At 34.5% G+C, this 72,089-nt stretch overlaps 1 protein-coding gene across 1 annotated transcript; it reads right to left on the reverse strand.

Moving 5' to 3' along the window:
* Window positions 1-39,655: 39,655 nt before the first annotated feature.
* LOC141695701 (uncharacterized) lies at window positions 39,656-44,959 on the reverse strand. Its single transcript, XM_074499930.1, has 5 exons — window positions 44,911-44,959; window positions 43,160-43,244; window positions 42,149-42,416; window positions 40,545-42,037; window positions 39,656-40,301 (listed from the first exon to the last, which is right to left on the reverse strand). Exons 1-5 carry the CDS (start codon window positions 44,957-44,959, stop codon window positions 39,656-39,658), a joined length of 2,541 nt encoding a protein of 846 aa, XP_074356031.1.
* Window positions 44,960-72,089: the final 27,130 nt, after the last annotated feature.

The following is a 72,089-nucleotide window of genomic DNA, read 5'->3' on the forward strand; positions in this document are numbered from 1 at the left end:
GGGGCAGCTGGGGTGATCCTAAGATAGGGTGGAAGTTTATACAAGGAATTCATGGACTCAATTCTACCCTCTAACTCATGAAAAGTGTTACCAAGGTTATACGAATCTAATTCAGATAGAGAGGGATATTCATCACCTCTAGAGTTTATCATATCGATTAAGGAAGTATACGGAGATTGAATTTGAATGTTTGTACCTCTCTTGGAAACGTCATCTTCCCCAAATGAGCCAAGTCACGATCCGCCATTGATATGCTTCGGATGAATGCTTGAAACCTAGAAAAAACTTGAAGGAGGTGGAGCTGCGGTGGCTGAAGTCGCCGAAAATCGCCTTCTTAAGAGAGAAATCTAAGAGAATTTTGAGAAATAAGGAGTGAAGTGAGGATTCTCACTTCTCACTTCTCTTATATAAGCGAAAAGCTCGGAAAACGAGGCATTTTTAGGCCCATATAGACAGACCCAACTTAAAAAGCCCATTATCAAGAAGTGTCAGGATTAATCTAGAAGCACCGATGGAAACTGAAAGGTCAAAAATCGACCTGAATTTTAAAAGAAATGATTCGATCAGAGTCCTAATCGACAAAAGGCAGGAATCCTGATCGATATTTCATTCGATTAAAAGGGTAAAAAGCCACTTAGTTCGATCAGAGTCCTGATCAACAGAGAAAAGAATCTTGATCGATATTTCATTCGATCAAAAGGGTAAAAGCCACTTAGTTCGATCAGAGTCCTGATCGACAGAGAAAAGAATCCTGATCGATATTTCATTCGATCAAAAGGGTAGAAGTTCACTTAGTTCGATCAGAGTCCTGATCGACAAAAAGAAGAATCCTGATCGATATTTCATTCAATCAAAAGGGTAGAAATTCACTTAGTTCGATCAGAGTCTCGATCGACAAAAAGAAGAATTCTGGTCAAAGATACCATCGATTAGAGTGGTGTATTGTGAGCTAGTTCAATCAGAATCCTGATCGAAATCGATCAGGAATCCTGATCGATTCTGCATAAATCCTGGTTGAAGATTCCATCGACTAGAGTGTTACTTTAAGAGCTAGTTCGATCAGAATCCTGATCGAAATCGATCAGGAATCCTGATCGATTCTGAATAAATCCTGATCGAAGATTCAGTCGACCAGAATGGCAATATCACAGTAAGATCGATCAGGATCCTGATCGATTTCGACCAGGATCTCTGATCGATTTGGTATGAATCCTGATCGATTTGGTATGAATCCTGATCGATTTGGTATGAATCCTGATCGATTTGGTATGAATCCTGATCGATTTTAAGCCAGGAAATTAAGGAAAAATCCCAGAATAAAGAGAAAAAATCCAGAAAATTAAGGAAAAATCCCAGAATAAAGGAAAAATCCCATAATTAAGGAAATATTCCTGGAAATTAAGATAATATCTTAATAAAAAGGGATAAAAGTAAATCGTTGTAAATGTGTAGGTCGCTCCGCACTTTACGCAAAAATGATACCCTGTAAGGGAACAAATGAACTTAACTTCTGCGAAACCTAGTCTCTGTTTCCCAAAAGTTGGGGGGAAAATGATAGGGATAAATAAATCCTGATTGTGTAATTAAATATTACATTGATTATACAAGATGTGGGCTGCTAGGCCCAATAAGAAGATGTATGATATTCAGACCATAAAGGTTAGCACGTAGATCAGGCCTGATGGAACAAAGAAGGCCCAAAACCCTGATTATTAATTAATTTCGTAATTAATTAATAAGGGGAAAATCAGCTATGGAAAAGAGTCCCAATAAGGACATGAATCCCTGTAGATTGGCCTCCAAAGAACCTCATAGGATAAGAAATCAGCTTCCTACTTCCTAGGACTCCAAAGTCCATTCTAATTCAGAGACTTGACCACCAAGTCTCCTATACCAAGTCCAATTCAAGGACCACCAACATCTATATAAGGGGCCTCACCCCACAAATCAGAACTACGTTTTTTGACTTGATCCTTGGCAATCAGCAAGGTACGTATGCATCTTGTTAAGGCAGATCGAGCTAAGAAATGCAAGAGCAGTCAAATCGAGCCTTGAAGCTCGCATTCCTTAGTAATAAATACACCAATTATATATTTTAGTTTTTAACCCATAACACAGAATCTCGAAATCCTTACCCAAAATAAATTCTGGTCACTACAAAGAGAATATCTGATGTCCGGAAAATATCTCCAGAAAAATCCGAAATTAATATCCATAGATATATATACGCTGACATGCCATGTGGAGTAATCAAAATCGTCAAACTCCTTTTGTACGTCCCGAGAATAAATTAAAACGGAAATATAACGGAAATATGCCTTGTAAATTATCTCCTCAAAATCTTACAAAATATATAACTATGCGTAGGTATCGAAGCGCTGATCGCTTATATATATAATAATTGAAATTTGGACGAACAGTTGGTAAGATATGAATTTTTTAAAACTAAAAGTAAAAAAAATTAAATAGAAGGAGAGAGATAGAGAAGTGATAAGAGGGAAATGGAAAGTGAAGGAAACTGAAGGGGGAGGGAGAGGTGCAGGGGGGTTCGCGTGGTTTCCTTTGTTTTTTTTTCAATTTACACGTACACGTGGCAGGAAAAAGGACCAGAAGCTGCCACGCATATTCAATTCACCGAGAGCCTAACACGTGTCCTAGCTTCGATTGCAAGCCCGCAGTTAACGAGTAAATAAACAAACACGCGTGTAAAATTAACTCGAAAATTCTCAAAATACTTCTAAAATTCTTGGAATATTTAAAAACTAGTAAAATAAAATTTTCATAATTTTTAAAGCATTTTTGACTTGCGCGCTATACCCGCATTTTACAATTAACGAACCGAGCTGCACTTGAAACAAATTCAGAAAATCATGAAAAATAGTCTTAAAATGTTAAAAATATCCCAAAGTTTATAAAAACATAAATTTCGTAATTTTAAAATAATTTTTGAAACGCAATTTATATCCGCTTCTAATAATTAAATGATTCAACGCGCGGGTAAAATTAATCCCAAAAATTCCCAAAATAATTTTAAAATTCTTAGAATATTCCAAATTTCAATAAATATGAGTCTCGTAATTTTTGAAGAATTTTGGAATTAAATACGGATTTTACAAATAAATGAAATCAGAAAATCATACCGGGCTAAATAATTGATGAAATATTCACTTCTAGATTTTATAAAATCCCAAAAATAATTATTGTAATTATAAAGTCATAAAAATAATTTTAAAGATAATTTAAATATTTATGAAATTAAATTTTCAATAAAATTACTTTTAAAGACAAAAACAAAATGATACGACTCAGTAATTAATAATAAAAATAATCCTCAATCACAACTGAGTCCCACATAATTAATATTACATACAACACATAGCAGACAGAATATCCATCCAATCCCTAATATTACTAAACGAACTCAATTTACCGATATTAATAAAATGATCGGTTTTCAAATAAACTTTTGAAAATAATACATTTAAGTAAATATTTTTAGTAATTAACAAGGATCGATATAACACTTAACAATTAGCACCTTACCATTTAATAACACCAACTCGTCAAACAAGAACAAAATATCCACCATTTTATTAAATCCTAATCATAAAAGCACATATATAAATTCAAATAATAATTATAATAATTCTAAAAATACGGGATATTACAATCTACCCCCCTTATAAGGATTCCGTCCTCGGAATCAGCAGAAGAAAGCACTAAGGGTCTTCTTACCAACTTTCCTATCTTGTATATGTAACTTTTCTCAAAATTTTCAATAACACTGCAATTCCTTATACCACATAATTATCACGGGAGTTTCACTCTGCAACATTGTTCTTTTCACATACCATTTGACCAAATTCTCAATAAAATCACTTTTACTAATTACGAGAAAGAAGAATAGAGAGAAAGATAAAGAGATAAATATATAGAGAATAAAGAAACAGACTGACTTCGTTACACGCCAATGATATCTTAATCGCATCGCAGTCCACTGTTACTATTGGTAATCCCATCACATAACCCTGCTTTGACTTGACCAGGATAACTCAGCTTAACTTGATTGGCATACCTTCGAATATTTGAGATGATAAAATCATGGACTTACAAAGAGAAAAGAATTTCATATCATAACAGGACAAAATCTGATTTTGAGAAAAAGTATTGTTGAAATGAAAGAATAACTGAGAGATCAATATGATCAAATGAACTTGGTGTTGCGTGCCAAAATCAAGACACTACTAAAGGTTATAATCCTTCATGTATTCACAACACACACAAGTGATGGCGTCCCATCCAACTCCTATCACACAGACAGGTATACCTTGTGTCCCCTATAGTTAGGGTTGTTCATCTCAGTCAGAATAAAAGAATATCAAAAGAATACAAAATTAAATGAATAAAAATGAAAAGATTTCAAAGCTGATATTTTGAAGGGATGGAATCCAGAGAACAAAAATTCTGACACCAAATGAGCAAACGGTGTCACATCACCAATAAACTATCCGCCATAAAAGAAAAGTGGAAGTTAAATTATCATAACTTAGAAGAGCTATCAAAACCTGAAAAATAGGCTTCATGATAGCCTCTAGCACATTTAAAACACAGTTATGATTGAAAATGAGTGTTAGGGAATATATCCTCTAACAATTACTTTTTTTAGAGATGTAAAAAGGAATTATAGAAAGAGAAGGTATTGTCAAGGTCTTAATACTTATCTTCTATTTGAACTCTTCTGTTGACTCATCATCCGATTTAAGATACTTCTTCACGTTCCAAGGATATCGATAATCTTCATCGTCGTCGAATCGTAGTCTCGGAAGATTCCACAATAGAAGTTTGTAGCTTCCCGAAAATCTATCCAGCTCAGCACAATCATCACAAACGAATGCACCTATCTTAAATTACTCGTTGGTACTATATCCAATAGTCCAACAGGAACTCGATATGAGCTCAATCGTCCTCACATAGCTATACACACTCCTACACACTCTCATTTCTAATTTACTATAACCTCAGCTCTGATACCAACCTGTAACGCCCCCAAATCCGGGGTTAAAGGATTTGGTCGTCACTATGAAATCTCAATCTAAAATAACCTGTTAAATTAATAAATAAATGCCAACGGAAGATATTTAGCATCTATGACCCCAAACTAATCCAAGATCTTTTAAGGTTACAGTTCTAGAAACAAGAATTCCAAATTCCACTAATAAATTTTTCACTTTCTTTTAAAACTCTTTTAAATAATTCTCAATCTCAAAAGTTAACCCGCTAGAATAACTTTGAAAAGAAGTATACTTGGCCCGACTATAAAATACACAACTATAATATAAAATAATATAACCACCTTCCAAGAGCTTCTTCTTTGCTTCCTCGAATTACGCGGCTAAACAGCGCAAGTTAATCCTCACTGGAGGTTAAATTAAAAAAACATGCAAGTATGAGCGGAAGAAATGCTCAGCAAGTTCATTATGACATATATAGGGTTGATGAGATATAAAACCGACCTCTGCATTAGAGAAGAACATTTTAAAATCATATTTGTTGAAACATAAATTCTATTAAATAATTGGATTATTGTTTCTCACTGCATTCAAAACTCTTTCTGATATTTTCGAGCGAAATGCTTCAACAATACTTTTAATCTGGATGAGTATAAAACTCGTAAAACCGTGTTTACGGAAATATCATAAACAACAATAACAAGAAGCAACGATTATGGATTGAATCGCAAAATTTATTCAAAACCGATCTCTTAAAATTAATACCTATTTTGCTGTAATATCAAATTAGATATCAATACGAACTTTGATGCTCACAACATTCCATACTGAAGTCAACATCAATCATCTATACTAATACCACCTTTGATATTTAACAACAAAGTAAGTATCAGCATAAATCAGAAACTGAATCAAAATCGCATTTCAACTTTTATCCAGAATAGAAACAGTTGATAAATCATTTATTCTATGACTATAAAAAATGATATGATAATTTAGATTGGGATCATTCTCCGACGGATGTACTATTACATGCTGATCAGCCCGTGTGATAGCACTGAGTCATGATTCGTAGAAACATGACCCCAAAACACGAGTACTCAAACAAAAGGCAATATACCTGCTTGTGGAAAAAATTGTGTCATAATATTCCGTATGACACTTAAAAATAGCCCTCCGCTGGACCGTCCGTCCCGGTCACTTACACAATTATGTTCCAATCTTAAAAAGTTTTATTGAGAGGGGTCATAATAATCGACACCCAAATTAATTTTATTCCCCCATTTACTTGGGTAGGAATACTCGCAACCAAATCATCTTTCTCAAAATCGAAAACATTTATAAATCCAGTAATTTGATAAGTAAAATCACTTAGCTATTCTGAACATAGAATAGCAGAAGAGTACTTGCATAAACAGAATCATTTAATTCAGCGATATGTAAAACATTTATCTATTCTGAACTGAGAATAGGGAAAGCAATACTTGCATGATAAGATTCAAAATAAATATCACTTGAACAATAAGTGATGATAGGGATACTTGCCTTTGAGATTTAGCAGTTAGTCACACTCGTAATGACACATCTATTCTGACATTCTGTCTCAAAAAATCACTGTCTTTCTTTTCAACACTTTACTGATATGCTGCTCCTGCGATTGCTAGAAGCCAGATATCCAATACCATTCCATTCCATTCTTTATCCAATGTCTTGTCCTGATCAACTCGAATGATCCGCATCTATAATTAAAAGATATAACTTTAATCGTCTAAACGATAATTACTCGGCGAACTGCGCGTCAAAACCCTACCGTCTACCCATACGATAGCCCACACATAAAGAAAACATCCAAATACAAGACTTATGACCCACGTATACATGTAATACACATAACATATAAACACATAACTCACATATCACATAGTTCAGATCACACATGCCTCGGTTCTTAAAAAGGTTCGACTCGGTACTTTAAGAATTTAAAATGGGTCAAATATGATTTATTGATCAATAATTGACTTAGAATGATTAACAAATCAAACGACCTTGCAAACAAAAGAAATTAGGTCTCAAAAGTATTTTTATTGAAAGCGGAATATTTTTCTGAGTCTAGACACGTTTGTTTCGTATTAAATGGACGAACGGTTTATTTAATACGAATAAAATAAGAATAAATTATTTAATAATATTTATTGAGCTTTGAAAATAATTTAAAATAATATTTTAAAGCTCGAAACTATTTTTCAGAATTTTTAAATCTTAAGAAATAATTAACTCGAATTAAATAATCAATTAAAATTCATTAACTAAATAATTTGGATTTATTTTCGAATAATAATAAAAATAATAATCTTCAAAACTAAAAATAATATTTTCTTGGAAATCGGACAACACCTCCTCTATTTCTCGGACTGCTAGTCGATATCATATCGACACAACCAACAACAATCAACACAATAATTTATATTTACGCATATAAACACTCCTGGAATGAATAACACAGTCAAAAATGACTTCTACAACCACTTCTAAAAATTACGAAATAAATATATAAATACTAACATGCTATAATATACCCAAAATATAAAAGCAGAATCTCGAAATCCTTACCCAAAATAAATTCTGGTCACTATAAAGAGAATATCTGATTTCCGGAAAATATCTCTAGAAAAAACCGAAATTAATATACATAGATATAAATTTAATCAAAATCGTCAAACTCCTTTTGTACGTCCCGAGAATTATTTAAAAAGGAAATATAACGGAAATATGCCCCATAAATTATCTCCTCAAAATCTTGCAAAATATATACCTATGCGTAGGTATCGAAGCGCTGATCGTTTATATATATAATAATTGTAATTTGGACAAACGGTTGGTAAGATATGAATTTTTAAAAATTAAAATAAAAGAAATTAAATAGAAGGAGAGAGACAGAGAAGTGATAAAAGGGAAATGGAAAGGGAAGGAATCTGAAGGGGGGAGGGAGAGGTGCAGGGGGGGTTGGCGTGGTTTCCTTTATTTTTTTTTCTATTTACACGTACACATGGCAGGAAAAAGGACGAGAAGCTGCCACGCATATTCAATTCACCGAGAGCCTAACACATGTCCTAGCTTCGATTGCAAGCCCGCAGTTAACCAGTAAATGAACAAACACGCGTGTGAAATTAACTCAAAAAATTCTCAAAATACTTCTAAAATTCTCGGAATATTTAAAAACTAGTAAAATAAAATTTTCATAATTTTTAAAGCATTTTTGACTTGCGCGCTATACCCGTTTTTTACAATTAACGAACCGAGCAGCACTTGAAACAAATTCAGAAAATCACGAAAAATAGTCTTAAAATGTTAAAAATATCCCAAAGTTTATAAAAACATAAATTTCGTAATTTTAAAACAATTTTTGAAACACAATTTATACCCGCTTTTAATAATTAAATGATTCAACGCGCGGATAAAATTAATCCCAAAAATTCCCAAAATAATTTTAAAATTCTCAGAATATTCCAAACTTCAATAAATATGAGTTTCGTAATTTTTGAAGAATTTTGGAATTAATTACGGATTTTACAAATAAATGAAATCAGAAAATCATACCGGGCTAAATAATTGATGAAATATTGACTTCTAGATTTTATAAAATCCCAAAAATAATTATTGTAATTATAAAGTCATAAAAATAATTTTACAGATAATTTAAATATTTATGAAATTAAATTTTCAATAAAATCACTTTTAAAGATAAAAACAAAATGATACGACTCAGTAATTAATAATAAAAATAATCCTCAATCACAACTAAGTCCCACACAATTAATATTACATACAACACATAGCAGACAGAATATCCATCCAATCCCTAATATTACTAAACAAACTCAATTTACCGATATTAATAAAATTATCGGTTTTCAAATAAACTTTTGAAAATAATACATTTAAGTAAATATTTTTAGTAATTAACAAGGATCGATATAACACTTAACAATTAGCACCTTACCATTTAATAACACCAACTCGTCAAACAAGAATAAAATATCCACCATTTTATTCCATCCTAATCATAAAAGCACATATATATATTCCAATAATAATTATAATAATTCTAAAAATACGGGATATTACAATCTACCATGCTCAATTAACACATAAGAACATGTTAAAACACATAATATGATCTTAACATATCATACCCATCATGATCTAATCATAAAAACCAAATATGGAAAAAATCAGAAAATTTGAAATTAAATATGATAACATTAAATCACAGATCATAGGGCCTAAACGACGTCAAACGCCTTACAGATCAGTCGATAATAGCTTTACCTATCCGTTTCGTTCAGACGCTCGATTTCATTTGAAATTGCGTATCCGTTCGCCAAAATCGGACACTAGACATAGATTTCAGCAAATCCGCTGCATCCGATTCAGGATCGTATCAAATACGATTCTTATAATAAGAACAAACACACAACATGTGTATATCAGTATATATACAGATTATATAATCATAATATGATTATAAAACTCACATGAATATCATATAATCAAAATATATACATACATATGCATATATAAACATAACAACATGTAAAACATACAAAATTGCATACATAACAGTCTTGGAATATTGTATACATGTTATCACCATAAAACCAGTAAACACATAAACGTATTTAACACTTTTCGCAAGTAGCTCCGATGCCATTGTTCGGTTTCGAGCACATAAACGCAATGAAAACAGTAATTAAAAATGTGAAAAATCAGAATTTTTGGAACCCGCCGCATGATCCATGCGAAAAATAGATATTTAATTCATAGATCAAATTATTTACCTTAAGAAGCTTTACAAATTGGTTGACTAATGGAGATCCAAAGCTTGTTCAATCACCACGCATCCCGCTCTCGTGATCTACGCTCTATCGGTATCCACACGAATTGTAATATCTCGTATTTTCAGAATTATTATTATTATTATTTGAATATGTTTATGTGATTTTCTGATTTAGAAGGAATAAAATTGGGGATATTTTATTCCTATTTGACGAGTTTGTGTTATTAAATGGTAATGTGCTAATTGTTGAGTGTTATATTGATCCTTGTTAATTTCTGAAAATATTTCTTTAAATGTATTATTTTCAAAAGTTTATTTGAAAACCGATCATTTTATTGATATCGGTAAATTGAGTTCGTTTAGTAATATTAGGGATTGGATGGATATTCTGTTTATTATGTGTTGTATGTAATATTAATTGTGTGGGACTCAGTTGTCATTGAGGATTATTTGTATTATTAATTATCGAGTCGTATCGTTTTGTTTTTGTCTTTAAAAGTGATTTTATTGAAAATCTAATTTCATAAATATTTAAATTATCTTTCAAAAATATTTTTATGACTTTATAATTACAATAATTATTTTTGGGATTTTATAAAATTTAGAAATCAATATTTCATCAATTATTTAACCCTGTATGATTTTATGATTGCATTTATTTGTAAAATCCGTATTTAATTCTAAAATTTTTCAAAAATTATGAAACTCATATTTATTTAATTTTGGAATATTCTGAGAATTTTAAAATTATTTTGGGAATTTTTAGGATTAATTTTACCCGCGCGTTGAATCATTTAATTGATAAAAGCGGGTATAAATTGCGTTTCAAAAATTATTTTAAAATTTTGAAAATTTTGTTTTTATAAACTTCGGGATATTTGTAACATTTTAAGACTATTTTTGTGATTTTCTGAATTTGTTTCAAGTGTAGCTCGGTTCGTTAAATTGTGTAATGCGGGTATAACGCGCAAGTCAAAAATGCTTTAAAAATTATGAAAATTTTATTTTATTAGTTTATAATTATTCTGAGAATTTTAGAATTTGTTTGGTAATTTTCTGATTTTATTTACCGGCGCGTTTATTCGATAAGTTGAGAAATGCGGGGCAACAAAATTTTAAAGTATAAATAAGAATATGTTGATGTGCTCTGTTAAAAGAAAAAAAGAAAAAAAAATGAAAAACATGTCAAAACCCCCCAACCCCACTGGCTACCCACGTACCCCCTACCCCCTTTCCCCGTGAATGTTTGCGTTTATTTTCTCAACAGTCTCTCTTCTGTCTCTCTGTCTCTCTCCCTGTTTATATACTTTTGATTTTCAAAAATTCATATCTTACAAACTGTTCATCCAAATTTCAATTAATATATATATAAACGATCAGCGCTTCGATACCTACGCATAGGTATATATATTGCAAGGTTTTGAGAAGAAAAATTGCGGGGCATATTTCCGTTATATTTCCGTTTTAATTTATTTTCGGGGCATAGAAAAAGAGTTTGGAGGTGGTGATTACTCCACATGGTATCTCAGCATGTATATGTCTATGACCATTAATTTCGGATTTTTCTGGAGATATTTTCCGGACATCAGATATTCTCCTCGGGGTGATCAGAATTTATTTTGGGTAACGATTCCGAAATTCCGCCTTCGTACTTGTGTATATTATAGCATGTTAGTGTTTATATATTTATTTCATAATTTTTAGAAATTGATGGAGAAGTCACTTTTGGTCCGAGTTTTGGTTCAGGTGGCCGTGTTATTCATTTTTGGAGTGTTTATATGCGTAAATATAAATTATTGTGTTGATTGTTGTTGGTTGTGTCGATATAATATCGACTGGCAGTCCGAGAAATATAGGAGGTGCTGTCCGATTTCCAAGAAAATATTATTTTAAATTATTTTCCAGGCTCGATAATTCTTATAAAATTATTTTCGGGTGTTCGAGCCCTATTATTTAGTTATAAATGATTCAGAGACCCGTTTTAATTTCGAAAAATGTTCAAAAATTCATAATAAATAAACCGTTCGTCCGTTTAATACGAAACGAACGCGTACAGACTCAGAAAAATATTCCGCTTTCATTAAAAATACTTTCGAGACCCAAATACTTTTGTTTGGAAAGGTCGCTTGTTTTACAAGTTATTTTGAGTCGATTTTTGATCGATAAATCATATTTTTGACCCGATTTCAGTTTAAAATATACCTAGTCGAATGTTTTGGTGAGACGAGTCATATGTGATATGAATTATGTGATAAGTGAGTTATGTAGTTACATGCTATATGAATTACGTGTATATGTGGGTCATAAGTCTTGTGTTTGATTTTTTTCCTTGTGTGTGGGCTATCGTATGGGTAGATGATAGGATTTGAAGCGTAATTCGTCGAGTGGTTATCGTTTAGACGATTAAAGTTCTATATTTTAATTATAGATGCGGATCTCTCGAGTTGATCGGGACAAGACGTTGGATAAAGAATGAGATGGAATGGTATTGGGTAGCTGACTTCTAGTAATCGCAGGAGCAGCATATCAGTAAAGTGTTGGAAGGGAAGACGATGATGTTTTGAGACAGAATGTCAGAATTGATGCGTTATTGCGAGTGTGCTAACTGCTAAAAACCCAAAGGCAAGTACCCCTGACTTCACTTATTGTTCAAGTGACGTTATTTCGAATCATATTATGCAAGTATTGTTTTCCCTATTCTCTGTTCGGAATAGATAAATGTTTTACATATCGCTGAATTAAATAATTCTGTTTATGCAAATACTCATCTGCTATTCTATATTAAGAATAGTCAAGTGATTTTACTTATCCAATTTCTGGATTTATAAATGTTTTGGATTTTGAGAAAAGTGATTTTGGTTATGAATATTCCTACCCAAGTTAATGGGGGAATAAAATTATTTCGGGTGTCGAGTATTATGACCCCTTTTCAATAAAAGGTTTTGAGATTTTATGGTTACTGGTACCGTAAGAGGCCGAGGCACCGGTCCAGCGTGAGCTATTATACAGAAGTGTAATACAGAAGTGTAATATCTTACAAGGCTTGTTATGCCTTTTCTGGCGCCCTATAGGTACCGTATGTCTTCGGGATACGGGTAGTACCTATATTTACGGTATACTGCGGGATACCGGTGCTGTTTCATGACTGATCATCAGGAACAGCATAGTGCATAATTTGGTTCCAATCGAAATTATTATATTGATTTTGACATCTTACAAGGAATGATTCATTAAGTATTTTATTTTCGGATAAAAGATGAAATGTGGTTTTGATTCAGTTTTTTATTTTGAGGATACTTAGTTTGTTGTTAAATATCAAAGATGGTATTAGTACAAATGATTGGTGTTGACTTCAGTATGGAATGTTGTGAGCATCAAAGTTCGTAGTGATATCTAATTTGATATGATAACAAAATAAGTATTAATTTCAAGAGTTCGGTTTTGAGTAAAGTTTACGATTCAATCCATAATCATTGTTTCATGTTAGAATTGTTTACGATATTTCCGTAAACACTGTTTTACGAGTTTTATTCTCGTCAAGATTCAAAGTAGTGCTGAAGCATTTCGCTTGAAAATATCAAAAAGAGTTTTATGATTCAGCAATTATGATTTCTAAATGTTCTGCACTGATGCAGATGTCAGTTTTTTTATCAAAATGACCCGATATTTACTATAATGAACTTGCTGAGCATTTTTTTCGCTCATACTTGCCTGTTTTTAAATTTAACCTCCAGTGAGGATTAGCTTGCGTTGTTTAGCTGCATAATTCGAGGAAGCAAAGAAGAAGCTTTTCGAAGGTGGTTGGTCCAGGGTTTGCGGACTAGTGTAAGTTTTATTATGTAAAGTTGTTTATATTATATTATATTATAATTGTGTATTGTATTTGGGACTAGTATACTTCTTTTCGAAGTTATACTAGCGGGTTAAGTTTTAAGGTTGAGAATTATTCAAAAGAGTTTTAAAAGAAAGTGAAAAATTTATTTGTGGAATTTGGATATCTTGTTTCTAGAACTGTAACCTTAAAAGATCTTGGATTAATTTGGGGTCATAGATGATAATTATCTTCCGCTGGCATTTATTTATTGATTTAACAGGTTAATTTGGATTGAAGTTATATAGTGACGACCAAATCCTCTGACCCCGGATTCGGGGGCGTTACACGAATGCTTGAATGCAAGGATTGAATGTGTACTAGCACAAACACTAACACAAGCTACATAATAAAAACATAGTATATCATATATACACACACAGTGATACATACAACCATCCCATGATTATAAAATACATCATGAATATCATATATACGGGCATATACACGCACCAAAAATCATATCATGCTCACATAAATCAAAATTGTAAACATACAACTGAATTAAAATGTTTCACAAGTAACTATGATTCCTTTGTTGGGATTCGTGGCACAAACGCAGTGAAAAAATAAAAAACATATATGAAAAATGAAAACCTAAAAGGATCCATGTGAAACAAGACATTTAATTCGAAGATTAGATGTTTACCTTTAATAAAGCTTTCTTTCTGATTGTAATGGAAGTTCTGATCTTGTCCTTGCAAAGAAATGCTCTCCAAGGTATCCACACGAACAATCACTGGAGCCGGTACTAGCCGATTTGGTTGCCTCTTCCCCTCTCTCTTTCTCTCTAGCCTCTCTAAGATGTAGAGCTGCCAGGATTTTTTCTCAAAAAAGTGATGTGACTAGTAATCCTAAAAATATACATCTTAATGTATATATAGGGGAGAGAGGATTAAGGCCTAACCCAAAACCTAACGGGCTTATGAAAAAATGACTCATTTTGATTTCAGGTTTATATTACTATTAAATTTGAATTCTAATATATATACAATTAATCAAGTCTCACTTAATTAATTTAATAATAAAATTCAAATTATTAATAATAAAATATTTAAATTCATAATTTAAATAACACTCCATTTTAAATGTTCTTTGTGTGTGACCCTTTAGGTTATTATTATGTTTGCAATAATTTTATTTTCTAATAATAAAATTATTAACAATGAGTGGCATCTAATAATACATCATTGCTACCCAAGTAATAATAATAATTGGTGATTCAATTAAACCTTTCGTGAATAATGTATAATGTAATATAATCCATTTAGCCTTATATTTTAGATCAAACTCGAGGCATGCATTGTGTCATCCTCTGTTATCGTTTAATCCTTGTTTCCATGATCAATGAGTAAACTATTAAACAAATCAGTATTTGAGCACGGCTATGCATTTTAAATCCTTACTCAATATAGAGGTCATTAGTATCACTCCTTAATATAGGAGGGCTAAATCCCATCTAGATCATTCATATTTCTCATACAGTTCATAATATACCCAATGTTTACTTTTATTATTACCTGGTCAAGGTAACTTTCAATAGTATCAAAGTATATAAAATATCATATAGAAATATAATGACTTCAGGTCTAAGGACCAATACATCATTATCACTGTGAGATTAACTTATGACACTATAAACATGTAGCATCTCACAACGGGTCAATCCAGCACCATATATCTAATACATGTGCCTATGTTTTGACTTTAGTATCACCATACCTATGATCAATGAGATGTGATCATCAGTCAACAAACACACTAATCTTAATATATTTATTATCATCCCATAATAATAATACTTGACTAGGGACCTTTAGGAATAAAAAATTCTCAAAATTTCATTTCTAATTCACGTACTTAGAGATATAGAGTTACTTATCATATTCCAAGGACATTTATTAATCAAACATTTTATCGCAAAAAATAAAGATATAAAAAATTACTAAAGAATAATCCATAGAATCATAATTAATAATCCAAATATCTCATAACATAAACATAATAGTGTTGTCTCCCGATCTAACACTGTGGCAACGGGAACTCCGTGCCTTACTACGATCTCTTTAAGGTGAATATCCACTAGTTTGTCTACGGTGTACCTTTCATTAATTGGCAGGAAGTGCACAAACTTGGTTAGTCTATCTATGATGACCCATAAGGCATCATGATTGGTTTTGGTCCTTGGTAGGCCTGTCACAAAATCCATGGATATATGCTCCCATTTCCATTCCAGAATTTCCAGCGACCGTAATAGTTCACTCGGTCGCTGATGTTCAGCCTTTACCCTCTGACAAGTCAAGCACTTGTTGACCCACTCTACTACATCTCTCTTCATGTTAGGCCACCAATAATATTCCTTTAGGTGGCGGTACATCTTCATACTTCTTGGATTGATTGAATACCTCGAGTTGTGCCCTTCGTGCAGCAGCTCGTCTCTAATATCCGGGATATATCATGTAATTATTTTTATCAATAAATAAATATTCTGTGATGTGATTATTATGTCAATTATCAGTTGAGTGGTAATTGCATTTGGATGTTTAAATGTGATAAAATTTGAGTATTTTAATTTTTATATTTCCAAAATAAAGTATAAATAATTTTGATATTTTTATATGAATTTTTATGTTGTTATATGATTTTATAAATGATTTATGGATTTAATAAATTATTTTTCTGTGTAACTATAAACTATTTTGTATAATCGGGAACCATCCAACTTAAACCGTTTTTGCATTTTTACAACCCGGAAGTCTCGAGAAAACTCCTTCCTAACCGAATTTAAATATTCCGAGCATTTTCCATTTTTGACTTTTTCGATCCAGAGTATGGTTTTACACGTGCAGGGCCCGACGCAAATTTTTTGATACAATATTCGTTTCGGTAAATCGATAAAACCCGTATTTTCGAGAAACATGATATTTTGATTAAATTATTATATTATCTTCTCGTAATTCGTGTAACCAAAGAGCTGAGACCAAGTCTGTAGTTATAAAAAGCCTGGTTTTGATAATTATCCTAAACTAATACTGAATTAGATCTATTTTTTTAATACTTAGCTATTAAGTATTCTATTTTTATATCCGGTATGATCCAACGTGTTACTAATATTTCGTAAATATAAATAGCCCTTACAGTATTTTATTTTGTACAGATAATCATTTGCAAACAATAAAATATATAATTTTCAAAGGAAAATCATAATATTTATAGTGTTCTTGAGAATAAAACTGCAATTTGAAAGTGTTATTGATACCGAATTTTGGAGTTCGAGTAACCAAAACAAAGGTCTTGATGAGTACTTTTAGAATCTGTAAACCGTACTACTACAGAATCAACCAGTATTTTTTTATAATTTTATTTATTTTCGAATTATTTTGGATTTAATTATGAAATTTTGATTTTGATATTGTTTGTATGATTCGATGATTATATGTTGTAGATAATTTAATTCCGATCATTTTAATATGTCATGTGATGAATTTGGAGTTCAGTAAAATGTCCAAATCTGTGTTTGCTTTTCGAATTTCAAAATTAGGGTTTATAACCCGTATGAATGTTTTTAATTGAATTTGGGGGTTTTTGATCTAGGGGTTATTAGGTTGATTGGTTGGTATCAATGTGTAGATCTTAAAAAGAGGAATCTATTGGTGGTGGTGTCATGTACAGACGATATCTGAATCGAGCTGGCCGGAGAAAAGAAGAACTCGCCGTCCGACGAGTTTTCTTCATGCTTTTCCGGCCATCTCTGGGGTTATCTGTTTATTTTGATTGCATGGTTATGTTCCTAGTATTTTGTAGTTTAATTCTGGATCTTTTGGTCGACAAACAATACCGGAGTCGACTTCTCTGGCGAAGCCCGACGTTTTTCGACGAAGCCTTGTAAAATTGCAGATAGGTCTGTGTACTTTTGAAAACGACGAAGTTTAGTCCATGTAGTTTGTAAAACTTGCAAAAATAGGATTCCTCTTTTAAAATTATATTTTCTATTTATTTTAATTTCATAAATTCATTTTTAATTATTAAAAATCCTAAAAATCATTATTTTAATTCTAAAAATTATTTTTGTTTTGAAAATAAATTTGAATTATTTAATTAATTAATTTTAGTTAATAATTAATTATTTAATTGGTCAATTAATTTAAATATTAATTAATTTATTTAGTTATTAATTAATTTATTAATTAAATATTAATTTATTTATTTCTTTTGATTTAAAAATTCTGAAAAATAGGTTTGAGCTTTAAAATATTATTTTAAATTATATTCAAGGGTCGATAATTATTATTAAATAATTTTAAAGTCATATTCGGGTATTCGAACCTTGTTAATTGTTTATAAATGATTCATTGACACGCTTTAATTCTGAAAAATGTTCAAAGTTTTGTATTAAATACCTGAAAAATCATTTTATTTTTATTAAACATCTTATGTGCTATGTGCTATATGTGATCCGATTGATGTACAATATGCTTATGTGTATATTGTTTGTCCGTTTTTATCGTAACTTTCAATCCGTAAGTCGGATTTGGGTAAAACGAAGGGTAGATAGAAGCTTGTAACGAGTAGAATAATGTGAGAATGAGTAATGATAGATACTTGTGATGTCTAGCAGAGGAAGCAAGGCGTAGAAAGGGAAAGAAAATAGTCGGTGAATAAGAGACGGTGAACGAGAGCAATTGAAGTCTTAGCGAATTGAGATAAGGCAAGTGTTCTGAACATTCTCAAGATGTGTTACAAGTAATTGAATAGTTCTGTTATATTACAAGTACTTTGAAGTACTTATCTCTAAACCCTGATTCTAATTAATTATCTATGAGCCATAAGCCTTATTCTTTGTAAACCATTGATTGTTGATTACCCAGATACAAACCACAGAGATACGATACTACTCTATAAATACATACAAATAATAGACTGATCACTGAACCATATTTATTTAAATTATAAAACTTCATACATTATACATCGGAAGACTAATCCTTATAACCACGATACTTTGATTCTTCGGTTATCTAATTTTTTTACCGGCTGATTGCCAATGTTTATACTTATCTTGTTGTACCCTTGTGATGATTGTAAATCACCTTATGCTTGAAGATTAATATTTTTTATGATTCTATTTATCGATTTGCATTGTTTATTTTGTCATTATTATAAAATTCCATTGTTTTATAAATGTGGACCATATTCGTGGTCAAACCAGATTCGTGGTCGTATTAGGCCAATATGTGCCTTGGATCCAGTTTATAGAGCAGAGATGTGCGCCTTGCTCGAGGTTAGTGCGTGACTGATCAGCTTCCTAACCTTAGTTTTTAAAATAAAAGTGAATATCCAATTCTAATCATTGCTTATCAAGAAACGTAATTCCTTAAAAAAAATTCATTTGATCATTGATTAATCTCAATATTGTCACTATGACTTGCTGAGCTAGTTAGCTCACTCTTGTGAATCTGTTTATGTTCTTTTCCAGTTAAGAAGGAAACCGTTGGTAGCGAGGATACCCATCCAAGTGTTTGAGCTAGGATTCCAGGTTGAGAGAAAATAAACTAGCTAAAGACTTTTGTTATAGTTTTACTTTGAAAGTTTGTAAGGATGTTTTATTAAACTAGTTGGGTTTTGGAACGTTTGAAATATAAGTAATGTTGTGGCTTGTGTGAATACTTAAACCTGTTGTGATCCGTGATATATGGTAAGTAGGGTCAGTGCATATATATTATTGTCATAACCAGGTTTATATATTGTGTGTGTGTATGTTGTGAACCCAAACTTCTAACCCAGGTTTGAAGGGCATCACAGGTTTGGTATCAGAGCTACATGTTATAAGTCACTAACACAAGCCTGGATTGTCGGGAATGGGTAGAAGGTTAGGATTTGAAGTAATAAATAGAAAGATAGAATGTTGAGAGGTTGAGTGCGACCGTATGATAGATGTTAGCATGATTTGTGTCATGATTCGAGAGTCTTATCTTGCGATGTGATTTTGAGAAAGCAGCGATTGCAGATTCCATCATTCCAGTACCATCTGATCATTCTGAGCTTTAGTCAGAGGACCGTCATCCAATCCATGCTCTGCTCTTCCACCGGTGTTAGCTATACTACCTCTCGTTGTGACGGTTGCACCACTGCGAGCTATTCCACCCCTGATATGAGGCCACCTATTCGAGGACCCCCACCTACTGATTCTGACTCTACTGGGCATTCAATTTTGGGTTCATCTATTCGGTTTACTCTATGCCCTGTTCCATCGGTGTGAGGCTCTTCTTTTGGAGCGAAAGGCCCTGTTGGCACAGATTCAGGAGTTAAGCATATCGTGAGGACTATAGATGTTGATAGGAGTGCGATGGAGATGCGAGAGGAGATTCATATGACCCGGAGGATACTTGAGGCCAGAGTGCATGGAGCTACTTGTGAGTATGCGGACCCAGGTGCTCTTATGAGATAGGCCAGAGAGGTGTTAGAGTTTCGCTGGAGTTAGAGGGAAGAGTCGCTGTGACAGCTGTTATATGTATTATTAGTGAGTAGTGTGTATCAACAGACTTTTGGTTTGTATATATAGACTTGACTCGCTTACTAGTGTGTAGGCCTGTTGTATCTTTTACTTTTATTGAAGCATTTTTACACTTGTACTACCAAACTTTGATATACATATCAATACCACTCCTTTTTCCAATATTGTCGTTTACATTACTGCACCTATTATATCTTACTTTACTTACCGCACCAGTTATAAACTCTTGTGATATTTTGTACCCTATCCCCTTGATTGTTTAAATTCTGTAAAGAAGCATGCAATTTACTTAGTTCAACGATTACAAATATTTTTAAAAAGAGATATTTCTATTTTACAAAAACTTTTCATGAAAAGAATTTATTTTAAAGGCTAAATAAGTTGTTTGATTCTTTACAGTAAATGCCTCTTAAAAGAAATACACGTTCTACCAACCAGAATGAAGAAACCAACAACAAAAATCAAAACAACAATAACCAGAATGTAAATCCAGGTCCCATAGACTCAACTGTAGCCCAGATTCTCCAGAATTTGGCTCAACAAATAGTCAACTTGACTCAACAACATGAGAGACAGTCCAATTCTCAGGTAACTTTTAAGACTTTTCAGGCGGTGAATCCACCATAATTCAAAGGGTCTTTAGATCCGATTGAAGCGAGAGTTTGGTTAAAAGAAATTGAGAAATCATTTGCTTTAGTCAAGGTAAGAGAGGAAAAAAAGGTTGAGTTTGCAAGTTACTATTTGAAGAATGAAGCCACCTACTGGTGGGAAACTGTTAGGACCTTTGAAGGTACAGATGTTATTGCTTTGTAAAGATTTAAGGAATTGTTTCTAGAGAAGTATTTTTCTCACTTTGTTCAGGATCAAATGGAATTGAAGTTTCTGGAGTTAAAACAAGGAAATATATCAGTAGCAGATTATGAAAGTAAGTTTGAGGAATTGTCCAGGTTTGTACCATCATATGTGGATACTGATAAGAAGAAATCTAAGATGTAACACCCCACTTAAACAAGTAGATGCTACACAAGCTAAGTCTTATTTATTAATGAAAGCAAAACAAGCTAAACATAATTTATTAAACTAATAAAAGTTCAAAATCTTCAAAATAAAGTTCTCTAACAAGATCCAAAATAATATGGAATAAAACATGTCCTTGACTTTATTTTCAACTAGATAACAAGCTAAAATATGGGCAGCACTCATCATACCCCCGCTTTACCCCCGACTACCTGTGGAAAGAAATAAATACGAGTGAGCCAAATGCCCAGTACGAATATATCATTAAAAGGTAAAGCAAAAGAATATATTTGATTTTAATAATTAGCCAAGAAGATGAGTAATATGACAGTAATTATTTAGAAGCAAGGAACCAACTAATCCAAACAAAATCAAAGAAATGGCTGAGAACAAGTAAGGTGGGTACTAATAAGGGCATCTTATAAAACCTCTGCTCGCTAGTAAACACTAAGCAAAGCACAGTGCAAACAATTCCTTCTCCGGTTATCCACAAGAAGGATAAAATGAAATGTATAAAACATTTCCCAAACAAACAAAATGATCATGATCTTAATCATGCCTCATACCCCAGAGACATACTCGTATACTCATAGCACTTATACGAGTTAGTGCCGAGAGCACCAAAGACTGCAAAAACTCCATGTGCCTCGTCTGTGATTTACCCACATAGATAAGTTTAAGAGCCCATAACAAATGGTTACTATAACACCCTCCAAATCCGGGGTATAGATTTGGGGCATTATTAACAACAATTACCAACTATACCTGCACAAGCGGAATATAAATATAATAATTACCCCGAACTATCACTACTCAGGATCTTTTAAGGTTTGAGTTTGAAAAACAAGAATCATGCACTACACTTTATTACAAACCCAACTAAATAAAACCTGTCTCAAGAACTCTCTTTATTACAAAACTTTATTCTATCTACAGTTTCCCTACATAATCTTTTATTCAAACTACACAAAACTTTTATTCAACCCAACATTACTACTTATCCTGCTACACCTGATCTGGCACTTCAAAACTCTCTTCGGGAATAGGAAGGAACACTCTTGGTATAAGAGGGTCCCGCTGCTTGACTCGCTTCTTGACTACGCGGGTCCTGATGGGTTTCATTCTCTACCTTAACTGTAAAACAATAGGAGTGACAATAAAAGAAATGAGCCAAAATTGCTCAACAAGCCTGCAAAAGTATATATATATGGTATAGAGAAAGAGAAATAAGAGAAACAATAAGCTGTTGGTTGTAACAACCATCTGTATCTGTATATGATAATAATTTGCCAATGATGGCGAGTGCCAAATGAACAAGACTGGAAACAAGAACCAACATATGCACTATAATCTGCTGATCAGTCAGAATATAGTGCGAATCTATACCCAACTGCATAGACCCAACCAACATTAGGAGTACTCAGGCAACTATGGCCTATTAATTAATGACCTGGGTAAAACCCAGCTCGTAAAGTAACCATCCAGTCCAAGGCTTAGCATCCGGAATAATCGGAATGCTATTGATATATCCTAACACCAGGATATACCCGACTATATGTAACAAGGGTAAAGGAATTGAAATATGAACAAGAATTCCATAAATTGGGTAAATCAAGAATTTAAATGAAATGGAACAAGTGATATAAATGGGTAACAGTGTATATGAACAATAATTATCAAAGAGAATTGATACGATAGAAAGGAATTATAAATCACTATTCTGAATTTAGAATAGGGGAAAAACTTGCATAATATAATTCGAAATGAACATCACTTGAACGATAAGTGAAGTTAGGGGTACTTGCCTTTCGCGTACTTAACCTGATTTAACTTACTGCCTTCTGACCCTAGCTTGCTCTGCCTTGCTAACACTGAACAAATCATAGAAAGATAGGTGTTTAGATAATTTACTATATACGTGTATCTTGAATTGATATCACGCAACCTTATCGGTCTACCCATGCGTTTCTATCTGACTCGCATATATATATACATATATTTACACAACACATTTATACACATAATCACATATAACACGTAACACGTAAAGCACATAATTAATTTCTAGATTTATAATTATTTTTAGAATCAATTCTAGGCTTATACCTGCATTACTAGTCGTATTTGATTTTATTATAATTTTTCGGGATTTATTCGGCTCAATTATATCCCTACTAGGACCTTCGAACTATCAATTATCACCAATCACTCTTTTTCAGAAGAAATTATAACCTACAATTATTTTTATTGGATTCGTCTCATTTTTTCTGAGTCTAGGGGTCTTCGTTTCACTCAAATCGGACTAACGGTTAAATTGTTATGAATTAAACACTGATAATTCAATTTATTATTCATTATAAATAATTATTACAACCTTTTAAATCCTAAAATAATTTTTACATAATTATTTAAGAAAAATCAAAGTCAAAAATAATTTTTTATAATTTTTGGAGTTAAAACGAAGAAGTTACGATTTATTGAAAATTATGTGATTAATTATTGAAATAATTAATCACTTAATAAATAAATAACTAATAAATAATTAATAGATAATTATTTGCTAATTTAAAATAATTAATCCCTAATTATTAGGATAAATCACAATTTATTATAATATTTATAACTTATCGATATTTATTCGATTAGATCGATTATTTACAAATAATCAATCAACTTAATTAACTGATACGCTATTTATCGAATAGCTACGAATTATTCGAATTATAGATCACTTAACGATTAATCACTCGTATCTTCACGAGCCACTCGCAACTCCCGCATAATTATCGATCTATTAGATTATTATTGAAACTCGTACGATTCGTTAATTAATTAATTACTGATAACTATCTATACGATACGAATAATTATTACAATATTATTCGAATAACTAACGCTCGGATAATAATTTAATTATCGAATCATTACTCGTAATAATAACTAATTATCGAATTATTAATCATATTATTTAATTATTTCTAATCTTTATTTATTAATTAATTACCTAATTATTAATTAATTACCTAATTATTAATTAATTAGATAACTAATAAATAATTAGATAAATAGTTAAATAATTAATTAAATAAATAAATTCGAATTTATAATTAAATAAAATAATTCAGAAATTATAAATACTATTTTTCAGAATATACAATTAATTTTTAATTAATTATTAGAATTATTAAAACTGATTTTTAATTACTAAAATATAAATAAATTATTAATTTAATCAAAAACACAAAAACAGAAACAGGTTTTGGGTTGCAAGGATCAAACCCGGGTCGAAACCGGGTTGCAACCGGGTCGTCCCCAACCCAAACGGGTCGGGAAGAACACCGGCCAAAAAAACCCAGAATCCGACGCCGGCGTTTGATTCCGGTGAGCCTCGATCCCCCCCCAAACAGCATGGTTTCGATCGGGAATTGCAGGGTTTCTCTTCCCCGTGACTGCAGAAAGACGACCCTGCCCCCAGTTGCCTTCCACCGTCCCTGCTTCGCCTTCTCCGGCCAACGCCGCCTCCATCGCCGGCGAGCTCATCGGAAAAACGATTCTTGCTAAATCGTAAACTAAAATTCACAAAACCGGTGCCAATCGACTGGAAATTTAACAATCTACACGATTCTAACAACAAAATTCTCTAACAATCACTCGAACTCAAAACCCGAATTCAAAACGGGTCGAACACTCAAAAACACGATTCACTAATCCGGGAGTAGAAAAATTAAATAAAAATATGTATAATCATCTACACAACCTGGGCAATCGATTCATATAACTTTCATCAACCAAAACACAACGATTTGCAAATACCCAAATTAGTTCAAGAACCCTAAAAATCGAATTGAAAATCGAAGCAACAAAACACGAAATTGATGACAGAAATCGAAAGTAGAGATCAACAGCTTTCGATTGAGTACTCACATGTCTGATTTGGAGGTCGGAATCACGATCAAATCGCTGCTTGAATCTCAAGAACACCAAACCCTAATTCTGGAAATTTGGGGAATAATTGCTGAATTTCTGATTTTAATTAATTAAATTAATAATAATTAGGGTATTTATAGTGTGAAAAATAATACCCCTAAATAAAATTAAGGGGCTAATTACACTCCTAATAAAAATATTTGGCCCTAATTTTCATAATTTTTGGGTATTAAAATTTAATTTTTAAATATCCAATAAATATAAAATAAATACTAAAAATTCCCAAAAATTGTGAAAAAATACAAAAATACAAAGAAAAATGATATATGATAATTTCATGATCATATAAAAATAAAAATGTGATTTTTGTGGGGCTTTTGGTACCCGAAGGGGTCCGGAAAAGTCGTTTTTCGCGAAAAAGGTCAATTGGTAAAACGTCTAGGGGTTCAGAATAGCGATACGGTATAGGGCATTTTTAATAAAACAGAGCCAATGATTTTGTTTGAAATATGGGCTTTTAAAATACTGTTTGAGCTGTACGGGTTTTGATATAATATATATAATTGACGATAAAACGCTCAATAAATATCCAAAACACGTTTGGATCAAAACAACCAACACATAACACATAGCAGTTAGGGTTCAACGACTTAACACATTTAATCACATAATAATACACATAATTTATTATTATTATAACATAATACAAGCGTAATTCCTCGGTCGTTACATTCTCCCCCCCTTAACAAGATTCTGTCCTCAGAATCTAATTATGCAAATAACTGAGGATACTTTTCTAGCATTTCACTTTCAAGCTCCCAGGTTGATTCTTCAACCACTGGGTTTCTCCATAAAACTCTCACTAATGACACATACTTATTTCTTAATACCCTCTCTTGCCTATCTAGAATTCTTATTGGATGTTCTACATATGACAAATCTGCCTGAAGTTCTACTGGTTCATACTCTATTACATGCCTTGTATCAGGATTATACCTCTTAAGCATAGATACATGAAATACGTTGTGAATGTGCTGCATATGGGGCGGTAGAGCTAACTCGTACGCAACCTTCCCAATTTTCTTCAAAATCTCAAATGGTCCAACGTATCGTGGCTTCAATTTCCCTTTATTGCCAAATCTGGTCAATCCTTTCCATGGCGATATTTTGAGCAATACGTGTTCTCCTTCCTGATAATCCATATCCTTCCTGGCTTGGTTTGCATATCTGCTTTGTCTGTTTTGTGCTGCCTCGATTCGTTTTCGAATAAGATCAATCTTTTCTTTTGTCTGCTGAATTAATTCTGGACCCATAATCTTGCGTTCTCCAACTTCATCCCAGTACACGGGTGATCTGCATTTCCTCCCATATAATGCTTCATACGGTGGCATTCCAATACTGGCGTGATAGCTATTATTATAAGAAAATTCCACTAGGGGTAAATGTTCATCCCAACTGCCCTCAAAATCGATCGCACAAACTCGTAGCATGTCTTCAATCGTTTGAATTGTCCTTTCACTTTGGCCGTCAGTTTGCGGATGATAAGCTGTACTCATATTCAACTTCGTTCCTAGACATTCTTGAAATTGCCTCCAAAATCTTGAATTGAAACGAGGATCTCGATCCGATACAATTGATACTGGTACTCCATGACGCATCACAATTTCTTTGAGATACATGTGCACTAATTTGTCGAGTGAAAATCTTTCATTAATTGGTAGAAAATGTGCCGACTTCGTAAGTCTGTCAATGATTACCCATATCGCATTATGATTTGCCCTAGTCTTCGGTAGACCTACCACAAAATCCATCGCTAGATGTTCCCATTTCCATTCCGGAATGTCTAATGGTTGCAATAATCCACTCGGACGTTGGTGTTCTGCTTTAACTCGCTGGCATGTGTAGCATTTACTCACCCATTCTGCTATCTCCTTCTTCATATTCGGCCACCAAAAGTTTTCCTTCAAATCGCGATACATTTTCGTGCTTCCTGGATGAATGGAATACTTCGAATTGTGCGCATCTCGCATAACTTCTTCTTTTAATTCTGCTACATTAGGGATCCAGATTCTTGACGCAAAACGTAAAATTCCCTCATTATCTTTCTGAGTTGTAATCTCTTCTCCTGTTAAGTTGTCGTCTTGGCTCATCACTTCTTCTTGACAACGGCGAATCTTTTCTAGCAATTCTGGTTGGAAAGTCATAGCGTAGATAGTTTCTGCAGATTCATCGGGAATACGAATTTCGATTTCCAACTTGTCGAATTCCTTGGCCAATTCTTCGCACGAAGTTAACCGATTTAACCTTTCTTTTCTGCTTAGCGCATCCGCTACAACATTTGCTTTTCCTGGATGATAACTAATTGTAACATCGTAATCTTTAATCAATTCCAGCCATCGACGTTGTCGCATGTTTAGTTCCTTTTGCGTGAAGATATACTTCAGACTTTTATGATCCGTGTAGATTTCACATTTTTCACCGTACAGATAATGTCTCCAAAGCTTCAATGCAAATACAATTGCTGCTAATTCCAGATCATGCGTAGGATATTTCTGTTCATGGGGTTTAAGTTGTCTCGACGCATAAGCAATGACGTTACCATGTTGCATCAATACACATCCTAAACCACGATATGAAGCGTCACTGTAGATAACAAAATTTCCTTGCTCGTCTGGCAATACTAATACTGGTGCCGTCACCAACCGATTCTTCAACTCTTGAAAACTTTCTTCACACTTACTATTCCATTCGAACTTTTCACTTTGTCGAGTTAACTTGGTCAGCGGTGTAGCTATCTTCGCAAAATCTTTGACAAATCTTCGATAATATCCTGCCAAACCTAAGAAACTTCGAACCTCTGTCGGCGTCTTTGGTCTTTCCCAATTCAACACAGCTTCAATCTTTGTTGGATCAACTTGAATGCCTTCTCTGCTGATGATGTGCCCAAGAAACTGCACTTCTTTCAACCAAAATTCGCATTTGGAAAATTTTGCATAAAGTTGCTCCTTCCGTAATATTTCCAATGTCATTCTTAAATGCGCTGCATGCTCTTCTTCCGTCTTTGAATAGATCAAGATGTCATCAATAAATATAATGATAAACTTATCCAAATACTTCTTGAATATTCGATTCATCAAATCCATAAACGCTGCAGGTGCATTCGTCAATCCAAAAGCCATCACAAGAAATTCATAGTGTCCGTACCTTGTTCTAAACGCTGTTTTTGGAATATCTTCGGCCTTGATCTTTAACTGATGATAGCCTGATCGTAAGTCGATTTTCGAAAACCATGCTGCTCCTTTTAATTGATCAAATAAATCATCGATGCGAGGTAAAGGATATTTATTCTTGATAGTTAACTTGTTCAGCTCACGATAGTCAATACACAGTCGCATACTACCGTCCTTCTTTTTCACGAACAATACTGGCGCACCCCATGGGGATACACTTGGCCTTACAATTCCTTTGTCAAGAAGTTCTTGCAACTGCTTTGCTAATTCCCTCATTTCAACAGGTGCCATTCTATATGGAGCTTTCGAAATTGGTTCAGTCCCTGGCGGCAAGTCAATAGTGAACTCGATTTCTCGATCTGGTGGAAGTCCTGGTAATTCGTCCGGAAAAACATCAAGAAATTCACAAACTACAGGAATATCTTCAATCTTCAATTCTCCCTTATCAACATCCCGTACATAAGCTAAATAAGCTTGACATCCTTGACGTAGCAATCTTCTCGTCTGCATTATTGATAGGAATCTCTGCTTTTGCTTCTCACCTTTAAATATTACCGTTTCCTTTTCTTCAGTTTGCAATTTCACTCTCTTATTCGCACAGTCAATTTGAGCATTATTACTAGACAGCCAATCCATTCCTAAAATAATATCAAACTCCCCTAACCTAAAAGGTATCAAATCAACTGAAAAATGACATCTTCCTATCTCAATATCACAGCTCGGACATACTCGATCTACTGCAACCTGATCATTATTTGCTAATTTTATGACTAACACTTCATCCAACCACTGAATCTCACAATCTATCTTAGAGATAAAAGCTTCAGAAATAAAAGATCTAGTAGCTCCTGAATCAATCAATACTAAAGCATTTACGGAATTTACAGGAAGTGTACCTGCAACCACATTCGGATTCTGTACCGCTTCCTTCATTGACATGTTGAAAGTCCTTGCTCTGGGCTGATTTTGCTGTGGTAGTGGAGGTGGAGGTAATGCTAAAACTCTTGGAATACTGGCAGCCATTGCAATTCCTCTGCAGTCTTTGGCGATATGTCCTTTTCTCCCACATTGAAAACAAGTAACTTCTGCTTTTCCCATTGGACATTCTCCAGAATAGTGTCTCCTTTGCTTGCACTTGAAACACGTAACATTTAGCTTGTTGCAAACTCCTGTATGCTTTCTACCACACGTTCTGCAATCAGGTATAGGCGGTCGGATAAGCCTTTGCTGAGTTGGGGCAGGTAGTCGATTACCCATCCTCTGGTTGTTTTGCTCTGGCCTTTTGAAATGTACTTTTCCCCGAGCTTGAAATCCTGGCCTTTTGTTGAAACGATTCTGAAAATTCCCTGGTCCTTTCTCTTTCTGAGCTGCTTCGCTTTCTCCTTCAATAATCATAGCCTTCTGAACAACAGCCGTATAAGTTGTCAATTCAAACACAGCTACCCTACTACGAATCCATGATTTTAATCCTTGCTGAAATCTCTTGGCCCGCTTCTCGTCCGTGTCCACCTGTTCTGGAACAAACCTTGCCAATTCAGTAAACTTGGTTTCATAATCCGTAACCGATAAGTTGTCTTGTTTCAGCTCCAAGAACTTGATCTCCATCTGGTTCTTCATAAAACGAGGAAAATATTTCTCCAAGAAAAGATCAGTGAATCTGTTCCAGTTCACCATACCTTCTTCCAAAGCTTTCTTTGATTCCCACCAGTAATTAGCTTCGCCTTTTAGGAAATAGCTAGCAAAATCTGTCTTCTGTTCTTCCTCGACCTTTGCCAACGAAAAAGCCTTTTCCATCTCTTTCAGCCAAGCTCTCGCTTTCGTAGGATCTGTGGAACCCATAAATTCCGGTGGCTTCACCGACTGAAATTGCTTGAAGGTAGTCGTAGGTGCTGCTGGTGGTATTTGATGTCCTGGATGAGCGGCTTGCTGTAACATCTGTTGCTGGAACTGCTGTTGCTGTTGCTGCATTTGTTGTTGCATCATCAACATCTGCTGTTGCATGAGATTAAACATCTGATCCATCTGTCTATTATTGTTTTGGCCCTCGGTGTTTCCATTCGATGAGTCGGGCTGCGCTTTTCTCTTAGGTGCCATTTTTCTGATAAATAAATAATGGACCTTATTTAATAACAGTATATTAAACATATATTAAAACAGTCGATTCAAGAAAATAACTTATTAAATAACTGAATAAATAAAACAGTATGATATGTTAAAATTTTTTTTTTTTTTTTTTTTTTTTTTTTTTTTTTTTTTTTTTACAACAAGATCGTAAATAAAACAACATTTGTAAATATGCAATGGTACTGAAATAAATGTAAATGCTTAAATGACTGGAAATAAAATAAAGAAAACGTGCAAAAGATTATCTCATATATATATATATAGGTAGAACACCAGCTACAGGTGTCAGTGCTTGATACAAAATCCTATGATATAACAGTCGTACTGCTACTACTATCAGTCAGAGTCAGTAGCTACACTCATACAAACTGGTCATACAATACTATGCTGCCTCTATCTACAAAATATACATAATACAACACTCATCGATCTGCTGGTCTCAAAATCCTGGTGGTACGTGGCTCAACTCCTCCTGCACTGCCTCTAGCACTGCCTCGGTAAGTCCCAATGCTCTGCGATATGCTGTCTCCGTACTAAGATCCTGCTGTCTCAAATCAGTAAGCTGCTGCGAGCTAACCCGGTGAATATGATGTAGTCTCTCTCTCAGTATATAATCCGGTCGTAATGCTCTGACAGGACCATCCGTCTGTGTCTCATACAATCCAAGGATCTCTCTACACTGGTTCTGCCATCTAATCCTCTCCTCCCTCTCTGCCTGAAAGCGCTGGTAAGTCACGGTATGATGCTCCTGAAGATCAGTGCTGGAACCTCGAGAAGGTAATGGTCCATCTACCACGATCTCATCCATAAACTCCGGCTGAGGAAACTGATACACTCCTGGAACAGGTGCATAAATGGCTAATGGGGCAGGAAATAAGACAGGCTGCTCCATAGGCGCATACACAGGCGGCACTGCCTCTGGCTCCATCGGTGGCATCTCTGGAATCTCAACTGGTGGCATAGGAATCTGAGGCTCTAAATCCTCCCACTGCGGAAGATCAACCATATCAGGAATATCAAACATCGGAAAATCTAATGGTGGAATATCTGGTATCTCTGGCTCAACATATGGAAAATAATCTGCAAAACCTGGTACCTCCGGGGGAAGTGGTATCTCTGGTGCTGGCTCAGGTGGCAATGGAGGTAAAACCTGCTCTGACACTGGGGCTACTACCGGTGCATCCACTAGATCTGTCTCGGTCCTCTCCGTAGATGATGATAAAGAAGCCATCTAATATACATAAAAATAATAACACAAAAACAATCAAATCACAATCCTATAACTCATACTTCTAATCACATAGACAAACAGTCCTAACACTCCCACTCTCATCCTATCTTATTTTCCTATCTTATCTCAATCCTAACATTCTTGTTTTCCAAGGTCAAAACTAAGCTCGGATACCAACTATAACACCCTCCAAATCCGGGGTATAGATTTGGGGCATTATTAACAACAATTACCAACTATACCTGCACAAGCGGAATATAAATATAATAATTACCCCGAACTATCACTACTCAGGATCTTTTAAGGTTTGAGTTTGAAAAACAAGAATCATGCACTACACTTTATTACAAACCCAACTAAATAAAACCTGTCTCAAGAACTCTCTTTATTACAAAACTTTATTCTATCTACAGTTTCCCTACATAATCTTTTATTCAAACTACACAAAACTTTTATTCAACCCAACATTACTACTTATCCTGCTACACCTGATCTGGCACTTCAAAACTCTCTTCGGGAATAGGAAGGAACACTCTTGGTATAAGAGGGTCCCGCTGCTTGACTCGCTTCTTGACTACGCGGGTCCTGATGGGTTTCATTCTCTACCTTAACTGTAAAACAATAGGAGTGACAATAAAAGAAATGAGCCAAAATTGCTCAACAAGCCTGCAAAAGTATATATATATGGTATAGAGAAAGAGAAATAAGAGAAACAATAAGCTGTTGGTTGTAACAACCATCTGTATCTGTATATGATAATAATTTGCCAATGATGGCGAGTGCCAAATGAACAAGACTGGAAACAAGAACCAACATATGCACTATAATCTGCTGATCAGTCAGAATATAGTGCGAATCTATACCCAACTGCATAGACCCAACCAACATTAGGAGTACTCAGGCAACTATGGCCTATTAATTAATGACCTGGGTAAAACCCAGCTCGTAAAGTAACCATCCAGTCCAAGGCTTAGCATCCGGAATAATCGGAATGCTATTGATATATCCTAACACCAGGATATACCCGACTATATGTAACAAGGGTAAAGGAATTGAAATATGAACAAGAATTCCATAAATTGGGTAAATCAAGAATTTAAATGAAATGGAACAAGTGATATAAATGGGTAACAGTGTATATGAACAATAATTATCAAAGAGAATTGATACGATAGAAAGGAATTATAAATCACTATTCTGAATTTAGAATAGGGGAAAAACTTGCATAATATAATTCGAAATGAACATCACTTGAACGATAAGTGAAGTTAGGGGTACTTGCCTTTCGCGTACTTAACCTGATTTAACTTACTGCCTTCTGACCCTAGCTTGCTCTGCCTTGCTAACACTGAACAAATCATAGAAAGATAGGTGTTTAGATAATTTACTATATACGTGTATCTTGAATTGATATCACGCAACCTTATCGGTCTACCCATGCGTTTCTATCTGACTCGCATATATATATACATATATTTACACAACACATTTATACACATAATCACATATAACACGTAACACGTAAAGCACATAATTAATTTCTAGATTTATAATTATTTTTAGAATCAATTCTAGGCTTATACCTGCATTACTAGTCGTATTTGATTTTATTATAATTTTTCGGGATTTATTCGGCTCAATTATATCCCTACTAGGACCTTCGAACTATCAATTATCACCAATCACTCTTTTTCAGAAGAAATTATAACCTACAATTATTTTTATTGGATTCGTCTCATTTTTTCTGAGTCTAGGGGTCTTCGTTTCACTCAAATCGGACTAACGGTTAAATTGTTATGAATTAAACACTGATAATTCAATTTATTATTCATTATAAATAATTATTACAACCTTTTAAATCCTAAAATAATTTTTACATAATTATTTAAGAAAAATCAAAGTCAAAAATAATTTTTTATAATTTTTGGAGTTAAAACGAAGAAGTTACGATTTATTGAAAATTATGTGATTAATTATTGAAATAATTAATCACTTAATAAATAAATAACTAATAAATAATTAATAGATAATTATTTGCTAATTTAAAATAATTAATCCCTAATTATTAGGATAAATCACAATTTATTATAATATTTATAACTTATCGATATTTATTCGATTAGATCGATTATTTACAAATAATCAATCAACTTAATTAACTGATACGCTATTTATCGAATAGCTACGAATTATTCGAATTATAGATCACTTAACGATTAATCACTCGTATCTTCACGAGCCACTCGCAACTCCCGCATAATTATCGATCTATTAGATTATTATTGAAACTCGTACGATTCGTTAATTAATTAATTACTGATAACTATCTATACGATACGAATAATTATTACAATATTATTCGAATAACTAACGCTCGGATAATAATTTAATTATCGAATCATTACTCGTAATAATAACTAATTATCGAATTATTAATCATATTATTTAATTATTTCTAATCTTTATTTATTAATTAATTACCTAATTATTAATTAATTACCTAATTATTAATTAATTAGATAACTAATAAATAATTAGATAAATAGTTAAATAATTAATTAAATAAATAAATTCGAATTTATAATTAAATAAAATAATTCAGAAATTATAAATACTATTTTTCAGAATATACAATTAATTTTTAATTAATTATTAGAATTATTAAAACTGATTTTTAATTACTAAAATATAAATAAATTATTAATTTAATCAAAAACACAAAAACAGAAACAGGTTTTGGGTTGCAAGGATCAAACCCGGGTCGAAACCGGGTTGCAACCGGGTCGTCCCCAACCCAAACGGGTCGGGAAGAACACCGGCCAAAAAAACCCAGAATCCGACGCCGGCGTTTGATTCCGGTGAGCCTCGATCCCCCCCCAAACAGCATGGTTTCGATCGGGAATTGCAGGGTTTCTCTTCCCCGTGACTGCAGAAAGACGACCCTGCCCCCAGTTGCCTTCCACCGTCCCTGCTTCGCCTTCTCCGGCCAACGCCGCCTCCATCGCCGGCGAGCTCATCGGAAAAACGATTCTTGCTAAATCGTAAACTAAAATTCACAAAACCGGTGCCAATCGACTGGAAATTTAACAATCTACACGATTCTAACAACAAAATTCTCTAACAATCACTCGAACTCAAAACCCGAATTCAAACGGGTCGAACACTCAAAAACACGATTCACTAATCCGGGAGTAGAAAAATTAAATAAAAATATGTATAATCATCTACACAACCTGGGCAATCGATTCATATAACTTTCATCAACCAAAACACAACGATTTGCAAATACCCAAATTAGTTCAAGAACCCTAAAAATCGAATTGAAAATCGAAGCAACAAAACACGAAATTGATGACAGAAATCGAAAGTAGAGATCAACAGCTTTCGATTGAGTACTCACATGTCTGATTTGGAGGTCGGAATCACGATCAAATCGCTGCTTGAATCTCAAGAACACCAAACCCTAATTCTGGAAATTTGGGGAATAATTGCTGAATTTCTGATTTTAATTAATTAAATTAATAATAATTAGGGTATTTATAGTGTGAAAAATAATACCCCTAAATAAAATTAAGGGGCTAATTACACTCCTAATAAAAATATTTGGCCCTAATTTTCATAATTTTTGGGTATTAAAATTTAATTTTTAAATATCCAATAAATATAAAATAAATACTAAAAATTCCCAAAAATTGTGAAAAAATACAAAAATACAAAGAAAAATGATATATGATAATTTCATGATCATATAAAAATAAAAATGTGATTTTTGTGGGGCTTTTGGTACCCGAAGGGGTCCGGAAAAGTCGTTTTTCGCGAAAAAGGTCAATTGGTAAAACGTCTAGGGGTTCAGAATAGCGATACGGTATAGGGCATTTTTAATAAAACAGAGCCAATGATTTTGTTTGAAATATGGGCTTTTAAAATACTGTTTGAGCTGTACGGGTTTTGATATAATATATATAATTGACGATAAAACGCTCAATAAATATCCAAAACACGTTTGGATCAAAACAACCAACACATAACACATAGCAGTTAGGGTTCAACGACTTAACACATTTAATCACATAATAATACACATAATTTATTATTATTATAACATAATACAAGCGTAATTCCTCGGTCGTTACAGTTACAAAGTGTTTCCAATAATATTGAAAATAAAAGTTGCATGTGACAAATCAAGTATACTGATAGGCAACATAGATCAAAAGTGGTTAAGCAACAACATGGATCAAAGATGGCTGAGCAAAAATTAACAAGTGTACATATACACTTAACAAAATAAAATTTGATAAGATAAATATGATGGGACAATAAGTACAGGGGAAGAAAATATATTTTAAATGAAGAGAGAATGAAAGATACTCGTACCTGGAATGAGTCTAAATTATTAAATCACTACTTAGCTCCAAATCAACCTCCAAACCAATCTATAATATCAACACAAATATAATTTATAAACGCCAAACTCTAAAACCCACTAAAAAGTAAGCTAACAAAATTATAATATTTTATACAGCTACCACAACTAATACTGATTATCACCATCTCATGCTAGAGTAGTATAAACATATAACTAATAAATAATCTGAATAATATACAAGCTGGTTCACAAAATATAAAAGATATTTTATTAATTTATAAAAGTAGTGTAGAAAAGTTTAAATATATGACTTTATAAAAGTAGACAAACTTAAATTATACATTAATTTAACACATTAAATTGTAACAACAATTTAAGAAAATGATAAAAATAAATATAGCATGCTCTCTGTCTATCAACACATACCGATAATATTTATCAAATCCACCTCTCACACATTTATTAATTAATAACATATTTGTAAAAAAAAGTAACAAATAGGTTATGAGGAAAATATAATAAGATTAACAAATGTAAACAATTATAATTTTAGATAAACAAACAACCAATTGTTAATTACTTAACTTAATTAACAAAATATTTTGACTACATATCACCTGTAAAATAAAATACTATGCATATCATTAGTCCTACAAATACATATTTTGTCAATTTTAATAAATCTCAATAAACTAAATCTTGTAAAAATAGATTTTATTTTATAAATATTTTTACATATTAACAAACTAGCATAATATAACATAATAATATTGTGAACAACTCACACACATAACTAGTAAATAATAATTAACAAAACTAGCCAGACACTAACAATATTAAAATGTACCATATCATCCACTTAATAAAATATAAAAAAAACCTGAGAATCATATAATTTCTTAAACCAACTTAATGACATAAAAATTAAAAACAAAATAACAGGAACATGACTAATTAAAATACTACTAATTAAACATCTTGTAGCCAGTACACATAACAATTAATCAATTAAATCAATTAAACATGCATTAAACAATAACCTAACACAATATATAAACACATAAACAAATAATATAATAATTTGATAAAACTTACCTGAATTTAGAGCCTGATTTAATATATAAAAAAATGTGTACAAATAATTATAAACCTGAAAATAAAATGATTAATATTAGTATACAATATAAATAGTAATCATCTTAAATTACATAATTAAATTTTAAATAAACCTCCTCAAGATGTACACTTCTCTGAAAGTTTTGGCCGACATAGCTATCTTTCTCCTCCTTTTGATCTTTAATAACCCAAAAATCTATTTCTCCTTCTCTTAATCTTTAATAACCCAATATTTTAACAGTGACACTCCAGTTAGCTCTTCTCTGACCTTCTTGCACATGTAGATCCAAAGCTTCCTTTCTTATGCACCAACTCTTCTATCTCACTCATAAGTTATATAATATAACTATTTTTCCATTTTGTTATCTGTCGCTCTAAGATGAGTTTTTGTGTGAAAACACTAACAGGGTGACTCTGTTTATAAGTAGCCCAACAAACTATGAAACTCTTATCACCTGGTTTGACTCATATTCAAATTTTAAACAACTAAAAGATAGCTTACAAAATTCAAATTTTTAACAGCCTATTATCTACATAAAACATTATCCATAATTTTGAATTCTAAAATCAATTAATAAATATTTACTAAGTTATTGCACCAACAATGTACCAAATAAAATATGGGGTATTATATTCTTCCCTCCTTAAAATAATTTCGTCCTCGAAATTCTCGTGAAGTACCTGATTCGAAGAGGTACGGATATCTTGCACGAACTGAATCCTCGGTTTCCCAAGTAGCTTCCCGAACATCATGATTTTTCCATAAAACTTTAACAAAAGGGATCGTGTTCTTGCGCAACACTCTCTCCTCCCTCGCCAATATAGCTTCAGCTTCTTCTTCACAAGACAAATCTTCATGAAATGCATCTAAGGGATACTGAACAACATGATTAGGATGATATACATACTTCCTCATAACCGATGCATGAAACACATTGTGCACCCGTGACAATTGTGGCGGTAAAGCAACTCTATATGCCACAGTTCCAACCCTCTGAAGAATCTCAAAAGGTCCTATATACCTCGGACTTAGCTTACCCTTCTGACCAAATCGCTGAATGCCTCTCTGAGGAGATACCTTAAGGAAGACCTTGTCTCCTACTTTAAATTCATATTCTCGCCTACCCTTATCAGCATAACTCTTCTGCCTAGATCGAGCTTGTTCAAGTCTTTCTCGAGCAACTGCTACCTTATCTGTAGTGACTTGGACTAGATCGGGACCTTCTAAAAGCTTTTCTCCTACTTCATTCCAACAAATAGGTGTTCTACACTTGCGCCCATATAGTGCCTCAAAAGGAGCCATACCAATGCTGCTCTGCCAACTGTTATTATAAGCAAATTCAACCAAAGGCAAATAGTCATCCCAATTTCCATACCACTCTAATGCACATGCTCGCAACATGTCCTCCAAGGTCTGAATTGTCCTCTCTGACTGCCCATTCGACTGTGGATGAAAAGCTGTGCTATAGTTCAACTTGGTGCCCCATGCCTTTTGAAATCCTTTCCAAAATCTTGAATTGAATCTGGGATCTCTGTCAGACATGATCGAAACTGGAATCCCGTGTAGTCTAACAATCTCATTCCTGTATAATAGCGCTAAGCTCTCCAAGTTCATATTCTCACGGATTGCCAAAAAGTGAGCAGATTTAGTGAGTCTGTCTACAATCACCCATATCGCATCATGTTTCTTAAAAGTCTTAGGCAGTCCTATGACAAAATCCATGCAAATATTCTCCCACTTCCAAGTAGGTAACTCCAATGGTTGTAATAAGCCACTTGGCCTCTGGTGCTCAATCTTCACCTGTTGACAAGTCAAACACTTCGAAACAAAATCGGCAATATCTCGTTTCATGCCGCTCCACCAAAAGTGTTCCTTTAAATCTCGATACATCTTTGTCTCACCTGGATGAATAGAAAATGGTGATCTATGGGCCTCTTCCATCAATTCCTCCCTGAGTTCCTTGTTAGCAGGCACACATAGACGATTATACATCCATAGAATGCTATGATCATCAAAATGAAATCCTGGTTGCTTTTCAGGATCAATATTCTGGACAAAAGACCACAATTCTCCATCTCCATCCTGAGCTGCCCTAATCCTAGTGATAAGACTAGGCTCGACATGCAAACTTGCTACCATACCAACTGTATTCTGATGATAAAACTCCAAACCAAATTTCTCAATCTCACGTTGAAGAGGTTGTTGTTGCGTCACCAAAGCGGCCAAATTTCCAAAATCTTTCCTTCTTAAAGCATCTGCAACCTTATTAGCCTTGTCGGGATGATACTGAATGCTCACATCATAGTCTTTCAATAATTCAATCCATCGTCTTTGCCTCATATTAAGCTCCTTCTGCGTGAATATGTACTTCAAACTCTTGTGGTCAGTAAAGATCTCACACTTATCACCCTACAAATAGTGTCTCCATATCTTCAATGCAAAAATGACGGCTGCAAGCTCTAAGTCATGTGTAGGATAATTCACCTCGTGAGACTTTAATTGTCTTGAAATGTAGGCAATCACCTTTCCATGTTGCATCAATACACAGCCAAGTCCCTTCTTCGAAGCATCGCTATAAATCACATAGCCTCCCAATCCTGATGGTAGTGTCAATACTGGTGATGTCACAAGTCTCTTCTTCAATTCTTGAAAACTAGTCTCACACTCATCGGTCCATATGAACTTGTTGCTTTTTCGAGTCAACTGTGTCAATGGCATCGCAATTGTCGAAAAGCCTTCTACAAATCGGCGATAGTAGCCCGCGAGTCCCAAGAAACTCCTCACTTCCGTCGTAGTGCTAGGTCTTGGCCAATTGGTAATAGCCTCAACCTTGGCCGGATCCACCCTGATTCCATCTGCTGATACAATATGTCCCAAAAATGCAACTTGATCAAGCCAAAATTCACACTTCTTGTATTTTGCATACAATTTGTTATTCCGTAGTGTTTCCAACACAATTCGAAGATGCTCTTCATGTTCCTCCCTTGACTTTGAATACACCAATATATCATCAATAAACACAATCACAAACTTGTCCAGAAAATCCTTGAATACCCTGTTCATTAGGTCCATGAAAACTGCAGGTGCATTTGTCAATCCAAAAGACATAACAAGAAACTCGTAGTGTCCGTAACGAGTCCTGAATGTTGTCTTCGGAATATCACTTGCCTTCACTCTTAGTTGATGGTAACCTGACCGTAGATCAATCTTCGAAAAGTATTTTGCTCCTTGAAGTTGATCAAATAAGTCATCGATCCTCGGTAATGGATATCTATTCTTCATTGTGATTCGGTTCAACTCTCGATAATCAATACAGAGTCTCATCGAACCATCCTTCTTCACAAATAGAACTGGTGCTCCCCAAGGTGGAACACTAGGTCTAATAAAACCCTTATCAAGTAACTCCTCTAGCTGTTCTTTCAGCTCTTGTAGCTCTAACGGAGCCATTCTATAAGGTGCCTTAGAAATAGGTTGTGCATCTGGTAACAAATCGATAGAAAATTCCACCTCTCTTTTTGGAGGAAGACCCTCCAAATCGTCGGGAAATACATCTGAAAACTCACGAACAACAAGAACATCTTCTAAGTCTGGCTGCACTTTGGACGTGTCAATCACATGAGCCAAAAATCCTTCACATCCATGAGCAATCATCTTCTTAGCCTTGATGGCCGAAATGAATTTTCCACAACCACTAGGCTTAAAACCCTGAAACACAAACTCGGGTGAATTGGAGTCGCCAAAAATTATTCTTTTTCCTGGACAATCAATTATAGCTTTGTGTCGCTCCAGCCAATCCATCCCCAGTATGATATCAAAGTCCCTCATCTGAATAGGTAAGAGATCTACAAGTAGTTCTCTATCATCTACTCTAACTACAAAATCAAGATACTGAGAATTTACAAGTATAGTTACATCCATAGGAGTGCCAACAGAAAAATCCAATATAAGTGCAGTGGATGCAATGTCTAATTGTTTAGCATAAGATGTAGAGACAAATGAATGTGTAGCTCCAGTATGAAATAAGACTATAGCATTTCCATTACCGACAGAAAGTGATCCTGAAATGGTACCTGGAGTACTTGCAGCATCTTTTGCAGTGATGGAAAGCACACGACCGGAAGTCTTCTGGTTGCTTTTCTCTCCCTGATCCTTACGATCCCAAGGCTTCTTTGGTGGCATCTGACAGTCTCGAATAGTGTGACCCTTCTTTCCACAATTGAAGCATGCTCTAGTAGCCCAATAGCAAGTGCTTCCTCCATGCATCTTTCCACAATGCTCACACTTAGATGCTTCCTTATTTCCAGTTTGGTTGAAAGACCTCTTTTGCTCATTTCCTTGATTTCCATTCTTTTGCTCAAAATTCCGAGTATTATACCTCTGATCATTTGGTTTGAATCCACCTGAAGAACCACCATTTTTCTGAAATCCATGTCGACGCTCGGAAAAGTCATCTTCTCTTTTTCTTTTCTGATTTTGCATGTCTCGTTTCTTGAGAAAGTCAGCCTGATGAATCTCTTGATCTCTGGCACTGTCAACCAAGGTGTCCATAGATGTATAGCGGTTAGAGATGATATGGTTGCGGATGGAATTCTTCAATGCCCACTTAAACTTCATGATTTTATCCGCTTCTGACCCAGCCACAGATCTTGCATAACCAGCTAACCACTGAAATCTGACTTGAAAGTCTGCCACCGACTCATCATCTCTCTGAGTAATACTCTGATACTCCCTTACATATTCCTCACGTATGCTGGCTGGAAAATACCTCTGGTCAAACTGAGTTTTGAATACCTGCCAAGTAAGAGTATTTTCATAGCCAGGTGCATGCGACGCTACCACAGACTTCCACCAAGTATTAGCATCCCCCTCAAGACGATAAGTAGCAAATCAAGCCTTTTCTACCTCTGAACACTCCAAGACCCTGAAAATTTTCTCCATGTGATATATCCAAGCTTCAGCATCCATGGGAGTCTTGGCCTCCTTAAAACAATTGGGTCTTTGCTTCATAAAATGATCAAACATAGTTTGACCATCTCGATCTTGCCCGTTAGCAGTGGGATTCTGTCCATGTTGAACTTCCCGCAACATCTCCATAAAAGTACTCCTATCCATAACAATCTGCTGATTATCATTCCCCCCAGTATTTCGACTACTGCTACCTCTTGCCATCCTGCACAAAATTTTATGAGTGCACAAACACATATATCACAAAATCATATCCAAAATCTTAAATCTACCCGTATGGAGTCAACCCAAAACTCACAGGTCAAATCCTAAAGGATAGTCTACAGAAACTATAACCTAAGCTCTGATACCAACGTTGTAACACCCCACTTAAACAAGTAGATGCTACACAAGCTAAGTCTTATTTATTAATGAAAGCAAAACAAGCTAAACATAATTTATTAAACTCATAAAAGTTCAAAATCTTCAAAATAAAGTTCTCTAACAAGATCCAAAATAATATGGAATAAAACATGTCCTTGACTTTATTTTCAACTAGATAACAAGCTAAAATCTGGGCAGCACTCATCATACCCCCGCTTTACCCCCGACTACCTGTGGAAAGAAATAAATACAAGTGAGCCAAATGCCCAGTACGAATATATCATTAAAAGGTAAAGCAAAAGAATATATTTGATTTTAATAATTAGCCAAGAAGATGAGTAATATGACAGTAATTATTTAGAAGCAAGGAACCAACTAATCCAAACAAAATCAAAGAAATGGCTGAGAACAAGTAAGGTGGGTACTAATAAGGGCATCTTATAAAACCTCTGCTCGCTAGTAAACACTAAGCAAAGCACAGTGCAAACAGTTCCTTCTCCGGTTATCCACAAGAAGGATAAAATGAAATGTATAAAACATTTCCCAAACAAACAAAATGATCATGATCTTAATCATGCCTCATACCCCAGAGACATGCTCGTATACTCATAGCACTTATACGAGTTAGTGCCGAGAGCACCAAAGACTGCAAAAACTCCATGTGCCTCGTCTGTGATTTACCCACACAGATAAGTTTAAGAGCCCATAACAAATGGTTACAAAGTGTTTCCAATAATATTGAAAATAAAAGTTGCATGTGACAAATCAAGTATACTGATAGGCAACATAGATCAAAAGTGGTTAAGCAACAACATGGATCAAAGATGGCTGAGCAAAAATTAACAAGTGTACATATACACTTAACAAAATAAAATTTGATAAGATAAATATGATGGGACAATAAGTACAGGGGAAGAAAATATATTTTAAATGAAGAGAGAATGAAAGATACTCGTACCTGGAATGAGTCTAAATTATTAAATCACTACTTAGCTCCAAATCAACCTCCAAACCAATCTATAATATCAACACAAATATAATTTATAAACGCCAAACTCTAAAACCCACTAAAAAGTAAGCTAACAAAATTATAATATTTTATACAGCTACCACAACTAATACTGATTATCACCATCTCATGCTAGAGTAGTATAAACATATAACTAACAAATAATCTGAATAATATACAAGCTGGTTCATAAAATATAAAAGATATTTTATTAATTTATAAAAGTAGTGTAGAAAACTTAAAATATATGACTTTATAAAAGTAGACAAACTTAAATTATACATTAATTTAACACATTAAATTGTAACAACAATTTAAGAAAATGATAAAAATAAATATAGCATGCTCTCTGTCTATCAACACATACCGACAATATTTATCAAATCCACCTCTCACACATTTATTAATTAATAACATATTGGTAAAAAAAAAGTAACAAATAGGTTATGAGGAAAATATAATAAGATTAACAAATATAAACAATTATAATTTTAGATAAACAAACAACCAATTGTTAATTACTTAACTTAATTAACAAAATATTTTGACTACATATCTCCTGTAAAATAAAATACTATGCATATCATTAGTCCTACAAATACATATTTTGTAAATTTTAATAAATCTCAATAAACTAAATCTTGTAAAAATAGATTTTATTTTACAAATATTTTTACATATTAACAAACTAGCATAATATAACATGATAATATTGTGAACAACTCACACACATAACTAGTAAATAATAATTAACAAAACTAGCCAGACACTAACAATATTAAAATGTACCATATCATCCACTTAATAAAATGTAAAAAAAACCTGAGAATCATATAATTTCTTAAACCAACTTAATGACATAAAAATTAAAAACAAAACAACAGGAACATGACTAATTAAAATACTACTAATTAAACATCTTGTAGCCAGTACAAATAACAATTAATCAATTAAATCAATTAAACATGCATTAAACAATAACCTAACACAATATATAAACACATAAACAAATAATATAATAATTTGATAAAACTTACCTGAATTTAGAGCCTGATTTAATATATAAAAAAAATGTGTACAAATAATTATAAACCTGAAAATAAAATGATTAATATTAGTATACAATATAAATAGTAATCATCTTAAATTACATAATTATATTTTAAATAAACCTCCTCAAGATGTACACTTCTCTGAAAGTTTTGGCCGACCTAGCTATCTTTCTCCTCCTTTTGATCTTTAATAACCCAAAAATCTATTTCTCCTTCTCTTAATCTTTAATAACCCAATATTTTAACAGTGACACTCCAGTTAGCTCTTCTCTGACCTTCTTGCACATGTAGATCCAAAGCTTCCAACTCTTCTATCTCACTCATAAGTTATATAATATAACTATTTTTCCATTTTGTTATCTGTCGCTCTAAGATGAGTTTTTGTGTGAAAACACTAACAGGGTGACTCTGTTTATAAGTAGCCCAACAAACTATGAAACTCTTATCACCTGGTTTGACTCATATTCAAATTTTAAACAACTAAAAGATAGCTTACAAAATTCAAATTTTTAATAGCCTATTATCAACATAAAACATTATCCATAATTTTGAATTCTAAAATCAATTAATAAATATTTACTAAGTTATTGCACCAACAATGTACCAAATAAAATATGGGGTATTATATAAGAGATTCCAGGAAAGTCTTAATCCACTAATCAGAGGGAAGGTAGCCATATTTGAGTTGGACACGTATGCAGGAGTAGTACAGAAATCTATGATTACGGAAACAGAAAGCGAAATGTCACAGAAGGAGAATGAGAATAAAAAGAGAAAGTTTGAAGTAAATGAAGGACAATCACAAGCAGGGAAGTTTCCAAATTTTAATCAGAAGAAGGGCAAGTTACAGCCAGGAATGAATTTTAATTTCAGAAAGCAAAATGCGAGCGATGGAGGACAAGGAAACCGTCCAGCCACTGGGAACCCACCAAACCAGCAGAGGCTAGCTTTACCAGAATACCAGGTATGCGAAAAGAAGCATGGAGGAGTTTCTAATAAGTTGAATGTCGTTTGTTATAGATTTAACCAGAAAGAGCACTATTCAAGGGAGTGCCATAATCAACCAGTCAGAGAGCCAGCAAATAAAGATCAACCTACCAGAAATTAAGCGGGAAAGGTTCCAGCAATTGGTTTACATGCTTCAAGTGTGGAAAGCCAGGACACATAGCAAGAGATTGCAAGACAGCAGTTCCAGTCAGTATCGCGCTGAGAATCATGGGATTTACTCCAACAGTGACTGATCCTCCCAGAGCTAGAGTTTATGATATGTCTGTGAAGGACGCTATTCAGGACACTGATGTTGTGGAAGGTATGCTTATTATGAATTCTTTATGTGCCAAAGTGTTAGTAGATTCGGGAGCAACTCGATCATTTAATTTTCGAGATTTTGTTGATAAGTTGAATTATCCAGTGAAATTGTTAAATGAGATCATGACTGGAGAATTAGCAAATCAAGAGCCTGTATATGTTAACCAAGTTTGTACGGATTGTGAGATTGAGATTTCTGGAAAAAGGTTTTATGCAGATTTGATACCATTTAAGTTAGGAGAATTTGACATTATTCTAGGGATGGACTAGCTATCTAAGCACGATGCTCAGATAGACTGTCGAAAGAAGAAGGTAATGTTGAAGATGCCGGATGAGAAAGTGGTGATGTTTAGAGGTCAGAGGCTAGTAAAGAAGTTCTTAACGATGATTTAATCTAAGAAGTTACTGCGACAAGGATGTGAGAATTTCATTGCTTATGTAATAGATAGAAATCAGGAGCTAGCAAAACTTGAATATATTCCAGTAGTCAACGAGTTTCCAGATGTATCCCCAGACGAATTACCAGGACTTCCTCTAGATAGAGAAATCGCGTTTGCAATCGACTTAGCAAGTAGAACGGAACCAGTATCCAAGGCCACGTACAGAATGGCTCCCGTTAAAATGAAGGAGCTAGCAAAGTAGTTGCTAGAGTTGTTAGAAAAGGGAGTGATTTGACCCAGTGTGTCCCCGTGGGGTGCACCAGTGTTATTTGTAAAGAATAAGGATGGAAGTGTGAGGTTATGCATCGATTATCGGGAACTCAACAAGCTTACTATCAAGAACAAGTATCCATTACCCCGAATTACCAATTTGTTTTATCAGTTTAAAGGAGCCAAGTATTTCTCAAAGATTGATCTGAGATCCAGATATCATCAACTAAAGATTAAACCTGAAGAAATACCGAAGACATCCTTCAGAACAAGGTATAGTCAGTATGAATTCTTAGTGATGTCTGTTGGACTAACCAATGCCCCAGCAGCGTTTATGGACTTAATGAACATAATTTTCAAGGAATATATAGACAAGTTTGTCATTGTGTTCATATATGATATTTTGCTTTATTCGAAGTCCACAGAGGACCATACGGACCATTTAAGGATATCTTTGGAAATTTTGAGAAAGGAAAAGTTGTATGCTAAATTCTCAAAGTGTGAATTTTGGTCACAGGAAGTTCAGTTCTAAGGACACATGGTCAATAATAAAGGGATCAAAGTGGACCCAACAAAGATTGAAGCCATTACAAATTGGGAGAGGCCAAAAATACCAACAGAAGTGATAAGTTTCTTAGGATTAACAGGATATTATCGAAGATTTGTTCAAGACTTCTCGAAGATTACGACGCCTTTGACGAAGTTTACCAGGAAAAATGAAAAGTTTATATGGAACGAGAAATGTGAAGAAAGTTTTCAAGAATTGAAGAAGAGATTGATCACATAACCTGTTTTTTCACTTCAGATGATCAAGGGAATATTGTAATCTATAGTGATGCTTCTCATAAGGGATTAGGTTGTGTCTTGATAGAGCACGATAAAGTTATTGCATATGCGTCTAGATAACTGAAACCTCACGAGCAGACGTACCCTACTCATGACTTGGAACTAGCAGTAATAGTATTTTCTTTGAAGATTTGGAGACACTATCTATATGGAGAAATATGAGAGATTTATACGGACCATAAGAGTTTGAAGTACATATTCACACAAAAGGAACTTAATATGAGACATAGAAGATGGTTAGAGTTGATCAAGGACTATGATTGTGCAATTAACTATCATACAGGAAAAGTAAATGTAGTGGCATACGAGTTAAGCAGGAAGGAGAGATTGAACGTGTTGACAATACTAAAAGAGTTATACAAGGAATTTCAGAATTTGGAATTGGAGATCAGAGTTTGTAAGCCTAATGAAGCAAAGATGTATAATATGACTTTTCAGCTAGAGTTGTTAGAGAATATAAAGAAGTGTCAAGAAAAAGTGATAGATCAAGATATCAATAATTTGGTAGGAGAAGAGTTGTGCACTCAAAAAGATGATCAAGGTATTCTCAGATTTTCTTCCAGAATTTGGATTCTACCAGTGAAAGAGTTGAAGTATAAAATTCTACAGGAAGTTTATAGTTCAAAGTATTTAATCCATCCAGGGAGTAGCAAGATGTAAAGACGGTTAAAGGAAAATTATTGGTGGCCAGATATGAAGAGAGAAATTGAGGAATGGGTTAGCAAATGTTACCCGTGTCAAAGAGTTAAGGCGGAGCACCAGAGACCAAGTGGATTATTACAACCATTAGAGATTCCAGAATGGAAGTGGGAGCACATTGTTATGGACTTTATAGTCGGATTACCAAGGACGAAAGCGAACCACGATGCCATTTGGGTTATAGTGGACAGATTAACTAATTCAGCTCATTTTCTGCCTATTAATGAAAGATTTTTGCTGGACAAGTTGGTTCACATGTATTTGAAAGAGATAGTAGTTCGTCACGGAGTCCCTGTGTCTATTGTATCGGATCGAGATTCATGATTCAATTCAAGGTTTTGGAAAAGTTTTCAGGAATATTTGGGAACTAAATTGAATATGAGTACAACTTATCATCCGCAGACTGACGGCCAAAGTGAAAGAACGATTCAGAAAATTGAGGACATGTTACGTATTTGAGCTATTGATTTCTAAGGAAGTTGGGATAAAAATTTGCCTTTATTTACTTACTAAAAAGTTATCATGCCAGTATCAGAATGCCTCCATATGAAGCTCTTTATGGATGCAAATGTCAATCACCAATGTATTAGGATGAAGTAGATGAACGTAAGATACTTGGACCCGAATTAGTGCAACAAATAAAAGAAGTTGTTAAAGTTATTCAGAAAAGGTTAATTGCAGCACAAGATCGTCAGAGAAAATTTAGTATTGTTGAAAGTGTCATCGTTGAAAGGATTATCTAGATTTGGAAAGAAAGGAAAGCTGAGTCCTAGATACGTTGGACATTTTGAAATTTTGAAGCGTTTTGGCAAGGTAGCTTACGAATTGGCGTTACCCCGCATATGGAGCACATTCATAATGTCTTTCACGTATCGATGCTTAAAAAGTATAATCCAGATTCTAGGCATGCAATCGAGTATGAGCCGATAAAATTTCAGGAAGATTTGTCGTATGTAGAAAATCCAATAGAGATTCTAGAAGAAAGAGAGAAAGTGTTAAGAAATAAAGTTATAAAGTTAATAAGAGTATTGTGGAGGAACCCAAGGGTTGAAGAATCAACCTGAGAGTTAGAAAGTGATATGTGATATAACGACTCGTGTATTTTTATTTTATTTCTAATATTTGAAAGTGTAATAAAAGTTTAAATAAATAAATAAAAGGTGTGTATTGATTTTGGCAGCGGTTACTGACTGTTATTTAATTATTTATGATTTGTGATATATGGGATTGGAATTTTGTGATTTATTGGTAAGTTATATGATTTTATTTCGCTTGTAATAGTGATTTTATGATAATTTTAATTCCATAAATATTTGGGTTGTCTTTAAAATTGGTTTTCTAATTATATAATTTCAATAATTATTTTTAGGACTTTATAAAATTGAGAAATCAATATTTTGTTAATTATTCATGTTTAAATGATTTTCTGAGTGTGTTAAATGCTAAAATCCATATTTAATTATGGGAATCTTTAAAAATTCTGAAACTTATATTTTATTAAGTTCGTATTATTCTGAGAATTTTAAAATTATTTTGGAAATTTTCGGAAATCATTTTACACTCATGTTGTTTCGTTATTCGTTAAAAAGCGGGTATAAAGCATACCTTAAAAATTGTTTAAAAATTTCAAAATTTATGTTTTTATTTACTTCTGGATATTTATAATATTTTAGCACTGGTTTCGTAATTTTCGGAGATTGTTTTCGAGGTGCCCTGACTCATTGATTTGGAAATTCGGTTAAATAATTGACCCCTAATACTCAGGGACACGTGTTAATAATTCATAAAAGAATATCAACACACGTCCCATTTGAAGGACACGTGCAGGCAGGCAGTTTATTCCCAAAAACATCATCTCTTTGTCCCTGTTTCTCTACCTCGATCTCTCTAGTCTCAGTCTCTCTCTCGTGATTTCATCTTCTCTGTTTCTTGCTCAATCTGTTCCTATTCTTCCTTTTTCTTTCTTCCGTCCTCGTTGCTTCCTTGTGCGATTGCCGCCACTGTGATTTCTATTCCGGTGAGCCTGGTAGTTCAATCAGTTGTATGTATGTATATATTTATATATATACGCATGTGTGTGTGTGTGTGTTCGTGTGAGCGTGTGTGTGTGCCGTGTGTGTATCTGTGCTTTTCCGGTGGTGTTGCCGCCCCTTTGTTTTCCAGCTGTGGTTTTGGTTCTGTGTGTACATCGCGTGTTATATGCGTGTGTTGGTGATGGAATTTTAATTATTTTATTATTCTGCAGGAAATTATCTTGAATAATATTTGTGATATGAATATTTGGTTGCGGGAAATTATTTTAATAGGTGAAATTTTCGGTTGGAATCATAATTATTGGGTACCCCGAGAATTTTGCCGCCGTACCGCGATGACTTGTTACGAGCGGACGGTGGACGGTGATGACGATGTTCTGAGTCCCAAATTTTATAAATAAATAAAAATGATTTGCGTAAAATATTTTTTCGGACTTAAATAATTAATTGTATTACGAATTGTGTTGTGAAGTAAGTTGTATGAAAATGGTGGATTTGATATTATAAATTGTTGTGATTGTGGACGTCGATTGTAATCGACGGGTGGTCTTATAAATAAATAAGGTGCAGCCAAAATTTCCTAAAAATATGTTAAAAAATATATGTATTTATACGTGTTACCCTAACAATATTTCCGACTACGTGACTATGTGGATACGGGTTTGTGTGTACAGTAATAATACGAGTCGGGTTATCGAATTGAGTTGTTAGAATTTGAGGATATCAAGCATGTCAATGTAACTGATTAGGGTATTCTGTATTTGTAGATTCCGAGCGAGTTTTCTCAGGACTAAAGTCAGCGTGAAAGCTACTTAGGGTTTTGTAAAGCGTTGCAAGGCAAGTACCCCTGGCCATTCTTTTATGGTTCAGTATATGTGAATAACTAAATATTTTACTTTCGTAATGGAACAGAAACATTTTAAGTTACGTATCCCCTGTATATGAAAATGTTGTTTAAAATTGTGTTTTGGGGAAAAGTAACTTCTGAAAACACCTATCTCTAAATGTGATCTAAATGAAAAGAGGATTTGAATAATATGCTGTGGCAGAATGGATTTTTGAAAAGAGATAGGTAATAGTGACGATTTTGAAAACTGGATTAAAACGATCAGATATGGGATACGTTGGGGCCAGAGTAGGCCTATTGAGTTGGCGTAAGAGGCTAATTCGGTTGTGCGCACTGTATAACCGATTAGTCCAGCAGGTTAGAGACCTAGCTAGTCTCTGAGTTCCGGAACAGGTAATTGACATGGCAGTTGGAGCCATGAATGAGACGGCAGTTGGAGCCGTCTGGTGTTGATAGCCTGATCAGCTGTCTTCACATATCCATTACGTATCTGATTTGGGTTTTGTGCTTCCCATAAGGGTACTGGTAGTTGATCCAGTGATTTTATAAGAGTGACTAGTATGCTAAAATTGGACTCTGGTGTTTTTACAGCTCACTGCTACGATATTTTAATGAAGCATGCTAGTTAGTGATATCCAGTTTTTCTCTAAATTTTGTTGTATAATGTTGATATCCTGATTACAGTTTTGTTCCTATTATTGTTGCATTAATGATTTATCTTGTTATTAATATTTTGGTACTGTTGAGCGATTATGCTCACCCTTGCAAACTGTTATGTATATTTCGCAGATGCCTAGAAGATCAGTCAGACCGACCTATGTTTCCGCCCCTAATGGACCCGGCTCCTCTGAGGTAGTTTGTATCAGGCCATGAGGTCTGAGGAGTTGCTGAATAAAGTTAGTGTGTCTTAGATGTTGAATAAAGAGTCTGTAATAATGAGAACCTGAATTATACTTGAACCTGGATCGGATCTTGGTTCGGGGTCGAGTTAGTATATTTTAATAATAATTCTGTTGTTTATATTTTTGGTAATTGTATTTCATGACGTCAACTCTTGACCCCGGGGTTGAGGCCGTCACAGTTGGTATCAGAGCTACAGGTTCAAGTCCCTGATTCAGGTTAGGGATTGTGTTAAGTATGTGATAACGTGAGTCTTTAAGTGTGAGTCAGCAACTCATATAGAGGAGCAAACCTTTAGAGTCAGTCGAGGGTTCCAACGGCGTTACCCTGTCATCTATTAAATGTTTTGATAGAATTGTCTTGACCTGGTTGTTCCTTGCCTGTATATTTATTATGTTGGCAGTGGCCTATTGGGATTTCGAGTTCTCCATCTCGGGAGAATCCTTCTGATTCGGATAGCTCAGATTCGGAGAAACCCCTTGATGCTGTTACCGAGGAGACCCCTATGACTCCTCCCCCAGTTCCTTCTTTTGTGCCTTGAGACATCCCTGGATCTGGTCCTCGTCCCCGTTGGGTACGTAGGTCTGTATCTGCTGTCAGGGATTTCCCTCCTGGCTGCGGTCCCAGTTCTTCCATGATGAGACCTCCGGTACCTCCTGTGGCCCCTAGTGGTACTTCTTCACTGATCCCTTATCATGTCCATAGGGCGGTGAATACTTCTTTTATCAGAGATCAGAGTCCAGAGTTTGCTACCCAGTTGGATCAGGTACCTATTGCACCATTTCAGGGTATTTCTGCCCTTTCCCCTGAGGTGCGAGCCCGTGTGAGAGCATTGACCCAGATGGCTGTAGAGAGGGCTAGATTTGTTGACCGTTTCATTAGTTCAGAGTTCAGAGCTGTGCAGTATCAGGACCTAGTGAACTGGCTAGTGTTTGAGCTAGGTTCCATTGGTGGCAGTGGTAGTGGCTAGACAGAGCTTCTATAGAGGGATGCAGAGCTCAGAGTGACTTCTAGGAGTTCTGTGGTTGTTTTCCTTGTATATGTACATTATGATGTGATAGTTTGTAGTAGGCGAGCCTGTTATAACAGCCAATTTTGGTGTATGTTCGGATGGTTCTTTTTAGTTGGATTTTCAGTTGTACTAGTGGATTCTGTTGGTTATTGTATTCCAGCTGCTTTATCTTATTGTTTAGTTTATATATATATATATATATTGTGCATTGCTATTATTGTTGTTATTATTATTGTTGTTTCTGTTGCTGGCATTTTTGGATCATAATCATTCACTCAGGACGGATCCAATTTTAATGAGGGATGAGAATATTGTCTTAGTGGAAACGCTCTCCTGATTGCGTAAACATAAAGTGCTGGAGCAATCCATTTTCTTATATATGACTGTTATGTTTCAGGAGATGCCACCAAAGAGAAATTCTCAGCCCAATAACGGGTCTGCTGGGGATCCTTCCGTGAGTGACATGATGAATTTGTTGCGTCAGCAGTCTGTACAGCTGGCCCAACAGCAACAACAATTCCAGCAGCAACAGCAATAATTGCAACAACAACAACAGCAACATCAGCTCATACAACAACAACAACAGCAAATCCAACAGCAGCAACTACAAATCCAGCAGCAGCATGAGATAAGAGGGGCAAATCAGGATGTTAGTTTTAAATCTTTTCAAGTAGTGAAGCCCCCAGAGTTTAAGGGAGAGGTAAATCCTGTTGCTGCCAGGATATGGTTAAAAGAGATGGAAAAAGGCGTTTGCGCTCACCAAGGTGAGTGAGAATTTAAAGACTGATTATGCTAGTTATTTTCTAAGGAATGATTCGAACTATTGGTGGGAATCTACGCGAGCCCAAGAAGGAGAAGGTCCAGTACCATGGACCAGATTTACAGAGTTGTTTTTGGAGAAATACTTTCCAGATTGTCTCCATAGTCAAATGGAAGTGGAATTTTTGGAATTTAAACAAGGGGATAAAAGTGTCAGGAAATATGAAGCAAAGTTTACGGAGTTGGCCCGTATAGCACCAGAATATGTGAGTTCAGAAGCTCAACGAGCGAAGCGGTTTCAGCAAGGGTTGAAGCCAGAAATAAGGAGTGGAGTTGTAGCCTTACAACTCAAAACATATACTTCGGTAGTTCAGGCTGCCCTAGTAATAGAAAGTGATCAGAAATTAGCTGCAAAAGAGTAGGGTGAAAAAAAAAGAAAGTTTGAAAGTGGACCCGCTAGATCAGAATCAGGAATAGCGAGTCGGAAGTTTCAGCGTTGGTTTGGAAGAAATAAGAATAAGAGGTTCAAGAGGCAGGATGTTCCTCAGGTGAAGCCCGGTACAACATCAGTTAACTCTGCCCCGACGAGGATGAGTAAGCCAGTAGTTGATTGTAAGACGTGTGGGAAAAAGCATAGTGGACAGTGCAGAGAGAATGTTAATTGTTTTAAGTATGGACAGAAAGGTCACTATTCCACATATTGTAAGTCTGAGATTCAAGGAGTTACCTGTTTTAGTTGCAGCAAAGTGGGACACATAGCTAGGAATTGCAAGTCAGTGATTCAAGGTAATGTTGGAAGAAGTGTGTCCCAAGGACCAGCAACCAGTACTGCGAGAGCTAGGACTTTTAAGATGACCCAGAAGTCTCCAGTTCATGACTTTGATGTGGTTGCAAGTACGCTTATTCTTAATTCCGTACCTATTAACGTTTTGTTTAATTCGGGAGCGTCCAAATCTTTTATATCTGTGAATTGTGTGAATAAAATGAAATTGATGTTAGAAGACTTAGACGAACCTCTAACTATATAAATGGCTAATAAAGATAAAGTACCCGTAAAGCAATTTTATCCTAGTTGTTCCCTAGAGATTTCGAGATATATGTTCCCTGTTGACTTAATACCCTTCGAGTTGGGAGACTTTGATGTTATTTTAGGTATGGATTGGTTGTCTCGATATAGGGCAAATATTGATTGTAAGAAAAAGAGAGTTGTTATGTACACCTCAGATAATAGAAGGATCAGTTACCAAGGGCAGAGGCAAGATAGGAAGTTTCTCTCAGTGATGCAAGCAAGAAGATTATTGAGATAAGGATGTGAAGCGTATTTGGCTCATGTGGTGGATACGAAGAAAGAGACCCCTATCCTAAATGAGATCCCTGTAGTAAGAGAATTTCCTGATGTTTTTCCAGAAGAATTACCAGGATTGCCACCTGATCGTGAGATAGAGTTTTCCATTGATTTGATACCTGGAGCTGAACCAGTTTCTAAGGCTCCATACAGAATGGCCCCGATGGAAATGAAAGAATTGGCTAAGCAACTTCAGGAATTATTGGATAAAGGAGTTATTCGACCCAGTGTTTCCCCGTGGGGTGCTCCAGTGTTATTTGTGAAGAAAAAGGATGGAAGTAGGAGATTGTGCATTGATTATAGGGAGCTGAACAAGTTGACAATAAAGAATAAGTATCCTTTTCCATGAATCGACGATTTGTTTGATCAGCTTAAGGGCGCATGTTACTTCTCAAAGATTGATTTAAGATCTGGCTACCACCAACTGAAGATAAAGCCGGAAGATATCCCCAAAACTGCATTTCGAACAAGGTATGGCCATTACGAGTTTCTAGTAATGTCGTTTGGATTGACGAATGCGCCAGCGGCTTTCATGGATTTGATGAATAGGGTATATAAGGAGTATTTGGATAAGTTTATTATTGTATTTATTGATGACATCCTCATATATTCGAAGAATCCAGAAGATCACGCAGTGCATCTGCAGATTGCCCTTTAAAAGTTAAGAGAAAAGCAATTGTATGCTAAATTTTCTAAGTGTGAGTTTTGGCTGACGGAAGTATAGTTCCTTGGTCATGTAATAAGTAAAGAAGGTATCAAAGTAGACCCGGTAAAGATTGAAGCAGTATCAAAATGGGAGCAACCGAAAACACCAACGGAAATAAGAAGTTTTCTTGGATTAGCAAGATATTATCGAAGGTTTGTGAAAGATTTCTCGAAGATTGCATCCCCTCTAAACAAGTTGACCAGGAAGAATGAGAAGTTCATTTGGACGGAAAAGTGTGAAGAGAGTTTCTAGGAGTTAAAACGAAGACTAGTGACGGCTACAGTGTTAGCATTGCTAGATGAGATGGGAAACTTTGTAATTTATAGTGATGCTTCTCTGAAAGGATTGGGATGTGTGTTAATGTAGCATGACAAAGTGATTGCGTATGCCTCCAGACAACTAAAGCCTCACGAGCAGAAATATCCAGTTCATGACCTTGAATTGGCGGCTATAGTATTTGCTTTAAAGTTATGGTGTCACTACCTGTATGGCGAGAAATGCGACATTTATACAGACCATAAGAGCCTGAAGTACATATTTACGCAGAAAGATTTGAACATGAGACAGAGAAGGTGGTTGGAGTTGATTAAGGACTATGATTGTTCGATTAATTATCACCCAGGTAAAGCCAATGTAATGGCTGATGCCTTAAGTAGGAAGGAAAGGCTGAATATGGTTAAGATTGCTGAGGAATTGGCACGAGACTTGGAAAGAATGGAAATTGAAGTTCGGGGATCTAACGGAAGTCAAGAGCAACTATATGAAATTACATTCCAGCCGGCCTTGATGGAAAAGATTAGAATATGTCAAGAAGGAGTTATGGAACAAGAGTTGGATACTTTGACAGGAGAAGAGTTGTGTACTAAAAAAGATAGTCAAGGTTTGTATAGATTTTCGTCCAGAGTTTGGATTCCTAATGTAACAGAGTTGAAGAACGAAGTATTGCAAGAAGCTCATAACTCTAGGTTATCTATCCACCCTGGTAGTACCAAGATGTACCAGGATTTGAAGAGAAATTTTTGGTGGCCGGGAATGAAGAAAGATATTGCCAATTGGGTGAGTAAATGTCAAGTGTGTCAGACGGTGAAAGCAGAGCATCAACGACCAAGTGGATTGTTACAACCTTTGGAGATTCCCCAATGGAAGTGGGAAGACATTGCTATGGATTTTGTAGTGGGATTGCCAAAGACGAGAGCGAATCATGATGCTATTTGGGTAATCATTGATAGATTGACTAAGTCGGCGCATTTCCTTCCGATTAATGAGAGGTATTCATTGGAAAGGCTAGTGAAGTTATACTTGGATGAGATAGTTACAAAACATGGAGTTCATGTTTCCATAGTATCGGATCAAGACCCGAGATTTAATTCCAGGTTTTGGACTAAATTCCAAGAGTGTCTAGGAATGATATTGAATATGAGCACCGCCTATCATCCTCAGACGGATGGCCAAAGTGAGAGGACGATTCAGACCATAGAAGATATGTTGAGAGTCTGTGTTTTAGATTTTAAAGGTATTTGGGATGAGCACCTACCTTTGATTGAGTTCTCGTACAATAACAGCTACCATGCCAGTATTGGAATGCCACCTTATGAAGCTTTGTATGGATGAAAGTGTAGATCACCATTGTACTGGGATGAGGTAGGAGAAAAGAAAGTGTTAGGCCCCGAGTTGGTTCAGCAAACTAGAGATGCCATAGTATTGATTCGAAAAAGGTTAGAAGCAACTCAAGATAGACAAAGAAAATATGCAGATTTACATAGAAAAGACACGAACTTCGAAATAGGAGCTCTGGTGTTGCTAAAGGTATCACCTTGGAATGGGTTAGTACGATTTGGTTAGAAGGGTTAACTTAGCCCTAGATTCATAGGACCCTTTGAGGTTTTGAAGAAAGTGGGAAAGGTCGCTTATGAGATAGCGTTACCACCTCAATGGCAGCACATTCATAATGTGTTCCACGTGTCTATGTTGAAGCCCTATGTCCCTAATTTGAATCAAGTCATAGAATACGTACCGATTGAGCTTCGACCAGATTTGTCCTATGTGGAACAACCGGTCCAAATCCTAGACCGTAAGGAACGAGTCCTTAGGAATAAGTCAATTCCTATAGTAAAAGTTTTGTGAAGAAATCCTCGAGTAGAAGAGTCTACTTGGGAATTAGAGTTAGACATGCTTGATAAATATCCTCATTTGTTTAATTGATTTAGATTTTGGGGACAAAATCTTTTTAAAGGGGAAAGGATATAACGACTCGTGTATTTTTATTTTATTTCTAATATTTGAAAGTGTAATAAAAATTTAAGTAAATAAATAAAAGGTGTTTATTGATTTTGACAGTGGTTACTGATTGTTATTTAATTATTTATGATCTGTGATATGTGGGATTGGAATTTTGTGGTTTATTAGTAAGTTATATGATTTTATTTAGCTTGTAAAAGTGATTTTATGATAAAAGTTTTCTAACTTTATAATTTCAATAATTATTTTTAGGACTTTATAAAATTGAGAAATCAATATTTTGTTAATTATTCATGTTTAAATGATTTTCTGAGTGTGTTAAATGCTAAAATCCATATTTAATTATGGGAATCTTTCAAAATTCTGAAACTTATATTTTATTAAGTTCGTATTATTCTGAGAATTTTAAAATTATTTTGGAAATTTTCGGAAATCATTTTACCCGCGCGTTGTTTTGTTATTCGTTAAAAAGCGGGTATAAAGCGTACCTTAAAAATTGTTTAAAAATTTCGAAATTTACATTTTTATTTACTTCGGGATATTTATAATATTTTAGCGCTGTTTTTGTAATTTTCGGAGATTGTTTTCGAGGTGCCCTGACTCGTTGATTTCGAAATTCGGTTAAATAATTGACCCCTAATACTCAGGGACACGTGTTAATAATTCATAAAAGAATATCAACACGCGTCCCATTTGAAGGACACGTGCAAGCAGGCAGTTTATTCCCAAAAACATCATCTCTTTGTCCCTGTTTCTCTACCTCGATCTCCCTAGTCTCAGTCTCTCTCTCGTGATTTCATCTTCTCTGTTTCTTGCTCCATCCGTTCCTGTTCTTCCTTTTTCTTTCTTCCGTCCCCGTTGCTTCCTTGTGCGATTGCCGCCACTGCGATTCCTATTCCGGTGAGCCTGGTAGTTCAATCAGTTGTGTGTATGTATATATTTATATATATACGCATGTGTGTGTGTGTGTTCGTGTGAGCGTGTGTGTGTGCCGTGTGTGTATCTATGCTTTTCCGGTGGTGTTGCCGCCCCTGTATTTTCCAGCCGTGGTTTTGGTTCTGTGTGTGCAGCGCGTGTTATACGCGTGTGTTGGTGATGGAATTTTAATTATTTTATTATTCTGCAGGAAATTATCTTGAATAATATTTGTGATATGAATATTTGGTTGCGGGAAATTATTTTAATCGGTGAAATTTTCGGTTGGAATCCGAATTATTGGGTACCCCGAGAATTTTGTCGCCGTACCGCGATGACTTGTTACGAGCGGACGGTGGACGGTGATGACGATGTTCTGAGTCCTAAATTTTATAAATAAATAAAAATTATTTGCGTAAAATATTTTTTCGGACATAAATAATTAATTGTATTACGAATTGTGTTGTAACGTAAGTTGTATGAAAATGGTGGATTTGATATTATAAATTATTGTGATTGTGGACGTCGATTGTAATCGACGGGTGGTCTTATAAATAAATAAAGTGCTGCCAAAATTTCCTAAAAATATGTTCAAAAATATTGGTATTTATACGTGTTACCCTAACAATACTTCCGACTACGTGACTATGTGGTTACGGGTTTGTGTGTATAGTAATAATACGAGTCGGGTTATCGAATTGAGTTGTTAGAATTTGAGGATATCAAGCATGTCGGTGTAACTGATTAGGGTATTCTGTATTTGTAGATTCCGAGCGAGTTTTCTCAGGACTAAAGTCAGCGTGAAAGCTACTTAGGGTTTTGTAAAGCGTTGCAAGGCAAGTACCCCTGGCCATTCTTTTATGGTTCAGTATATGTGAATAACAAAATGTTTTACTTTCGTAATGAAAAAGAAAAATTTTAAGTTACGTATCCCCTGTATATGAAAATGTTGTTTAAAATTGTGTTTTGGGGAAAAGTAACTTCTGAAAACACCTATCTCTAAATGTGATCTAAATGAAAAGAGGATTTGAATAATATGCTGTGACAGAATGGATTTTTGAAAAGAGATAGGTAAAAGTGACGATTTTGAAAACTGGATTAAAATGATCAGATATGGGATACGTTGGGGCCAGAGTAGGCCTATTGAGTTGGCGTAAGAGGCTAATTCGGTTGCGCGCACTGTATAACCGATTAGTCCAGCAGGTCAGAGACCTAGCTAGTCTCTGAGTTCCGGAACAGGTAATTGAAATGGCAGTTGGAGTGATGAATGAGATGGCAGTTGGAGCCGTCTGGTGTTGATAACCTGATCAGCTGTCTTCACATATCCATTACGTATCTGATTTGGGTTTTGTGCTTCCCGTAAGGGTACTGGTAGTTGATCCAGTGATTTTATAAGAGTGACTAGTATGCTAAAATTGGACTCTGGTGTTTTTACAGCTCACTACTACGATATTTTAATGAAGCATGCTAGTTAGTGATATCCAGTTTTTCTCTAAATTTTGTTGTATAATGTTGATACCCTGATTACAGTTCTATTCCTATTATTGTGGCATTACTGATTTATCTTGTTTTTCATATTTTGGTACTGCTGAGCGATTATGCTCACCCTTGCAAACTGTTATGTATATTTCGCAGATGCCTAGAAGATCAGTCAGACCGACATATGTTTCCGCCCCTACTGGATCCAGCTCCTCTGAGGTAGTTTGTATCAGGCCATGAGGTCTGAGGAGTTGCTGAATAAAGTTAGTGTGTCTTAGATGTTGAATAAAGAGTCTGTAATAATGAGAACCTGAATTATACTTGAACCTGGATCTGATCTTGGTTCGGGGTCGAGTTAGTATATTTTAATAATAATTCTATTTATATTTTTGGTAATTGTGTTTAGTGACGTCAACTCCTGACCCCGGGGTTGAGGCCGTCACATGTGAGAAAAGTACCCTCATTTGTTTGCTTAGGAGATTATGAGGACAGAATCCTTTTAAGGGGGAAGGATGTAACATCCGGGATATACCGTGTAATAATTTTTATCAATAAATAAATATTTTTTGTGATTATTATGTGAATTATCTAGTTGAGTGGTAATTGTATTTGGATGTTTAAATGTGATAAAATTTGAGTATTTTAATTTTTATATATCTAAAATGAAGTATAGATAATTTTGGTATTTTTCTATTAACTTTTATGTTGTTATATGATTTTATAAATGATTTATGGATTTATTAAATTATTTTTCCGAGTAACTATAAACTATTTTGTACAATCGGGAACCATCAAACTTGAACTGTTTTTGAGTGTTTACATCCCGTAAGTCTCGAGATAACTCCTTCCTAGCCTAATTTGAATATTTCGAGCATTTTCTATATTTTGACTTTTTCGATCCGGAGTACGGTTTTACCCGTGCTGGGCCCGGCGCAAAATTTTCGATACAATATTCATTTTGGTAAATCCATAAAACCCGTATTTTTGAGAAACGGGATATTTTGATTAAACTATCATATTATCTTCTTGTAATTCCTGTAACCAAAGCGCTGAGACCAAGTCTGTAGTTACAAAAAGCCTGGTTTTGACAATTATCCTAAAACCGGTACTGAATTGGATCTGTCTTATTAATACCTAGCTATTAAATATTCTATTTTTATATCCGGTATGACCTAACGGGGTACCAATATTCCGTAAATATAAATTTCCCTTCCAGTATTTTATTTTGTACAGATAATCATTTGCAAACAGTAAAACATATAATTTTCAGAGGAAAATCTTAATATTCATAGTGTTCTTGAGATTCAAACTGCAATTTAAAGGTGTTATTGATATCGGATTTTGGAGTTCGAGTAACCAAAACAAAGGTCTTGAAGAGTACTTTCAGAATCTGTAAACCGTACGACTGCAGAATCAACCAGCATTTTACTATAAATTTATTAATTTTCAAATTTATTTTGGATTTAATTATGAAATTTTGATTTTGATGTTGTTTGTATGATTCGATGATTGCATGTTGTAGATAATTTAATTCGGATCATTTTGGTATGTCATATGATGAATTTGGAGTTCAATAAAATGTCCAAATCTATGTTTGCTTTTCGAATTTCAAAATTAGGGTTTATAACCCGTATGAATGTTTTTAATTGAATTTGGGGGGTTTTGATCCAGGGGTTATTAGATTGATTGGTTGGTATCAGTGTGTAGATCTTGAAAAGAGGAATCTATTGGTGGTGGTGTAATGTACAGACGACACCGGAATCGAGCTGGCCGGAGAAAAGAAGAACTCGCCGTCCGACGAGTTTTCTTCAAGCTTTTCTGGCCATCTCAGGGGTTATCTGTTTGTTTTGATTGCATGGTTATGTTCCTAGTATTCTTTAGTTTAATTCTGGATCTTTTGGTCGACAAACGATACTGGAGTCGACTTCTCCGGTGAAGCCCGACGTTTTGCGGCGAAGCCTTGTAAAATTGTAGATAGGTCCGTGTACTTTTGAAAACGATGAAGTTTAGTCCCTGTAGTTTGTAAAACTTGCAAAAATAGAATTCCTCTTTTGAAATTATTTAAAAATCATATTTTCTATTTATTTTAATTTCATAAATTCATTTTTAATTATTACAAATCCTAAAAATCATTATTTTAATTCAAAAAATTATTTTTAATTTAAAAATAATTTTGAATTATTTTTTTAATTAATTTTAGTTAATAATTAATTAATTAATTGGTCAATTAATTTATATATTAATTGATTAATTTATTTAATTAGTTATTAATTAATTTTAATTGATTATTTAATTATATTTAATTATTTCTTTTGATTTAAAAATTCTGAAAAATAGTTTTGAGCTTCAAAATATTATTTTAAATTATATTCAAGGATCGATAATTATTATTAAATAATTTTAAAGTCCTATTCGGGTATTCGAACCTTGTTAATTGTTTATAAATAATTCATTGACCCGTTTTAATTCCGAAAAATGTTCAAAGATTCGTATTAAATACCAGAAAAATCAATTTATTTTTATTAAACATCCTACGTCCTATGTGCTATATGTGATCCGATTGATGTACAACATGCTTATGTGTATATTGTTTGTCCGTTTTTATCGTAACTTTCAATTCGTAAGTCGGATTTGGGTGAAACGAAGGGTAGATAGAAGTTTGTACCGAATAGAATAATGTGAGAATGAGTAATGATAGATAATTTTGATGTCTAGCAGAGGTAGCAAGGCGTAGAAAGAGAAAGAAAATAGTCGGTGAATAAGAGACGGTGAACGAGAACAATTAAATTGTTAGCGAATTGAGATAAGACAAGTGTTTTGAACATTCTCAAGATGTGTTACAAGTAACTGAATAGTTCTGTTATATTTCAAGTACTTTGAAGTACTTAACCTTAAACCGTGATTCTAGTTAATGATATTTAAGCCATAAGCCTTATTCTTTGTAAACCATTGATTGTTGATTACCCAGATACAAACCACAGAGATACGATATTACTCCATAAATACATACAAATGAAACACTGATCACTGAACCAGATTTGTTTAACTTATAAAACTTCATACATTATACATCCGAAGACTAATCCTTATAACCACGATACCTTGATTCTTCGGTTATCTGATATGTTTACCGACTGATAGCCAATCTTTGTTCTAATCTTATTGTACCCTTGTGATGATTGCAAATCACCTTATGCTTGAAGACAAATATTGTTTATGATTCTATTTATCTATTTACATTGTTTATTCTATTATTGTTATAGAATTAGATTATTTTATAAATATGGACCAGATTCGTCGTCATATTAGGCCAATATATGCCTTGGATCCAGTTTATAGAACATAGTTGTGTGCCTTGCTCGGGGTTAGTGCGTGAATGATCAGCAGCCTAACCTTGGTTTTTAAAATTAAAGTAATTATCCAATTCTAATCAATGCTTATCAAGAAACGTAATTCCTTAAAAACATTTTATTTGATCATTGATTAATCTCAGTATTGTCAGTGTGACTTGCTGAGCTAGTTAGCTTACTTTTGTGAATCTCTTTATGTTTTTTTCCAGTTAAGAAGGAAACCGTTGGTAGCGAGGATCCCCAGCCAAGAGTTTGAGCTAGGATTCCAGGTTGAGAGAAAATAAACTAGCTGAAGACTTTTGTTGTAGTTTTACTTTGAAAGTTTGTAAGGATGTTTTATTTTCAGATGTAAGTTAGACTAGATGGGTTTTGGAACATTTGTAATATAAGTAAGGTTGTGGCTAGTATTAATACTTAAACCTATTGTGATCCTTAGAATATGGTAAGTAGGGTTAGTGCATATATATTATTGTCATAAGAAGGTTTATATATTGTGTGTATATGTTGTGAACCCAAACTTCTGACCTGGGTTTGGAGGGTATCACAGGTTTGGTATCAGAGCTACAGGTTATAAGTCACTAATACAAGCCTGGATTGTCGGGAATGGGTAGGGTTAGGATTAGAAGTAAGATATAGAAAGATAGAACGTCGATAGGTTGAGTGCGACCGTATGATAGATGTTAGCATGATTCATGTTATGATTCGAGATTTTTATCTTGTGATGTGATTTTGAGATAGCAGCGATGGCAGATTCCATCATTCCAGTACCATCTGATCATTCTGAGCCTTCAGCCAGAAGACCGTCATCCGATCCACGCTCTGCTCTTCCACCGGTGTTAGCTATACTACCTCTCGTTGTGACGGCTGCACCACTGCGAGCTATTCCACCCCCTGATATGAGGCCACCTATTCGAGGACCCCCACATATTGATTCTGACTCTACTGGGCATTCAATTTTGGTTCATCTTTTCAGTTTACTCCATGCCCTGTTCCACATTATCGGTATGAGGCTCTTCTTTTGGAGCGAAAAGCCCTGTTGGTACAGATTCAGGAACTAAGCACATCGTGAGGACTCTAGATGTTGAGAGGAGTGCGATGGAGATGCGGGAGGAGATTCATGTGACCCGGAGGATACTTGAGGCCAGAGTGTATGGAGCTACTTCTGAGTATGCTGACCCAGGTGCTCTTATGGGATAGGCCAGAGAGGTGTTAGTGGATTTTGCGAGGCTTGGAGGACCAGAGTTTCGTTGGAGTTAGACGGAAGAGTTGTTGTGATAGCTGTTATATGTATTATTAGTGAGTAGTGTGTATCAGCAGACTTTTGGTTTGTATATATAGATCAGACTCGCTTACTAGTGTGTAGGCCTGTTGTATCTTTTACTTTTATTAAAGCATTTTTACGCTTGTACTACCAAACTTTGATATATATATATATATATATTAATACCTTTCCTTTTTCCAGGATTGTCATTTACATTATTGCACCTGTTTTATCTTACTTTACTTACTGCACTAGTTATAAACTCTTGTGATATCATGTACCCTATCCCCTTGATTGTTTAAATTCTGTAAAGAAGCATGCAATTTACTTAGTTCAACGATTACAAATGTTTTTAAAAAGAGATATTTCTATTTTACAAAAACTTTTCATGAAAAGAATTTGATTTAAAGGCTAAATAAGTTGTTTGATTCTTTACAGAAAATGCCTCCCAAAAGAAATACATGTTCTACCAACCAGAATGAAGAAACCAACAACAAAAACCAATATAACAATAACCAGAATGCAAATCCAGGTCCCATAGACCCAACTGTAGCCCAGATTCTCCAGATCTTGGCTCAACAAACAGTCAACCTGACTCAACAACAGGAAAGACATGCCAATTCTCTGGTAACTTTTAAGACTTTTCAGGCGGTGAATCCACCAGAATTTAAAGGGTCTTTAGATCTGATTGAAGCGAGAGTTTGGTTAAAAGAAATTGAGAAGTCATTTTCTTTAGTCAAGGTAAGAGAGGAACAAAAGGTTGAGTTTGCAAGTTACTATTTGAAGAATGAAGCCACCTACTGGTTGGGAACTGTTAGGACCTTTGAAGGTACAAATGTTATTGCTTGGTAAAGATTCAAGGAATTGTTCCTAGAAAAGTATTTTCCTCAGTTTGTTCAGGATCAAATGGAATTGAAGTTTCTGGAGTTCAAACAAGGAAATATATCAGTAGCAGATTATGAAAGTAAGTTTGAGGAATTGTCCAGGTCTGCACCATCATATGTGGATACTGATAAAATGAAAGCTAAGAAATTCCAGCAAGGTCTTAATCCATGGATCAGAGGGAAGATAGCCATATTTGAATTGAACACGTATGCAGGAGTTGTACAAAAAGCTATGATTGCGGAAACAGAAAGTGAAATGTCACAAAAGGAGAATGAGAGTAAGAAGAGAAAGTTTGAAGTAAATGGACAATCACAAAGCAGGGAAGTTTCCAAATTTTAATCAGAAGAAGGGCAAGTTGCAGCCAGGAATGAATTTTAATTTCAGAAAGCAAAATGCGAGCGATGGAGGACAAGGAAGCCGTCCTGCCACTGGGAACCCGCTAAATCAGCAGAGGCTAGCTTTACCAAAAATGCCATATATGCGGAAAGAAGCATGAAGGAGTTTGTAATAAGTTGGATATGGTTTGTTATAGATTTAACCAAAAAGGGCACTATTCAAGGGAGTGTCATAATCATCCAGTCAGAGAGCCAGCAAATAACGATCAACCTACCAGGAATCAGGAAAAAAAGGTTCTAGCAATTGGGTTTTCATGCTTCAAGTGTGGGAAGCCAGGACACATAGTAAGAGATTACAAGACACCAGTTCCAGTCTGTAACGCACTGAGAATCATGGGATCTACTCCAACAGTGACTGAACCTCCTAGAGCTAGAGTTTATGATATGTCTATGAAGGATACTATTCAGGACACTAATGTTATGGAAGGTACGCTTATTATGAATTCTTTATGTTCCAAAGTGTTAGTAGATTCGGGAACAACTCGATCATTTATTTTTCAAGATTTTGTTGATAAGTTGAATTGTCCAGTAAAATTTTTAAATAAGATTATGACTGTAGAATTAGAAAATCAAGAGCGTTTATCTGTTAACAAAGTGTGTACGGATTGTGAGATTGAGATTTCTGGAAATAAGTTTTATGCAGATTTGATACCATTTAATTTAGGAGAATTTGACGTCATTCTAGGAATAGACTAACTATCTAAGCACGATGCTCAGATAGACTGTCAGAAGAAGAAGGTAATGTTGAAGATGCCGGATGAGAAATTGGTGATGTTTAGAGGTCAGAGGCTAGTAAAGAAGTTCTTAACGATGATTTAATCTATGAAGTTACTGCGACAAGGATGTGAGAATTTCATTGCTTATGTAATAGATAGAAATTAGGAGCTAGCAAAACTTGAATATATTCCAATAGTCAATGAGTTTCCAGATGTATTCCCAGACGAGTTACCAAGACTTCTTCCAGACAGAGGAATCGTATTTGCCATCGACTTAGCACCTGGAACGGAACCAGTATCTAAGGGCACGTACAGAATGGCGCCCATTGAAATGAAGGAGCTAGAAAAGCAGTTGCAAGAGTTGTTAGAAAAGGGAATGATTAGACCCAGTGTGTCCCCGTGGGGTGCACCAGTGTTATTTGTTAAAAAGAAGGATGGAAGTATGAGGTTATGCATCGATTATCGGGAACTCAACAAGCTTATTATCAAGAACAAATATCCATTACCCCGAATTGCCATTTTGTTTGATCAGTTAAAAGGAGCCAAGTATTTCTCTAAGATTGATCTGAGATCCGGATATCATCAACTAAAGTTTAAACCTGAGGATATACCGAAGACATCCTTCAGAACAAGGTACAGTCATTATAAATTCTTAGTGATGTCTTTTGGACTAACCAATGCCCCAGCAGCGTTTATAGACTTGATGAACAGAATTTTCAAGGAATATTTTGACAAGTTTGTCATTGTGTTCATAGATGATATTTTGATTTATTCGAAGTCCACAGAGGACCATACGAACCATTTAAGGATATCTTTGGAAATTTTTAGAAAGGAAAAGTTGTATGCTAAATTCTCAATGTGTGAATTTTGACTACACAAAGTTCAGTTCTTAGGATACATGGTCAATAATGAAGGGATTTAAGTGGACCCAGCAAAGATTGAAGCCATTATAAATTGGGAGAGGCCAAAAACACTAACAGAAGTGAGAAGTTTCTTAGGATTAGTGGGATATTATCGAAGATTTGTTCAAGACTTCTCGAAGATTGCGAGACCTTTGATAAAGTTTACCAGGAAAAATGAACAGTTTATATGAAACGAGAAGTGTGAAGAAAGTTTTCAAGAATTGAAGAAGAGATTGATCACGAAACCTGTTTTTTCACTTCTAGATGATCAAGGGAATTTCGTAATCTATAGTGATGCTTCTCATAAGGGATTAGATTGTGTCTTGATAGATCACAATAAAGTTATTGCATTTGCGTCTAGACAACTGAAACCTCACAAGCAAACGTATCCTACTCATGACTTCGAACTAGCAGTAATAGTATTTTCTTTGAAGATTTGGAGACACTATCTCTATGGAGAAAGATCTGAGATTTATACGGACCATAAGAGTTTGAAGTACATATTCACACAAAAGGTGTTAGGCCTCAATGATACTATAGAAGGGGGTTGAATATAGTATCTATAATCAATTCGATTATAAACACAAGTATGCAACAGAAAACAAGTTTATTCAATATATCAAACTCTGTTATAGTAGGTTTAATCTACTCTCTCAGTGATGTATGATATCACTAAGAGATGTTAGGGTTACAATGAATAATATTCTCGAGAATGATAACACTTATAGTGTAAACCCTAATCTATGTTTATATACTACACAGTTACAAGATATCTCCTAATTGATATGATAATGATTCTGTTTCCTAGAATACATCAATTAGAGATTATCTACTGCAGTCTTATAGCTGTCTAATTCTTCATGCATATCTTTACTTGTTTAATCCAGATTCTCTCCTATAAATCAGCTGCTTTCCTTATCTGAAGTGTACCCGCACTTAAGTCCTGATATAAGTTCTGACGCCTTACGTTCTGATAACTTCCTGTCTTCAGTAAGTTCTGATTTCCAGTTAAGTTCTGATAATAAGTTCTGAAACTAAACAAATCAGATTAGAAATGACATCACAAATATATCTAACAATCTCCCCCAATTTGTAAATTATGAAAAATATACAAGTTAACAGATTTAATGATGTTAAAAACATTTAAGTACAAATGCAATGAGATATTATTTTAAAAAGCTAAATACAACTTACAGTACATGTAGCTTTACTAATATCACTGGATCAATCTGAATCCATAGTGATTCCTTGTAAAGTCTGATACCAGCTTGGTCTCTGCATTTCTTTTAACTTCAAGTAACTAAGCTTTGACTTGCTGTAGTTTTTCATCTTCAGTATCACCAATATGATATATGGCAGCTCTGAGTGCAGAAATTTGAGTTCTTTCAAGTCCATCTCCCAGTCTGATTACCCTTGGATGTGTAGAATCTTCATTATAGCATAAGTATCTTCCTTTCAGAATTACTTCTACCTTAGCAGAATTCTTCCTCATAGGAATTTCTCTTCCATCATCCTCAGTCAACATTGGAGTATACTACGTCATTCTTGTACCAGAAATTCTGAGTAAATTTCTTATTGTCTTCAGAATATATTCTGACCATTTCCTGGTACCATCAGAATTTACCTCCAGTAGATAATGAATATATTGGAGCTCTTTGACAGATTTCTTCACCACATCAGATTCAGATAATCTATAAGTTCTGCCATCAATCAGAATCAAGATCAATTTCTCTTTTCTTTTATAATCATCATGAGTATCCATCACTACTTGAGTAGAAAACACTTTCTCAAGGTGCTTCTATATGATCTCTTCAAATGGCATATCAGTCAATGTGAATGGATCACTAATATCAACTTCTATCCCAGTTTGGAATTTCTCTCTGTCAGAACCTAATCCAGAAGTGTCTCTAGCTTGCTTGGCCCTTACCCCAAATGTTGCAAGTTGACTCAACATCTGATGTAATAACTCGAATTTTTGAGACCTTGTAAAACGTTTAATGAATAGTAACCCTGACGGACGAGAAAAAATATTGAGCCCACGCTATGTAGTGCATGAGAAAATGAGTTTCGGAGTTGATATTATGATTAAACGTACCAAATGAGTTTATGTAAACGCTATTAGTTTTCGAAGAAAACGAACTTTGAAAAATGACCATATTTACGAATCATCGAGGATTACGGGAATCATAATATAATTACAAATTTAAAACCCTACGGATTTATATCCAAGTATGATAATTCAAAACATAAGAAATAAATATGAAAGGAATTACGTCGCGAACCATTTACGAGGAAGTATTACGAAAACGTTTAAGCAATCGAGCGAACGCGTAAATGATAAAATAAATGTAACGCACTAACTAACCATGGTAAGAAAGAAACCATGGTTACTTTATCAAATAGTGAGCTAGAGATAGGATGATTAACCAAGGCTAATAGAATAGTAAGCTATAGAAGCTAAGCAAGTGGTTTAGCTTGTAATCTACCACAAGCTAGTTAGATTTGTCCATAGATTTGGCAACAAGAATAAAAAATAGGATTCTAAACTAGAGAATATCAATCAATATAAGATATCACAACCTCATTTCCAAGAAGCAACCAAGGAGCAAGCATAAAAGCTCTCCCTCTCTCCCAAAGAAGCCCCATTCGGCTTTCTTCTTCAAAGCCAAGAAATGAAAATCAAATCTTCAAGTTCTAGCCATGGATAAATCCTCCCATTAATTCTCAAGCTTCCGAACAACCAAACTAAGGTAAGATAAATCTTTGATCTCTTTTTATCAAGGTTTGATGGGTGTAATAAAATCAAGAAAGTTGAGAATGAATAGTAACTCCTCTTTGGTTTCTTGATTTCAATGGTTGTTTTAGGTTCCAAAAACCATACTAAGCACTCCTAAGACTTCACCATCATCAAGAACACATCTCAAGCTCTCAAGAAAGGTTAAAATCTTTGATCCAAACTTATTTAAGATTTAAGTTCAAGATCCTTTTAGTATGTAGTTGTAAACCTAACTTTGGTAGTGGTATTGTTGAAATCTTGATGTTTAGTTAAGTATATTTAAGGTTGATTGTTGTTGCCTCAAGAACATGATGTTCTTGAGAGGAGTTAGTGTGTTAATGATGATATATTGATTGTTGGTGGTAGTATAAAGATCTAAGGCATAAACGAAACTCCGATCGTAAACGTAATCTCACTAAAACGAACAAAATATAACTTTAAGTTTCTGCAGAAAGTCCCGAAGGTTAGAGAGTAGCATATTGAGTTTCATAACTTCCATAAAAATTCAAGTGAGAATAATGATTTTTCAATTTTATAAAAATATCGGAGCCGAGACTGCGCGATTAGAAACCGTAGAATCCATAAGCGGAGATGACGGCGAAAATGAAAATGAACTTAAGATACTTTGAAAAAGGAAGAGACCATGATGTGAATAAGGACTTACAGGAATAATAAGGATAAAATAAGTTGAGAGGGTGCATAATAATTAGCACATGAGTGCGAGTAGCCGTAAATTAGAACGGGACCTAACGAAATGAATTATGTTCATGATTATAGATTTCCGAGCGGAACCTAGAGCATCCTCCACCTCGAGATACCCAGGCAAGTTTACGAACCCAAATCCATTTACTATTGTGTGGTGAAAGGATTATTTTATTATCATTTCATAAATACCATGCTTGCCATGATACACAATAATTGAACTTTTCGCATAATGTAGGGATGTTGTACGATAAGTATATATCGTCAAATATTTAATTCCGCTTTAAGCGTGACGTATAATTATAAGATCGAGAGTCGGTCGGGATTTTAAGATGAAAACCTGGGAATCATTCTGGTGATATTATAGGACGATTACAAGTCCATAGTAATACGTTTTAAAGGGACTCAACGTCCACTTACGAAACATTAAAATACCTCAAACTTTTATTAAAACGATTTCCCAAGATCATATTCCCTCAACTATATTTTACTGTTCGAATAATAAATATTATATACCTATTCATTTATCAAGGGAGAAGTATACTCCAACGATTATTTATTTCAAACCCGATTAAACATTAAAGATTATTAAATTGCGTAGACATAAATTAGTTGAGGAATGTTATTTAAATATTCTTTTAAAAGTAAACTCATTCGAGGTTTAATTATTCATCGATTATCATTTAATAAATTACTATATATTAAAGGGTTTATTTATGATTTAAAAATC

The sequence above is a fragment of the Apium graveolens genome, chromosome 2 (genome assembly GCF_009905375.1).
Source record: "Apium graveolens cultivar Ventura chromosome 2, ASM990537v1, whole genome shotgun sequence".
NCBI lineage: Eukaryota > Viridiplantae > Streptophyta > Magnoliopsida > Apiales > Apiaceae > Apium > Apium graveolens.

Excerpts from the sequence above, each read along its gene's own strand:
- LOC141695701 (XM_074499930.1), bottom strand. The coding sequence starts at position 44,959 with ATGAGTGAGATAGAAGAGTTGGAAGCTTTGGATCTACATGTGCAAGAA. Across the intron at positions 42,417-43,159 it reads TATACGAGCATGTCTCTGGG|GATGGCAAGAGGTAGCAGTA; the intron begins GTATGAGGCATG and ends AATTTTGTGCAG. Across the intron at positions 42,038-42,148 it reads GGGTCTTGGAGTGTTCAGAG|GTATTCAAAACTCAGTTTGA; the intron begins GTAGAAAAGGCT and ends CTTACTTGGCAG.